This window comes from Dendrobates tinctorius, unplaced genomic scaffold (genome assembly GCF_039654945.1).
Source record: "Dendrobates tinctorius isolate UK_male_01 unplaced genomic scaffold, ASM3965494v1 ptg000086l, whole genome shotgun sequence".
NCBI lineage: Eukaryota > Metazoa > Chordata > Amphibia > Anura > Dendrobatidae > Dendrobates > Dendrobates tinctorius.
The window spans coordinates 19,798,815-19,870,903 of record NW_027361754.1 but is presented as its reverse complement, the minus strand read 5'-3'; the positions used below and the strand labels follow the sequence as shown (position 1 = coordinate 19,870,903).

The 72,089-nt window shown below is 43.5% G+C and overlaps 1 protein-coding gene and 1 long non-coding RNA gene across 2 annotated transcripts; one reads left to right on the top strand and one right to left on the bottom strand.

Annotated features, from left to right (window-relative positions):
- Positions 1 to 450: 450 nt before the first annotated feature.
- LOC141098050 (uncharacterized) lies at positions 451 to 5,496 on the bottom strand. Its single transcript, XR_012234126.1, has 4 exons — positions 5,157 to 5,496; positions 4,560 to 4,701; positions 4,326 to 4,476; positions 451 to 1,224 (listed from the first exon to the last, which is right to left on the bottom strand). It is a non-coding gene; the product is annotated as an uncharacterized lncRNA (long non-coding RNA).
- Positions 5,497 to 30,866: 25,370 nt separating this feature from the next.
- On the top strand, positions 30,867 to 49,683 carry LOC141098049 (zona pellucida-like domain-containing protein 1). The gene is made up of 10 exons (XM_073585638.1): positions 30,867 to 30,960; positions 31,077 to 31,303; positions 32,858 to 33,045; positions 34,390 to 34,462; positions 37,082 to 37,179; positions 38,265 to 38,351; positions 38,448 to 38,619; positions 40,164 to 40,299; positions 41,607 to 41,630; positions 49,505 to 49,683. The coding sequence occupies exons 1-10, from the start codon at positions 30,867 to 30,869 to the stop codon at positions 49,681 to 49,683; spliced, it is 1,278 nt and encodes a 425-aa protein (XP_073441739.1).
- The last annotated feature ends 22,406 nt before the right edge of the window (positions 49,684 to 72,089 follow it).

The window sequence follows — 72,089 nt, the reverse complement described above, 5'->3', positions numbered from 1 at the left end:
TCGGGTGTGCGTGTGAGAGAAACCTTTGCTGACTATTTTATGAGTCCAGAAGGTGCCGCGCACTGGCACAACTCCTGTGCTGGTGTTGAGCAGCCAGAACAGCAGTGAAAGATCAGAGAAGAAGAAGATTGAGCGGCAGCAAAGAAGGACCTGTCAATTTTTTTTGTTTTTATGGTGTTTTTTTTTTATTGATACCAACATAGTTTCTATGTATCATTATGCAATAAAAAATATTTGCATTGCTAATTTTATGGTCATCATTTTTAAATTTGCACTAGGTGCGGTTTATTTTAAGAAGTTGGAAATATTATTCTACGTCCCATAGTCCCGTGAACTTACACCATCATACTTTTCCTCTACCCAATAGTGTTGTTGTGTTGATTTACCCATGACACTGGCCGTATGTAGTCGTAGAGTAGCCCCCTTATAATTTTTAAAAAGAACACAAAGTAAATTTAACAATAAAAATTTATTAGAGAAACAATAAACTTATTGACAAACATTGTCATTTATTTTTCAATTTGAAAGATAACAGATGGCCACAAACATTTTGGACCAACAACCAAAAGGTCAACCCCAAAATGTATGATTTAGTTCAAATTCTGGTACTGTGGGTAGTACCCATAGTTTGTTTGCAGCATCAGGATTGTAACTTGGATTTGTTGCGGGTCCAAGCAGCTCACTACTGTATGGGCGACTGGGTTGATATTTTTGGTTTTGTGGTTGTCCTTGTTTTTTTTGTCGGAATAATCCGAAAACAGACATCAAAATGTCATCATACGGCAAAATTGGTGTGGGATCATGCAAAGCTGTAAGCGACCAGGCTAGTGAAAATGTTCTGGCGATTCGGGGTCAGAGAGCGAGCCTTGTTAGCTATTTGTAAGGCAAAAAAATCAAATTCATCTTCCGTGGTTGACTTTTTTTTATCAAGGCTATCGTCTCATTTGCCGCTTTTATTGTTTTATCCTTGGTTTTTTTTTTTTTTTGCTCTTTTTTTGGTTTGGCTTTCCTGACACTGGTCCGCCAGCCCTTCCTCTAACAACTGTTTCAGCTAGAACTGAATGTTCAGCAGCGGCGGACGACGATGTGCCAGCATCTGCTGACAATGGGGCACCACCAGAACCATCTTCACCAGCTGAAGAACAGGTCACGGCAGCTCCAGTAGAAGGTCCAGATGCTTCTTCCGATTCTTCCTCTGCCGGAAGGACAATGTTGCCTTGAGTGCTGTTTGAGAAAAAAAAATTGCCATGTTTACATGCTTCATAGCAGCAATGATTCTGAGGCAGCAAAAACAACGCTCATCCGCACATATTGATAACCCGTACTCATGATCATGCAGAATCAACACATAATCTCAATATACTATTATACTTATCTTGCAGAGACAGAGTGCAAACGCAAGACAAGTGACATGCTGTGGGGACAAAACACGTGTCACCTGTCCGGCAGGGCCGTTTTTAGGGGGGGATGGGGGGTGCGATCACCCGGGGCGCCACCCAAGCCAGGGGGCACCTGCCCAGGGCCGCTATCAGGGCGTGACAGCCCTTACTGCTGTATGGGGCCCGATGAACAGCAGTACAGAAGGGGGCCCTGCAGATCAGGGGCCCCGCTCCTGTGCTTACAGTCATCGGGCCCCAAGTGCTGCATGTCATGGGGCGCCAGGCGGGCCCCAAGTGTGCGCTGCAGCCGGGCCTGCAGCACACACATCAGCAGAGCCGCCACAGCGGCCGACATCCAAAGCTACAGAAGAGCTGAAGGACCTGTGGTGACGCCATCATTACCACAGTCCTTCACCACTGATCAGCCCGCCCCCTGATCACATGACGATGACATCACCACAGGTCTTTTCAGCTCAGCCTCACACAGCTGCAGCTCCAACTTCAACGCAGGAGCGAGGCCAGGTAAGAAAAAAGTTTTTATTTTATTAATTGAAAGGGGCAATATGTTTCCCTGGCAGAATGGAGACTCGGGGGCAGGATTGGAGACTCACAGGGGCAAATATGGAGAAATGGGGGCAGGATTCAAGACATGATGGGGCAGAATGCAGACACAATGGGGGCAGAATGCAGACACAATGGGGGCAGAATGCAGACATGATGGGGGCCGAATGCAAGACATGATGGGGGCAGAATGCAAGACATGATGGGGGCAGAATGCAGACATGGGGCAGAATGCAAGACATGGGGGCAGAATGCAAGACATGATGGGGGCAGAATGCAGACATGGGGGCAGAATGCAAGACATGGGGGCAGACTGCAAGACATGATGGGGGCAGAATGCAAGACATGATGGGGGCAGAATTCAAGACATGATGGGGCAGAATGCAGACATGGGGCAGAATGCAAGACATGGGGGCAGAATGCAAGACATGATGGGGCAGAATGCAGACATGGGGGCAGAATGCAAGACATGGGGCAGACTGCAAGACATGATGGGGGCAGAATGCAAGACATGATGGGGCAGAATGCAAGACATGATGAGGCAGAATGCAGACATGGGGCAGAATGCAAGATATGGGGGCAGAATGCAAGACATGATGGGGGCAGAATGCAAGACATGATGGGGGCAGAATGCAGACATGGGGCAGAATGCAAGACATGGGGGCAGAATGCAAGACATGATGGGGCAGAATGCAGACATGGGGGCAGAATGCAAGACATGGGGCAGACTGCAAGACATGATGGGGGCAGAATGCAAGACATGATGGGGCAGAATGCAAGACATGATGGGGCAGATTGCTGGACATGATGGGGGCAGAATGCAAGACATGATGGGGGCAGATTGCAAGACATGATGGGGGCAGATTGCAAGACATGATGGGGCAGAATGCAGACATGATGGGGGCAGAATGCAAGACATGGGGCAGAATGCAAGACATGGGGCAGAATGCAGATATGATGGGGGCAGAATGAAGACATGGGGGCAGAATGTGCCAGTAAGACAGGATGGGGCAGAATGTGACAGTGAGACACAGGAGGGAGCAGAAAGTGAGACATGGGGGCAGAATGCAAGACATGGGGGCAGAATGTGACAGTAAGACACAGCAGGGGCAGAATGCGAGACATGGGGGCAGAATGTGACAGTGAGACACAGGAGGGGGCAGAATGCGAGACATGGGGGCAGAATGTGACAGTGAGACACAGGAGGGGGGCAGAATGCGACAGTGAGACACAGGAGGGGGCAGAATGTGACAGTAATGACACAGGAGGGGCAGAATGTGAGACATTGGGGCAGAATGAATGTGAGACATTGGGGCAGAATGGACATGGGGCAGAATGTGACAGTAAGACACAGGAGGGGGCAGAATGTGACAGTGAGACACAGGAGGGGGGCAGAATGTGACAGTGAGACGCAGGAGGGGGCAGAATGTGAGGCACGGGGGCAGAATGTGACAGTAAGACATAGGAAGGGGCAGAATGTGACAGTGAAACGCAGGAGGGGGCAGAATGTGAGGCACAGGGGCAGAATGTGACAGTAATACACAGGAAGGGGCAGAATGTGAAAGTAGGACACAGGAGATGGCAGAATGTGACAGTGATACACAGGAGGGGCAGAATGTGACAGTGAGACACACTAGGGGGCAGAATATGACAGTGAGACACAGGAGGGGGCAGAATGTGACAGTGATACACAGGAGGGGCAGAATGTGAAAGTGAGACACAGGACGGGGCAGAATGAGACACAGGGGGCAGGATGGGAGATACATGGTGCAGGATCATGGGGCAGGATGGATATGATGTAGACGGGGCAGGATGAGTAGATCATATGGGGCAGAATGGATACTCATGAGGGCAGGATGAGAGAAAATATGACTGAAGTCAGGAATGAGACACACAGGGGTCAGGATGGGGGATATTATTACCATAGGGGCTAATTAAGGGATATTATTACTGCAGTGATGTATTTATTTTATTTTTTTGAGGATACTGTGGTGCTTAGCCTGCTGTCTTTGTGTGTAATATCGGGGGGTGATGCCTTCGAAGACTGGATTGATGCAAAGGTAAGACACGTTTATCTAAGTTTATCTAAAGTATTCAGCATGTTAATGTTCAGGGGGGGGCGCTTTTTCGATGTTCGTCCTGTTGGCAAAATTCCTTAGAAAGTGCCCTCCTGTCCGGGGACGTAGGTCTGCCACCTCCACTGTTTGTACGCATAGTGGAGAGGGAATTTCATCACATCTCCTCCACTATGCTGTTCTATCTGGGCAACACAAATTTAACGCTGCAGTTGTATGCAGCATTCAATACACAGCCGATTGTGGTATACCACCTACAAATAGAGGATAGATTTCTTTAAAAGACTTTTTCAAAATAATAATTATTTACCTCCGCAATGTCCTACCAGTTACCAAAAATTGTAGTTCCTCATAAAAAGGGAAGGAGTGTCGGGTGGGAGAGGATCCACTTTTGCTACAGCTTGCCACATATTTGTTGAATCTGTCCTTCACACACCTCCATCGTTGCTTTACATCTTTCTCTAAAAGAGAAAAAAAGAACAAAAAAACAAATTATAATATTTATGTCCAAAATTTTTTAAAGTGTTATGAACGTTAGAATTACCAATTTGCAACTGTGCTGCATTGTTAAAAGAATTCCATTTAGGATACAGCTGGCGTAACACTTTCATCCAGCAGTGATCATGGTAATATCGTTCCTAGTAGGCCTCGTCAGAGGGGTCCCATATGGGTGCAAAATCACTTACCTACAATGTAGAGATTCAGCTCATTAGATACTATGTTAACCAAAAAAAAATAACATAACCACAGGGAAAAGCATAACGCCAAAAAAAAAAAAACAACAACCCTGACCCTAACCCTACCACTAATCCTAACCCTACCCCTAACCCTACTCCTACCACTAACCCTACCCCTACCCTTTACGCTAATCCCTACCCCTAATCTTTACCCTAATCCCTACCCTTATCACAATCCCTACACTAATCCCTACAGTAATCCCTACCCTTATCACAATCCCTACCATAATCCCTACAGTAATCCCTACCCTTATCACAATCCCTACCATAATCCCTACAGTAATACCTACCCTTATCACAATCCCTACACTAATCCCTACCCTTATTATTCTGCCTCATGGCCAAACTGTAAGTGGGTGGGCGCTCAGACTACCAACCCATGGAGTCTGTTGACCGCTACTCACGTTTAGTGATGTCCGCAGATAGTTTAAACTCGACTGAAAAGAGCACGTTTGAAGAGTCCAGTAGAAGGTTTATTCTCAGCTGAATCCTTGCATAATGCACGTTACAGTAGGTAAAAAGAGATTTTCCTTGTACAGAGCTGTAAACGTGTGTCTCCAAGATGGAGAAGACTCAAAAATGGAGAAGAAGGGAGGGGTTACAGAAATGAGATTCACATGCAAGGGGGATACAGCAATGAAACAACAATATGGTTAAATGCAGTACTGTCTGTATTATTCAAAATCATGGGACATGACACTTATCACTATCCCTACACTAATCTCTACACTAATCCCTACCCTTATCACAATCCCTACCATAATCCCTACAGTAATCCATACCCTTATCACAATCCCTACACTAATCCCTACACTAATCCCTACCCTTATCACAATCCCTACCATAATCCCTACAGTAATCCACACCCTTATCACAATCCCTACCCTTATCACAATCCCTACACTAATCCCTACACTAATCCCTACCCTTATCACAATCCCTACCATAATCCCTGCAGTAATCCATACCCTTATCACAATCCCTACCATAATCCCTACAGTAATCCCTACCCTTATCACAATCCCTACACTAATCACAATCCCTACACTAATCCCTACAGTAATCCCTACCCTTATCACAATCTCTACACTAATACCTACAGTAATCCCTACCCTTATCACAATCCCTACCATAATCCCTGCAGTAACGTTGGGTCCCCCTATATTTTAGGGCCAGAAAGGCTACGCAGACAGCTGCGGGATGATATTCATAGCCTAGGAAGGGGCCATGGATATTGGCCCCCCCGACTACAAATACCAGCCCGCAGCCGCTCCAGAAATGGCGCATCTATAAGATGCGCCAATTCCGGCACTTAGCCCCTCTCTTCCCACTCCCGCGCAGTGGCGGGATGTGGGGTCATAAAGGGGTTAATGCCACCTTTGATTGTAAGGTGACATTAACCCAATTAATAATGGAGAGGCATCAATAAGACACCAATCCATTATTAATCCAAAAAATTAAATTTGAAATAAAACACAGACCAAAAAAAAATTTAATGAAATAAAAAGACACAGTTTTTGACAAAAATTATTATTTTACACTCAATCCACTGCGACGCCCTCGTTCTCCTAAGAAAAAAACCAAACCAAATTCATACCACCTGTTCTAACGCAGTCCATAAACGAGTGTCCCACGACGATCTGCCATGGAGAACAGTCACATCATGAGATGTGACCGTCCTCCATGGCTGCAGAAACACACTGACAGGAGATAAGCTCCTGCAGTGTGTTACTGCGCATGCGCAAGAGTTTACCGGAGGTCATTGACTCCGGTACTTTCCTTTACGGCACTGCTGCGTGGGAAAGGTCACATGCAGCTATAGTGCCGAAAAGCGAGGTCCCGGAGCGCCCGAACACCGGTAAGCTCCGCGAAAAAGTGCAGGAGCATCGCTATGTGGTGAGTATGTATTTAATGTTGTATGTGGTATATCCTTTATTGTATGTTACATGTATTGTATGTATTATGTATGTTTTTTTTTTTAAATTTTTTTTTTCTATTTAACTTAACAATTGTGCACGGTCGCTGCAGGGACTACTCTCCCATCCTATAGCTGGATGGGAGCAGCAGTCCCATACGGCGACTGAGCACAATTGTGGGCCTACCGTCGCATGGGGACTGACGCACACAGACTGACACACACAGACTGATGCACACACATACATACATGCATACATACCAAATCAATGAGACGGCCCACATCGATCCCCATGCGACGGTATCCTTCCATGATGTTAAGATGGCGACTTCCTTCTTCTTCCCTACACTACACTCAGCCCACGCACGTCCTCTTCCTCCCGACATCACTTCCTTCTGCTGCGTTCTTTACCCTATTCCGCAGCAAAAACCGCAGACATTTTTATCTCTGCGGTTTTGCTGCGGAATTGCATGACTCAATGGAAGTCAATGGGTGCAGAAACGCAGCAGAACCACACAAAGAATTGACATGCTGCAGATTGTAACCCGCAGCAAATCCGCATGGAAAAATCTGCAGCATGTGCACAGCGTTTTCCAGTTTACCATTTAAAACAATGGTACTGTACAACGCACCTAAATCTGCTGCGGACCCGCAGCTGCAGAAACGCTGTGGATCCGCAGCACAATCCGCACCGTGTGCACACACCCTTACCTCATAAAGTGACAGTGGTCAGAATTGTAAAAATTGGTCAGGAAGACGAAAACAGCCTTGGGGAGTAAAGGGATTAATACTGTTTAAGACTTTGTAGGGATTGTGTGAAATAATGTGTGATCTATCTATCCATCCATCTATCTATCTACTGTATCTATATCTATCTATCTATCTATCTATCTATCTATCTATCTAGCTTCCCATATTATTGCCAGTGTCATACTGCCCCCTAGTGACAATATATAAGTATTTGTTTTTTTCCTCCTTTCAAGAGCCATAACTTTTTTTAACAACACAGCATTTTTTTTTACAGGGAAAGTTGTTGTTTTGAATTCACTTTACTACTTACTATGCTGACAAAATGGAAAAAAATTCCAAGTGGGTTGATCTGGAGAAAAAGAAAAAATCTGCAATTTCTTTTTGGGTGTAATTTTTCAACGCTCATTTTGAGGGAAAAATGACCTCAGTGCAAGATTGTACTGGTCATTGTGATTACTGCAATGCCAAATTCTGAGGCTTTTCTTTTTAATTCTTTTTTAATTTAGTGGTTATAAAAATGTGAAGTTTGATGAGAAAAAACAAACATTTTGGGCTACATATTAAGTTTTTATTGCAGCTTTTGGAGGGTATTGTGGTGAATGAAAAATGGCAATTCTGGCTTTTCATAGAATCGTAAAATCATAGGATGGTAGAGTTGGAAGGGACCTCCTGGGCCATCTGGTCAACCCCCTGCTCAAAGCAGGATTCACTAAATCATCCCAGACAGATGACTGTCCAGCCTCTGTTTGAAGACTTCCATTGAAGGAGAACTCACCACCTCTCGTGGTAGCCTAAGAAATGCCACTCCAAACCATTACTAACCCACTGCCAAACCGGTCATGCTGAAGGATGTTGCAGGCAGCAGATCGCTCTCCACGGCATCTCCAGACTCTGTCACGTCTGTCACGTGCTCAGTGTGAACTTGTTTCATCTGTGAAGAGCACAGGGCGTCAGTGGTGAGTTTTCCAATACTGGTGTTCTGTGGCAAATGCCAAGTGTCCTGCACGGTGTTTAGCTGTGAGCACAACTCTCATCTGTGGACGTCGGGCCCTCAGACCATCCTCATGGAGTCGGTTTCTAACTGTTTGTGCAGACACATGCACATTTGTGGCCTGCTGGAGGACATTTTGCAGGGCTCTGGTAGTGCTGCTCCTGTTCTTCCTTGCACAAAGGTGGTCCTGCTGCTGGGTTGTTGCCCTCCTATGGCCCCCTCCACGTCTCCTGGTGTACTGGCCTTTCTCCTGGTAGCGCCTCCAGCCTCTGGACACTACGCTGACAGACAAGCAAACCTTCTTGCCACAGTTCGCATTGATGTGCCATCCTGGATGAGCTGCACTAACTTAGCCACTTGTGTGGGTTGTTGAGTCCATCTCATGCTACCACGAGTAACACTTTCATCCAGCAGTGATCATGGTAATATCGTTCCTAGTAGGCCTCGTCAGAGGGGTCCCATATGGGTGCAAAATCACTTACCTACAATGTAGAGATTCAGCTCATTAGATACTATGTTAACCAAAAAAAAATAACATAACCACAGGGAAAAGCATAACGCCAAAAAAAAAAAAACAACAACCCTGACCCTAACCCTACCACTAATCCTAACCCTACCCCTAACCCTACTCCTACCACTAACCCTACCCCTACCCTTTACGCTAATCCCTACCCCTAATCTTTACCCTAATCCCTACCCTTATCACAATCCCTACACTAATCCCTACAGTAATCCCTACCCTTATCACAATCCCTACCATAATCCCTACAGTAATCCCTACCCTTATCACAATCCCTACCATAATCCCTACAGTAATACCTACCCTTATCACAATCCCTACACTAATCCCTACCCTTATTATTCTGCCTCATGGCCAAACTGTAAGTGGGTGGGCGCTCAGACTACCAACCCATGGAGTCTGTTGACCGCTACTCACGTTTAGTGATGTCCGCAGATAGTTTAAACTCGACTGAAAAGAGCACGTTTGAAGAGTCCAGTAGAAGGTTTATTCTCAGCTGAATCCTTGCATAATGCACGTTACAGTAGGTAAAAAGAGATTTTCCTTGTACAGAGCTGTAAACGTGTGTCTCCAAGATGGAGAAGACTCAAAAATGGAGAAGAAGGGAGGGGTTACAGAAATGAGATTCACATGCAAGGGGGATACAGCAATGAAACAACAATATGGTTAAATGCAGTACTGTCTGTATTATTCAAAATCATGGGACATGACACTTATCACTATCCCTACACTAATCTCTACACTAATCCCTACCCTTATCACAATCCCTACCATAATCCCTACAGTAATCCATACCCTTATCACAATCCCTACACTAATCCCTACACTAATCCCTACCCTTATCACAATCCCTACCATAATCCCTACAGTAATCCACACCCTTATCACAATCCCTACCCTTATCACAATCCCTACACTAATCCCTACACTAATCCCTACCCTTATCACAATCCCTACCATAATCCCTGCAGTAATCCATACCCTTATCACAATCCCTACCATAATCCCTACAGTAATCCCTACCCTTATCACAATCCCTACACTAATCACAATCCCTACACTAATCCCTACAGTAATCCCTACCCTTATCACAATCTCTACACTAATACCTACAGTAATCCCTACCCTTATCACAATCCCTACCATAATCCCTGCAGTAACGTTGGGTCCCCCTATATTTTAGGGCCAGAAAGGCTACGCAGACAGCTGCGGGATGATATTCATAGCCTAGGAAGGGGCCATGGATATTGGCCCCCCCGACTACAAATACCAGCCCGCAGCCGCTCCAGAAATGGCGCATCTATAAGATGCGCCAATTCCGGCACTTAGCCCCTCTCTTCCCACTCCCGCGCAGTGGCGGGATGTGGGGTCATAAAGGGGTTAATGCCACCTTTGATTGTAAGGTGACATTAACCCAATTAATAATGGAGAGGCATCAATAAGACACCAATCCATTATTAATCCAAAAAATTAAATTTGAAATAAAACACAGACCAAAAAAAAATTTAATGAAATAAAAAGACACAGTTTTTGACAAAAATTATTATTTTACACTCAATCCACTGCGACGCCCTCGTTCTCCTAAGAAAAAAACCAAACCAAATTCATACCACCTGTTCTAACGCAGTCCATAAACGAGTGTCCCACGACGATCTGCCATGGAGAACAGTCACATCATGAGATGTGACCGTCCTCCATGGCTGCAGAAACACACTGACAGGAGATAAGCTCCTGCAGTGTGTTACTGCGCATGCGCAAGAGTTTACCGGAGGTCATTGACTCCGGTACTTTCCTTTACGGCACTGCTGCGTGGGAAAGGTCACATGCAGCTATAGTGCCGAAAAGCGAGGTCCCGGAGCGCCCGAACACCGGTAAGCTCCGCGAAAAAGTGCAGGAGCATCGCTATGTGGTGAGTATGTATTTAATGTTGTATGTGGTATATCCTTTATTGTATGTTACATGTATTGTATGTATTATGTATGTTTTTTTTTTTAAATTTTTTTTTTCTATTTAACTTAACAATTGTGCACGGTCGCTGCAGGGACTACTCTCCCATCCTATAGCTGGATGGGAGCAGCAGTCCCATACGGCGACTGAGCACAATTGTGGGCCTACCGTCGCATGGGGACTGACGCACACAGACTGACACACACAGACTGATGCACACACATACATACATGCATACATACCAAATCAATGAGACGGCCCACATCGATCCCCATGCGACGGTATCCTTCCATGATGTTAAGATGGCGACTTCCTTCTTCTTCCCTACACTACACTCAGCCCACGCACGTCCTCTTCCTCCCGACATCACTTCCTTCTGCTGCGTTCTTTACCCTATTCCGCAGCAAAAACCGCAGACATTTTTATCTCTGCGGTTTTGCTGCGGAATTGCATGACTCAATGGAAGTCAATGGGTGCAGAAACGCAGCAGAACCACACAAAGAATTGACATGCTGCAGATTGTAACCCGCAGCAAATCCGCATGGAAAAATCTGCAGCATGTGCACAGCGTTTTCCAGTTTACCATTTAAAACAATGGTACTGTACAACGCACCTAAATCTGCTGCGGACCCGCAGCTGCAGAAACGCTGTGGATCCGCAGCACAATCCGCACCGTGTGCACACACCCTTACCTCATAAAGTGACAGTGGTCAGAATTGTAAAAATTGGTCAGGAAGACGAAAACAGCCTTGGGGAGTAAAGGGATTAATACTGTTTAAGACTTTGTAGGGATTGTGTGAAATAATGTGTGATCTATCTATCCATCCATCTATCTATCTACTGTATCTATATCTATCTATCTATCTATCTATCTATCTATCTATCTATCTATCTATCTATCTATCTATCTATCTAGCTTCCCATATTATTGCCAGTGTCATACTGCCCCCTAGTGACAATATATAAGTATTTGTTTTTTTCCTCCTTTCAAGAGCCATAACTTTTTTTAACAACACAGCATTTTTTTTTACAGGGAAAGTTGTTGTTTTGAATTCACTTTACTACTTACTATGCTGACAAAATGGAAAAAAATTCCAAGTGGGTTGATCTGGAGAAAAAGAAAAAATCTGCAATTTCTTTTTGGGTGTAATTTTTCAACGCTCATTTTGAGGGAAAAATGACCTCAGTGCAAGATTGTACTGGTCATTGTGATTACTGCAATGCCAAATTCTGAGGCTTTTCTTTTTAATTCTTTTTTAATTTAGTGGTTATAAAAATGTGAAGTTTGATGAGAAAAAACAAACATTTTGGGCTACATATTAAGTTTTTATTGCAGCTTTTGGAGGGTATTGTGGTGAATGAAAAATGGCAATTCTGGCTTTTCATAGAATCGTAAAATCATAGGATGGTAGAGTTGGAAGGGACCTCCTGGGCCATCTGGTCAACCCCCTGCTCAAAGCAGGATTCACTAAATCATCCCAGACAGATGACTGTCCAGCCTCTGTTTGAAGACTTCCATTGAAGGAGAACTCACCACCTCTCGTGGTAGCCTAAGAAATGCCACTCCAAACCATTACTAACCCACTGCCAAACCAGTCATGCTGAAGGATGTTGCAGGCAGCAGATCGCTCTCCACGGCATCTCCAGACTCTGTCACGTCTGTCACGTGCTCAGTGTGAACTTGTTTCATCTGTGAAGAGCACAGGGCGTCAGTGGTGAGTTTTCCAATACTGGTGTTCTGTGGCAAATGCCAAGTGTCCTGCACGGTGTTTAGCTGTGAGCACAACTCTCATCTGTGGACGTCGGGCCCTCAGACCATCCTCATGGAGTCGGTTTCTAACTGTTTGTGCAGACACATGCACATTTGTGGCCTGCTGGAGGACATTTTGCAGGGCTCTGGTAGTGCTGCTCCTGTTCTTCCTTGCACAAAGGTGGTCCTGCTGCTGGGTTGTTGCCCTCCTATGGCCCCCTCCACGTCTCCTGGTGTACTGGCCTTTCTCCTGGTAGCGCCTCCAGCCTCTGGACACTACGCTGACAGACAAGCAAACCTTCTTGCCACAGTTCGCATTGATGTGCCATCCTGGATGAGCTGCACTAACTTAGCCACTTGTGTGGGTTGTTGAGTCCATCTCATGCTACCACGAGTGTGAAAGCACAGCCAACATTCAAAATGACCAAAACATCAGCCAGAAAGCATTAGTACTAAGATGTGGTCTGTGGTCACCACCTGCAGTACCACTCCTTTATTGAGGGTGTCTTGATAATTGCCAATAATTTCCATCTGTTGTCTATTCCATTTGCACAACAGCATGTGAAATTGATTGTCAATCAGTGTTGCTTCCTAAGTGGACAGTTTGATTTCACAGAAGTTTGATTTACTTGGAGTTAGATTCTGTTGTTTATTTTTTATTCCTCCACACCTCCAAAGAGGGTGGTCTTTATTTTGTCTCTTCTCATAATCGAGTCCTCTACCAGAGGCCTGGGAGTTTGAGGCTTCTGCGCAGAATCTTAGTTGTTCCCAGAATTGTGCATTTCTGAACAGAGAGCTCAGATGTTGCTCCTGGGATCTGTTGTAGCCATTCTTCCAGCTAAGGCTACTTTCACACATCAGGTTTTCGGCGTCAGGCGCGATCCGGCGTCGTGCCGGAATGCCGGATCCGGCAAATGTTTTGTAAAACCTGAAGTGCCGGATCCGGTTTTCTGCCGGATCCGTCTTGTTCTTGACAGACAAAACCGGATCCGTCTCATCTGGTTCATCCGTTTTTCTATCCGTTTTTCTATCCGTTTTTCGACGGATTACGCCGGATCCGGTTTTTAAAATTGACCCTTGTGGCCTTCCGAATGGGATTGGCTACTGGAAAACTAGATATAGCATGTTCCTACAGCCCTTCTTTGACAGGTTGTAGAGAAGAAAGTGCAGGTTGGAGAGAAGAGCAAGTTACTGGCGAAGATGGATGTTGTCATTGGAAATATTACCACTAGAAGTTCTGTGACGGTTTCAGGGACAATTTTCCACTATACTTTATGTCACCTCAAGGCAGAGTACACTGGGATGACAGAGTGTGAAAGATTTGTGCCCTAAACTTGTGTACCTTCTGGACCAACAGTATATACCTTTGCCAACCAAAGTTGGCTATCTTGTCATGGTCTTACTATTTTTACCTTTAGGCCACAGGTGTGTACCTGGTTGTGTTTTATGCAAAGTATTTCACCTTTTAACAAAAGTTGTGTACATTGGTAGGAAATCACCAACAATAAACACAACTTTTTAGGTGAAATACTTTGCTTCAAACACAACCAGGAACACAACTGTGGCAAAAAGCTAAAATTTACCCACAGTTATATACCTGGTTTTGAATACCTTTTTACCTTTGAAATACCCTGTATTTAACCTTTTTTTAAAACATAGTTCGCCGCAGAAAGAAATGACAGACAACCATTGTGAAACGATAATTTAACTTTTATTTAAATTTTTTTTTTTTTTGTAAAATGTTTTTAAAGTACAAAAAACTTTTTTAATAAAGGTTTTAAACCCAATGGGCATTTTTATTACAAAAAACACACATTACAAATCTGTGTACTGTGGGGTGGAAATACTGCTGGAGGGGCTGCGGGACACTTCGACACTGGGTGTGTGGAGAGAGGACTGGGATCGTGGTGGGGAAGGAACAGTTAGAGGTGAAGGTGTGGAAAAAGCTACAGAATGGGTGGACATGTGGGAGGCAGAAGAGGTGGTGGGCGGTGGAGTGGAGGGTTGGGCAGGGACTGTAGGAGCAGATGATGTTGATGGAAAGTTGTATGGGGAAGGAGTTTGGTACGGGGAAGGAGTTTGGTACGGGGAAGGAGTTTGGTACGGGGAAGGAGTTTGGTACGGGGCAGGTTGCTGGAAGTGGGGAGATGTCTGGTACTGGGGAGGTTGCTGGTACTGGTGAGGTTGCTGGTATGTAATAGGAGGGGGAGGATGGAAAGTGGCTGGAGGGGGTGCAGATGTAATAGGAGGGGGAGGATGGAAAGTGGCTGGAGGGGGTGCAGATGTAATAGGAGGGGGAGGATGGAAAGTGGCTGGAGGGGGTGCAGGTGGAGGAACTACAGTGGTGGGAGGTGGAGGTTGGGAGGTAACCTGTTGTAGAGCACCGTGGCACGAATGCATTACATGCATCTGCTGGGTAGGAGATAGTGTTGCCATGCGCTCCACAACAGACCTGAAAAAGGTTTGGTTTGGCGAAGATCTTGCTTCTGAATGCATGGTTTGCAGAAGTGTCTTCACCTCCAGAATGCTGGAGTTGATCTGCTGAAAGCCTGCGGAGATTTGCTCTGACAAGACTTTGAGACAGTTCTGGAAAGATGCATTCAGATGCAAGAACTCTTGCGCATAACTCTTTTCCTGACCCCTCTGCCGCTGCCGCCCAGTACCCGCAGGTGTACTAGAGGTGGCAGGGGCAGAAGGGTGGGGTAAAGGGAAAGCGATCTCCTCACCAGCAGCTTCATGTAATGTAGGCGGCCACGATGCTCCTGTGCTGGTGGATGGGACAGATGGGTCGAATGTGTGGGAAGGCTGGGAAGGTGCAGATGTACCGGGGCGGTCGAAGTGTCCCTCGGTGCCGGTCTCCTCAGGGATCGCCTCAGAAGGGTCCAATCGTGCAGGCTCCCGAGTGCTGCTCACCGTGCTGTGTAATAAAGAGAAAAAAAAACAATTAAAATACTGACATGGTATGGCCCTGGCTGAAAAAAAAACGTTACATCTAACATTTTTTTCACATGTGGTGTGTAATATTTACCTTGTGGTGAGCATTGTTTCCCGGAGGAACGACAGGGCTTGTGCGTACTTGTACTTGCTCCTGCGTCCTCCAGATCCACTCGGGGCCCGCATCTCTTTATTGAACTCCTTCTTGAAACGATCCCTCACAGACCGCCACCGATTCACAATTCTGTTCCCTGAAACGAGAAAGGAGTGGTTAGTATACAACATCAGTGTTTCACAAACTCCAGTCCTCATGGTCCCCAGGGGTCATGTTTTCAGGATTTCCATAGAAAATAGAAATCCTGAACACATGATCCGTGGGGACCACGAGGACTGGAGTTCGGGAAACACTGGTTTACATCAAGCAACCGGTACTGTATATACTTACGCTCTTTAATCTGGGCCCGAGCTTCGAGGTCCTCCCAGCGGCCCACAAGGAGAGAACAGATTTCCTCCCAGAGTCGTCGGGTAACGATCAGGTCAGCGTGGCGGCGGTCAGCCATATTCCAGAGCGGCTCCCTTTCTCTGACGAGATCGATGAGGCGGTCCACATCAATCCCTCCATCCTCACCGTCAGAGTCGGGAGCACGCTGTGAAGGCTGTTAAAGAAAAAGACAAAAATAACATAATTAGCCTCCACAAAAGAAATGAAATAAAAAGTGCAAAAAAACAAAGCAAAAATATTTATACTTACACGCTGGTGACCGCCGCGTTGCTGTCGCCGATGACCCTGGGAGGCACTGCGAGGACCTCTTGGCCGAGCACCAGATTGGGAAGACTAGAGAAGAAAACAAAAAATGTTATGTCTTTGGATGTAGGCATTTGTTTGCTGTGTGTGGTCTGCAGAACATTGTTTTCTATGTGTTGTGTGTAGTGTGATGTTGTGTTTCTGCGTTTGATGCAAAAAACTTACCAATTGTGAGCCCACTCCAGGTGTCTGTCCACCCCTTCCTTCTTCTTCTGGGAGCTCCTCTTCATCTTGTGATTCCTGTTTTGAAATAAAAGTCAATGAATAGACATATATTACAGAGATGATGGATTTTGGAAATAAAAACTTACCGTCAAACGCTGACGATGCGAGGGAGGGCTCCCAGAAGATGATGTGCTGTCCTGTTGATGGCCAGACTCCATGGCTGTGGGTATTGCTGCTGCTGTTGCTGCTGCCAGTGATGCCATTTCTGCTGCTGCTGCTGCATCTCTTTGGCGGCTGTTGAATAAAGAGAAACAAAGGGCCAATGAATATCTTGATATTCCATGGCCCTAGTTTGGAGGAATGGGGGATTTGATAATTACCGTCTCTCATCTGCTTCTGGACTCCCCTCCTCAGCATGTTCCATTTGCTGCTCCATTTGGGGTGGTGGTGGTGCTGATGGTGCTGCAGATGTCTGCTGCCTTCTCCTGGTTCTTGGCTTGGGTGGCATGTTGGGTGTGGCTGTGGGTCCCACTGTCTTGCTTTTATATATGTCTTGTGGGCAGAGCTACTGAGCATGCTCAGACCAAAAAAACCGGATCCGGCCACCGGATCTGGCTTTCGCCGGATCCGGCGCATTGCGGCGCTCATAGGCTTTCATTGTGTAAAAAAGCCGGACGCGCCGGATCCGGCGTGTCCGGCTTTTTCGCCGGAGACAAAAAAGTTACAGTAGACGTTTTTTCCAGACGCCGGATCGCGACACATTGCCGGATCCGGCGAAAACCGGATGAAACGCATGGCCATCCGGCGCGATCCAGCGCAAATGCAAGTCAATGGGGGGGAAACCGGATCCGGCATTGCATTTCGCCGGATCCGGTTTCTGTCAAAAGCGCCGGATCGCGCCTGACGGCGAAAACCTGATGTGTGAAAGAGGCCTTAGGGGGTCACTGCTTCAAGTGCTCCTATCACCACTGGAATTACTGTTGCCTTCACCATCCACATCTTCTCCAGTTCTCATTTGAGGCCCTGGTATTTCTCCAGCTTCTCATATTCCTTCATTCTGATGTTCTGCCACTTGGCACTGCCACATCTATTATCATTGCTGTCTTCTCATCTTTGTCTACTATCACAATGTATAAAAAAAGTTAAAAGGGTGCCGAAAGTTATGGCACCCTTGAAATTGTTCCAGAAAATGAAGTAATTCTCCCAGACAATTATTGCAGTTACGAATGTTTTGTTATAAGCATGGTTATTTCCTCTTTGTACTGGAACAGCACAAAACAAAACAGAGAAAAAAAAGGCAAATTTGACATCATTTCACACAAAAGCCCAAAAATTGGGCCGGACAAAATTGGTTGCACACCTTTGGTAATAAATAACTGCAATCAGTCACTTCCTATAACCACCAACAAGCTTCTTACACCTCTCAGCTGGAATTTTGGACCAGGTCTCTCATATGTGAAGGCACCTATTCCCAACAGCAATTTTAAGATCTCTCCACAGGTCATAAATGGGATTTAGGTTCAGACTAATTTCTGCCACTTCAGAACTCTCCAGCGCTCTGTTACTCACCATTTATGGGGGCTTCTTGATTTATATTTGGGATCATTATCCTGCTGGAAGACATATGACCTAGGACACAAACCCAGCTTTCTGAGTCTGGGTACTACATTGCCACCCAAAATCCTTTGGTAATCTTCAGATTTTATGATGCCTTGCACACAGTCAAGGCACCTATTGCTAGAGGCAACAAAATAACCCAAAAACATTTTTGAACCTCCACTATATGTGACTGTAGGTACTATGTTTTTTTCTTTGTAGGCCATTTTTGGTAAACAGTAGAATGATGTGCTTTACCAAAAAGCTCTATCTTGGTCTCATCTGTCCACAAGATGGTTTCCCAGAAAGACTTTGGCTTACTCACGTACATTTTGTCAAACTCCAGTTTGCAATGACACTGATGCACACTAACCCTGCAGGACAGCTTGAGTTTCTTTGGGACTTGGTTGGGGCTGTTTATCACCATCTGTACTATCTTGCATTGCAACCTTTCATCAATTTTTCTCTGCCATCCACGTTCAGGAAGTGTAACAATTATATGGGTACTACAGATTGCGTGGGATTATATGGAACTGAGACCAAAGTTGGTGCAAATAAGTATATTTAAAAAGTGTGACAAAACTAACAGAGCACTTCCTGCAATACTAACGAAAACACAGCACAGTATAGAATGATGCAAATAAAGCAAAACTAACAGAGCACTTCCTGTAATTGTAGCGAAAACACAGCACATTATGGAATGATGCAAGTAAAGTAAAACTAACAGAGCACTTCCTGCAATAGTAACGAATGCACAGCTCAATATAGAAATGTCCCGAGTAACTGAAGAGTGGGGCGCGTCCGCTAATATAACCAGTCCAACAGTAATATAACGCAGGTGTGTACAAGGCACTAAACGTAGAAGTCCAGCAGAAAGTATGTGAATAAGCACTCCACCACATTTAATGAGGCAGTCCAGCGATATTTAAGAATGAGCGCATACAGCAATAAAGTGTAGAAGTCCAGCAATCTTAAAGGTGAGAATGCACTCGGCACTTAAACATAGAAGCCCAGCATTATATAGAAGTGGCATCAACCAGAGAAGGTCACTATGTGTACCTTTTGGGCTGAAAGTCCCGCACAAGTCCAGCGCCGCAGCCCAGACTAACACAGACCTAGAGTGTCATGATCCAGACCGGGTTTTGAGTCCTCTCTTCCCTTGTCCCGGTCTGATCATGTCTGGGGTTAACTTTTCTCATCCTCAGTCTGGTTTCAGGTTTGCTATTTAGCTCTGCTGCATCCTGCAGGCTGTGTCAGCTATAGTTCTGCCTACGGCATGTGTACCTGACTCTGGTATATCCTGATTTGTCCTGCTGTGATCCCTGACTTGCCCCGTGTCTGTTTATATCCTCTGTCTGTCCTGACTCATTGTTTCCCTGTTAGTTTGTTGACCCCCTGGCTTTTGACTTGGCTTGTATTCGGACCTGCTTCTGTCTTGTGTCTTTGGCTTATCCGCTCCTGTCTGGCTCTGACTTCTTTGGCTTGATTGTGACCTTGAGTTTGCTTATTCCTTTGGTACTGTGCTACAGTCTATTTTGTGACCCGGCTATTCTGACTTTCCTGCTGCCACCTGGTTTCAGCTGTCGCTGCTGCAGGCCTTCCTTGGGAGAGTGCATTCCTTCCTCCACTCTATTGCCATCTAGTGGAGTCGGCACATACCTGCATTGCAGCAGCCTGACATTGAGGAGATGATGATGTCAGGATTCCTTACTGGCCACAGCAGTTCTAGGGGCAAATAGCTCCAACTAGCAGTCCAAACACTAGTTAAGCACAGACAGCATCAGGGAGATTTACAGAAGACTGTAGACAGGAGAATGTGGAGAGGCAGTGCACCAAGTAATGAGCAGCAGCAGGGAGTCCATCAGCAGACAGGGAAGAGCTCAGGAGCCAACAGCAACAAAATACTCAGGTAAAGAGGAGCACATGACCCGGACTTAAATAATCAGGACAGATAGGAAGTTCCATGACAGGGTGAGAAACAAAACTCCATCTTGGATCAGGGCAAAACAGGTGTAGGGTCGGTGGGCCGGACTGGGGGGGTGGTCCCTTTCTTACCGTGCAGAGACGTAACAGAGACACGATGGAGGCAAGTGTCGGGTACAACAGGTCCAAGTTTATTCACTCGCCGTCCACCTGACGGCCTCAGAAGTACACCGCACTTCACGGCCCTCCATTTCTAGGGCCCGTTATGCATACCGTACTTTCACACCAGGGACGTACATGTACGCACCGTCCCTTCTTCACTTATTGACGCTTCTGACAGGACCGTCACTGTGGCCGCCTTAGGCCCGTAAACCAACAGTAATTTTACTGGCCAGTCGTCTTCCTTAATACGGTATGCTTCACCTCTGTGCCTCGTCTCTTGTGCAGTACCTTGTGTCAGGACCACCCCCCTGACTTCCTCTCTCCTCTGTCCCCCTAGTTTAGTTTTCCTCACAGTGCACAAACTGTCACAGTCTTCCTGTCACTTGAGCTCCCCCTGGGGACTGGAACTTTCTGGAACCCTCCTGTTAAATTTATAACTTTCCCGGTTCCCTCTGACTCCGCCCCCATGACCAACGGTTTCTTGAGCCCTAAGCTGATGTCAAGTCCTATGCTCACACTCCTCCCTACCCTCTAATGGTCAACCCAAGGTACTGCACGTCCACTACACTTTCCTAGCTGTTTCCCCACTGTAATAACTGACACCTGTCTAAACTGTGCAAACCTTCCTTTTTCTATTCTGACAAGTCCGTCCGTCCGTCAGGTCACCTTCCCTACACTCCCCCTCCCTTTGTCTATTGTCGTCCTCGACAATCGTAGTCCCTGCCTTCCTCGTTCTGAAGCTTACTCTACCTTCTGTTGTCGGACCAGCTGTTGGGCCAAACCCAGTACCCATGGGGGCCGAACCAAACCGGGAGCACCATTCTCCGAGCAGCCTACTGCTGCTCGCCAGCGCGCACGCCACATGACAACGTCTTTCAAATTGGGCTAGGTCCACCTGGATTCTCTTTCCGGCATGTACCTTCCCCTACTCCCCCCTTCTGTCACCTTCCACTATCCGGTACGCCATGATCGAGGCCTTACACCTACCAGATCATTGTCGGCGTCCGACTTCTTCCTTCAGGGGTGTCCGTGGTGTCAGAGACCTGACCTAGGACGACTGTATTTCTCACGTCCTCCATCTCTTTGCCTTTCTTTTGGTTACACGTCATGGTCAGCGTCTTGGTCTCCCAGACCTTCTCAACACATAGACCCCCTTCGTATCTCACTTCCCTTTGGTCGCTCAGACCCTCTCTTACCCGGACCTGTTGCATTTTCTTGTGCAAATTATATAGCAAACAACTTTACAATATCACAAGTACCCCATTTTCACATTTTTTCTCTTTTTACTAATGCTTTAAAACCAACATATTATAACAAACATCACATGTCTTCTTCCCCCTTCCTTGGACATGGACACTCTCCCTCTCCTACCTATCCCCGCTCTGTCAGGCTAACAAGTCAACGTAGACTATCCTGTAAGAGGAACAAAAAAACAAAATGTAAACCACCGATAAACAACATTTTTTTTTTTTCATCTGGCGCAACCTGTCCTTATGACTTGCACAACGGTGAAACAAACTCCTGACAGTTCACTCCACCTTCTGGTGGTCAGTAGTAAGGGCCCCCCAGCTGTGGAGTACCCGGGATACCGAGAGTGTCGGCAACAGTTCTCTTTACGGGGGCTCGTGTTCTTCGGATTCTGCGAGCACGGCTATGGCATAGTAACCGTGGGGACAATACTCCTTATAATTGGATACTAAGTCCCCCTCCTGCAAGGCCCGGCCATGACGGACAGAGGCAACATTGAGATAAACCTTCTGGCCTGTCACAAGGTCTCGGATAAACCCATATCCTTTGGGTGTGTTCGTATACACAAGCCGTCCCTGGGATCGTGTGGCTGCCATGCCAGCCTCTCCTTTTTCATGAAGAAGCCCCCAAATCTCCCGCTCTCTGGCCTTCTTCCCTTTGATGACCTCCGCGACCCAAACGGAGGGTCCAGTATGAGCCCGGGAGTCCGGTGGGCGGGACTTAGCCGGGGATGAGAGCAGGGCAGAGGCGGCTGATGATGTCTGCGGCCCAGCAGCCGCTGGGACTGGGTGTCGAGCAGGGACAGCCATATTTCTCGCAGATTGGGCCACAGGAACCAACTCATCGGCAACAGACGGCTCCAACGCCGGCATAGCTGCGGCCGCAAGATGGGTCGCATCCAGAGTTTCAGCCGGAGCCGGAGCCAGTATAGTAGTAGTAGTGGCTGGCTTCGGGGAAGTTGTCATGTCTGGCAAGTGGAACGCAACAGCGTTTTCCAGTGACAGGTTCCGCACCGGCGACACCGGGCGTGGCATCACCGGGCAGGGTGGCTCGGGGTTAGGACCGGAGGCCCCGCTCAGCTCCACGTAGACAGTAGGGCCTCCCCTGATCATACTCTCAGGGACACAGGATGCCGCGGGCTGTGGCTGAATGGTAGAGACTGCTTGCAGGGCCACCGGTGGGACCAGGGGAATTCTCACCTTCCCTGGCACCGTGGCCTCCATCACGTTATCACGCGGCTCCTCCGGCAGTCTCTGCTCTTCACCCTGCCATCTGGCGGGGCTAGTCTCCAGACTCAGGAGCTCCGCAGGCCGGTCCCATGTTGGTATCTTCAGTGGCTGCTCCTGCTGGCTCCGCAAAGGCTCCACTTCTCCGCTCATCATCCAGCTTCCTGCCCAGGACTCTGAGGGAGACGTTTCCTGGCGTGACTCGACCTCCCGGTGCCATCGCCACTCTAGGCGCCCAATGGCCCGACATCCACAGTGTCGCATATCGTCCGATGAGCAGCACTCAAATGGCACCAGACAGCCGCAGCCAAACTTTTCCTCTCTTCCACTCCCTCTGCTGGGTGGGGCATCTACAGGCCTTTCCACCCACTTATCAGGGTCTAGTATGTGGAAGCGTCGGCCTCCTGGTACATATTGCTGTCCCCAGGGATACGTAGGAGGGGGCCCTAGTCCATTGGGAACAAGGGCAAACACCTGGATCTCTCCTCTGCACTGAAGCAGCACCGCCATCTTGCTCCGGACCAGACACTGCCCCAGATCCTCTGCTGGCAACGCAGATGCGCCACAGCGCTCCCAATTTATAATCCACAGGTAGGTGATTTGTATTCCACAGGTGCTTATAATCCACACAGAGCAGTCTGAGTCTTTTTCCATCCCTTGAGGCAGGCCTGCCGCAGAAGATCTTGTATTAGCGGCGTTGATCCTGCCAACTACGCCAAGTGTAGGGTCGGTGGGCCGGACTGGGGGGTGGTCCCTTTCTTACCGCGCAGAGACGTAACAGAGACTCGATGGAGGCAAGTGTCGGGTACAACAGGTGCAAGTTTATTCACTCGCCGTCCGCCTGACGGCCTCAGAAGTACACCGCACTTCACTTCACGGCCCTCCGTTTCTAGTGCCCGTTATGCACACCGTACTTTCACACCAGGGACGTACATGTACGCACCGTCCCTTCACTTATTGACGCTCCTGACAGGTCCGTCACTGTGGCCGCCTTAGGCCCGTAAACCAACAGTAATTTTACTGGTAAGTCGTCTTCTTTAATACAGTATGATTCACCTCTGTGCCTCATCTCTTGTGCGGCACCTGGAACGCATAATGATGTACATGGAGCGCACGCCGGCTCACTTCCGGTTGCGCACTTCCGCTCAGCCTCCACGTTTATCTCAGGGATATAAACCATGACGCTCCCCATTGATAGCGCACCATTTGATTCGCGGCGGATACCGCGTCTTGCTGCCACAGCTATTTCACGGTAAGACCCCAGAGACACTCTTTTTACATGTTCCATTAAGGTAGATTAACCGACTCAGCTGCCCATTATTATATTCCCCCTTTATAGAGAGACGGCTTCCTGTGCCTCCTCACCCACTGGTATGTTATTCAGAAACGTTTATACACAATCTCACCACGTGTTTGTCCTAGAGACTACAATTACTCCTTTTCCCCTTAGGATCTTTTCTATTCATGCCCAATTGTCCTGAGCACACAGTACAGCCTTTGGTATGTGTTTCTCCTTATCTGCAGATCTTGGTCTCCATTGTTTCTTCTGTTTACGCATTATATTAACTATGTACACATGTGCTTTAATGTACTTGATGTCTCTGCATTTGTCTATGATATATTCTGGTTTATCTACCCAGTTGTTTTGTATATACTTTCTTTTTGTCACTTTTATATTTATTTTACTTTTTATGTTCCAATCCACAGTACATTGATGAAGGTCATAGACCGAAACGTCTGTATGTATGTACTGTACTTTATTAAAAATCACCTTTCTGCATCAGAATTCACAAGTGTGTGCCAAGTTTCTGTATATTACAAGTCACCTTCCCTACACAGGCACAAAGGAAAGTCCAGAATCCTTACAGGGAGAATAGCTATAGTGAAATGGGTTGTAAATTTCTTGATAATGTTGCCCACCATGGACAAAGAAACATCAAGATTTCTAGAGATGGACTTGTAATTAGTGATGAGTGAACGTGCTTACCACTGCTCGATAGTCAATCGAGCATCGGGGGTGCTCAGGTACGCTCATTACTAGATCCAATGTCATGGGTGCTCGAGTGTCATTTTGGCTACTGGCATTACTATGATTGGCTGGCCACATCCAGTCATTAGGTCTCATAGGAGACCCGGTGATGCGATGTTCGACAAATTGACCTCTGGAAGCAGTTCAGGGAGAGTTGTTATAGGAAGGAGAGCTTAGGTTAATTTCCGCCCCCGTAAATATTATAAAGTTGCACACTTTAGTGCCTTTCATGTGGCACTAAAGGGTGTTTTTAAACCTTTTTTGAACTATTAAATAAATATTTAATTAAAATAAAATTGTGTGGGGTCTCCCCTATTTTTGATAACTAGCCAATATAAATCAGACAGCTGGGGGCTGATATTATCAGGCTGGGAAGATCCATGGATATTGGTCCCTTCCCGGCTTAAAAATACCAGCACGCAGCTGCCCCAGAATTGGTACAACAGTTAGATGTGTAAAGGTCGGCCAGGGCCGTAGTCATGGCCGAGGACACTGGGGCACCTGAGCCCTGGCTTCCCTTCACAGAAACACTACATTGCTCTTGTAGCTTACTTGTGTCTCCATTCCTGGTGCCGACGAGGTTCACCCTCCTTTTCGTAGGGTCACACTTGGCCTTAGATGAATGATCAGAGACACAGTCGAGGTATAATTCTAAATATCAAACTTTACTCTCAGAACTTCGCAGTACATCCAGATCCAGTACATCAGTTACTGCAGTATTCACATTACACATCACTTCTTCCTTTCCTTCCTCACTCACTCTGCTACACGGCTCGAGATTGGGTCGTACCAAACTGTATGTTTCCTCGGTATTCTCCCTGTGCAGCCTGGCTTCCTTTGAGAGTTCCCCTGGGCATTTTTCTCTGACCATGAGGGCGTCTGCCCATGCTAGGAACTGCCACATGATGAGTAAACCACCTGTCTGTCCTGCTGTGTACCCCAATGTAGTTTCTTCTCTAGAAAACGTCTGTAGCTATCGCTATGCTACTTGGACTGCAGCTGTAACTTTACTGCTTCTTCTGTAGCTGTACTGATGCTGTTTCTCATGTTCTGGATTACTGGACTCTCACTTCTAAATATCGTTGCAGGGTATTTAAGTTGCCTGGGCCAGAGACCACCCGAGCTCTATGGGTGTCCTCGCCCTCACTCACTCTCCCTAGAAAGCCCCCTTCCTTTACACTAAGTGACCCTTCCAATGTTAACTATCTACATTCCCACTTAACCCTTTGTGGAAGTATGTAAACTTCTGTGCCCCATCTAGTGGCCCATTAACAATATTACATTAAATAACCTGGTATACACATACTAAACACAGCATAACAAAATTACGTAGCAATGAAATATATCGTACATGCATATTTACAGTAATTAGCAGCATAGTGAGCTTAAAGGGGTAAAACCTTCAACCCCTTACAGATGCAATAATTCTGGTGCTTTGCCCAGTTCCTCCTGATTGCACTGGTGTGGTGGCAATTGGGGTAATATTTTTGGGAGTTGATATCAGCTGTGTAATGTCAGCTGGCATCAAACCCAGGGGTTAGTAATGGACAGGCATCTGTTTGGCAATTTTAATATATATATTAGGGGCGCTAGTACATGGAATATCTGCTGCAAGACAAACAACACACCACTATGTTGTAATTTAAAATCCAAATAATATTAAAATATGTCTGTGCAAAATAATCCACATAAATCCAAACACCACCCTAATTGTAGGGCTATCAAATAATACCATGCGACAATGAATTACAGAAAAACAAAAAGCGTCTTAGATAATCAAATAAATGCATAAAATGAAAATCAAAAATATTCAATAAGTATTTGTATTCTAAAACTACCGCAATCCTGGACTTCACCCCAATTGAGACAACACCATATAAAAATAGGTTGTATAAATTGCAAAATGAATAAATAATATAAGATAACAATCAAAAATATGCAATAAACATATGTGTTCTAAGGACACTATAAGAAGAGTGTATATATACCTTAGATGCATTCAGTAGAGCACTCGAAGCCACGCGGTGGGGCCCGGAGTAGCGAGATTCCTTCATCAGGGATACCTGATGAAGGAAGCCGTGCACTTCCGAAACCGGTAGGAAGGAATTGGTCCGTACTAACTCGCTGGATTCAATCACGGGACTTTCGACGTCATGAAGGTCCTGCAACTGCCCTGCAGCCGGCGGCACCGTGCTGTGAAAAACGCCGGCGCACCGAGGGAGCAGTGAGTAATTAAGAGACTGTCACCGGCCGGGACAGTTCTCCTAGCAGCAACTTTTAATAACGTGCTGTCACTCTCTTTTCAAATACTGTATGTGCATAATACAGCACCTTAGAACCATTGCAGCGATGGAGCTTTAATCACATCAGCTCATATGTAATCTCTCTACTCCGGGCCCCACCGCGTGGCTTCGCATGCTCTACTGAATGCATCTAAGGTATATATATATTGTATTATTCAGGAAGAAAAAGATTTTTCCACCACCAGGAGCAAAACCGTAGCAATGCAGTGGCATGACAAGAATCTGCATAACTAATCATATGCTAAATAGCTGCTAGTCACATTTACATATGAGATAGCCAAGATGACTGTTTATAAAATTATGGTAGTCTCACGATCAAATCAGTACTGGATGGTGAGATTTGGAGCCAGAAAGTCAAAAGTGCAAAACATCATTACCATTTTGCTCGTCAGTGTAAATAGCTGTCTCTCTGATTTTTTGTATTTTGTCTATAGTGGAGACATCAGGTCGACGGTGCATGTTTCCGCTGCTGCCAATCACGAAGTTCGGGGGTTTGTGCATAGCTCAGTGATTGAATGCAGCCAAAACACACAGACCGGAGTGGTGATGGAGAGCTGGAACTGAACCTGGGGAGGTCGGGCACCTACTGTGTTTGATATTTTACTTGTTAAAAGTGATTTTTTTTGTGTCTACTTTTCTCAAAATGGAAACTTAAACACTCTTTTATGCAAGAACACTAAGAGTTATTTGTAAAGAAAGGAGAATTAGATCTGATATCTTTATAATCTTCAAATTTTAGTTTTGGATTAACCAAACAACGAAAAAAACAAAGCAAAATTTTCGTGTGAACAATGGAGGATCGAAACAAGAACTACTGTAAATCCGTACGTGAGGACAGCAACACATCTTCTACCGGATTATATTTATTCTTTTTCTAGATAATAAACATTCGTCATAAATGCTTAAATGTTATTTTGACACCAGTATGAAATGTTTCCCACCCACTTTCTGCCGAGATGAATAGATTAACATTTACCACAATTCCAGGTCATCGATGTATTATTTCTCTAAATAGAGTGAATTTATGTTTTAGCGCACAATATGTACTTGGAGGGGAGTAAAGAACATTCTCCTGTATCATAATGTCCCAAATTCTTACTGAGAAAGCGATATCTTTTAGGTAAGTATTTCCCATTGTATCTATGATGGGATAGTCAGTGACAATGAAATACAAACCGCTCTCAGCCCCGTAGCCAGAAATGCACTCCTTTCCCAAAATATCACTTTCCCAGTCTGTTAGTATAAATGGCCCTGACAGCCAATATTCCTAACCATATATTCACCATAGATCCTCTGAAGGTAAGACTGTGTTACTTTGTAGGAGAATATGTGTCAGGACCAAACTCCACAAGGGGCAATTTTATAAAATATTTGCATCCTCAGCAGCAAATTATAAATTGTCAGTGCATTATTTTATGGTATCACTACATTGGATTGTTTTTTATTTAGTTATATTTTTACTTTTTGAAAATTGTTAATTAAAGTGCATTTATGTAAGGTTGCTAAACACTGTGACTCACTTGCATTTCTGCATACTTTTTCTTGAGCTGCGGCTTTGAAAAAAAAAAAATTTACAGAGCAAAACCTTCAAATTCTTTCACTATAATTTAATAACTATAATTCACTATAAATCACTATAATTTAATAAAGTATTTAAAAAAAAAAAGTTTGGTAAGGATTTATCAAAGCAGGCATTTTATATCCCAGTCTCAAACAAATAGCCCTTTGGAGTAAGATGCATCAAAATTTATTAAGAGGCCAAATTAAAAAAAATTCCGTGAATCAGATAATTGATGAACTGAAGTAGAATAGTTTTTCATATACTTTATGGTAAATATTTTGCATGATGATTGAACCTTCAATCTTTTGCTAAATCCTACTCACTTAAAGAAAAAGTGTCAGGAACTATAAAAAATGGCAACATTTTTGCTCAATTTAAATTCTCATCATCACAAATGGGTGAAATTTCAAAAGGTTTGTAAAAACAAATAAATTAGAAATTTGCCTCTTATTTAAGATCCTCTCAGTTCTTACAAATGTTTAATCCTACAATTTATTTCTCCGCTGCTGCAGTCAGAAATGGCCTCCGTACAAGCTGTTTGCTACAGAGGTTGCAAGTGCGGTTCTGGCCAGATTGCTGAGTCTGGCTAACTTTAGTACCCTTGGGTCCTTCCGATGCTGCAGAGGCAAAGCTGCCTTTGCTTTCAAGGATGGGAGAACACACTCATTAAGCTGTTAATCATTCAGGAGCGTACTGCCACCAGCAATCAGGAATCCAGGATGCAAAGGAGCAGTGCCCTCCCGATCAGCAATTATGACAACAATCCTTAAAAGAAGTTTCCCAGTAAAAAAATTATGATCCATTCAATTACTTGTATGAGGAATAATGATAAGCGAATGTGCTCGATTAACATCTTATCCGAGCATGCTTGGGTGTTATTCGAGAATCTTTTAGTGCTCGTATATTATGTGTGAGTTCCCCAAACAGGAAATCCCCACATGTGTTGAGGCTATATAACAGCCAAAAATCATTCAGCCGCAGGGACTCGAACATAATATAAGAGCACTACAAGATACTCAGATAACAATCGAGCATGCTCAGATAAGATGTAATCCGAGCACATTCGCTCATCACTACTGTGGAACTCACAAGTCTCACCTTCCTCCTGACCAGCTCATTTTTGATCAGAGTGTGTTTTTTAGATTAAATATTGAAACGAATGCTGACATTCATACATCACTTTCTTAGGCCAACTGATGTATTAATGTAATGTCACGTGTGACTGGATACACCTCCTCCAGCAGGTCGAATTTCTATAACACCCGTGAACCTGGATACACCTCCTTCAGCACGGCGAATTTAAACAGAGTTAAAGGAAACACTGGGGAAACCGTTACAATGGAGTGCCCTGCAATAAGGAACGGGGACGTGGAGACCTTCTGCACTCCCCTGAGTCAGTTTCCCTACACTCCTGACGATCCCTAGGCAGGTTCCGCACCTGGCGACGAGCTGGATACCTCAAATCCCTAGCTCGCCCTGCACCTATCCCTTTCTAGTGAACTCGACGGTGCAGAAACTAATCCCACCACTGCACTAATACACACACAAGGAAAGTCACAAACAGGGAAAAACACCACTTAGCTTTGCTCTGTGGCTATTGCTCCCAGCAACAGAGTACGACACCAAAGTTTAGCTTCAGCCCTGAAGCGCGACACCTGAATTCAGTTTCCGCCTGAAGCTATTACACCAGAGCTCCCCTGAGCTGCCAGGAACTCCTCTCTTGAGTTCCTTCCTTCACCAGACTGGGTTGGAAATGAGCAATATCACCAACAGTGAGTGAGACCACCTGCTACTCCTTTATAGGTAGGAGCCAGGGAATCACACCTGCTTCATAATCACGTGCACTAACACTAGCGGCTACCGGGGCAACTGAACCAAAGTAACCAGAGTGCAATGACCCTAATGGTCACCGGGGGCAAAACTAGAACTAAAACAACCACAGTGTAATGACCCTAATGGCCACCGGGGGCAAAACTAACTTTAAGCAAACAGCTTAAAGGAAAAAAAAAAGGTTACTTGTGCAAAATCTATCATCCAACCTGGATCATGACAATTAAAAGCCGGGATCAATTTCACTACCCTCTTGAATTGGTGGCTGGATACATGGAAGTAAAGTCTAAGTCAGCTAGTGTTCCACCTTTGACTCTACCTTTCCGTTGACATTTTCTCCACCTCCTTTTCTTTTGTTTAGATATATTTTTGTTCTTCTTTGAAGTCAGAAAGTTATAGAATAGTCTATACCAAGTTCAATATTCTCATAATATTGGGTTTTCATTTTTTGCAGGCACAATGATTAAACTTGTGGTTCTTCTTCTTGGTTTAGCCGGGAAAGAATGTCTTGGAAACCTCTTAAACTGCTCATCCCTTTATGCTCGATATCCAGGTTAGTTTTTTTCTGTCTAGAAATCTCCGTGATTTAACCTTGTCGTGTTTTCTCAATTTTGCTTCAAAATCTGTACAAAGTTTAAGTATTGCATGGTAACTTTGTCTCTCCTTCAGCGGACAGTGACATTATGGTTAATTGTGGTCCATCCACCATTGTGTTGACCATCAACGCCTGCCCAGTTCAATTTGCGGAGTTTGACCCTACCAGTTTGGCTCTTAATGGAAAGAACACCTTGCTTAATTGCAATGGAACACTGGATACAACGGTAGACCCCCCTGTCATAAAATTCATTTTTCCAATTAATGACACAACAGAAAATGCGTGTGGGAATAGCATTGCGGTAAGTAATGTAAAGCATCATAACGTATGTAACGTGTCCCCTTTAATTTACCAGTTTATTAAGCATGTTAAATAAAAAATGAGCAGTCTGAAAATATGTCATTTTTATAATTGATGAACCAGTTGTAAACTGGGAGAATTTCTTTAGTAGGGCGTTACACTTTCAAGCCAATTTCCAATCAAGCTGCTAATGCGGTCCACAGGATGAACTCCACTCTGAACTCTGAAAGCAGGGTTCATATTGTCATGGCATCTGAGTTCTGAGACATCCACCAATCACTCAAATCTTGAGTCATAAGTTTTCAGCTTATTCTCAGTAGCGGTACAGAGCTGTGTACAGATTCACTAAAAAGTACATGGGTTCATGCACTACATTGCTGACACTGGGAGAATTACCCTGACCTCTTCTGACTCTTGGTTTATGCAAGGGGTTTCACGACCTGGAACCTCACTAATCAACCCTTTTGACCCAAATCTCATTTGCAGACCAGTAAATTTTCTCAATTCTGTGATTTCCAACACTCCACAATATTTCCTTCTTGGTGTTACAGTTTCAATGTTGAGGGGTGCATGTTTTCATATGTGACCTACACAAGTATCCTCAAGTATCATAGGAAGAAAAAATACAATCAAATAAAGTCCATAGACAAAAAATTATTTGAAAATATGAAAAACAATTTTATTGAATATACAGGAAACAGGAAAAATGGGGGTTGTGTCAGAATGACCATAAGGGCACATAGGCTGAAAAAATGGAGCATACATTCGGGTGTATAGACCAAGGGATTAGAAATACATCAACATTGATGGGCTAACATGATGGTAATTATATTGCACCTATCCCACATTAAAGTAATAATACCAGGCAGGGTACGAAAGAATGTATATAATCACATCACAAGAAGTCTTTTACCTGTCAGTATAGTAGATAGAGGTCCACCCAAGGCATGCCCCCTCCCAACGCACGTTTCAGCAGATGGCCTTCCTCAAGTGCTGTGACTTTTGCCTAAGGACCTCCACCAACCTTCATCGATCACTGGTCACCTTATATTAATCATTGTCCAATGTGACCAATACGTTCTACATTTTCTTTATTTCCACAACTCAACTACAGAATGTCAGTTTTCTCCATAGCTTTCATCATATTTCAAGAACTTTGCTTTTATAAAAGAGCAATTTTGCTCAGATCTACACATACTTAACGGTAATTCAGTAGTTGGAGATGCTCGAAAAAAAAAAGGAATCTTATTTTTAGCTTTGTGTAGTTTAAAAGTGGCAACTACATTTTGACCTAAAAATATGAAATCTGCTCAGGCAGTTGTCACATTCTCTCCTTTACTCTATTCCTAAGAACATTATTCGATAGTGGAGGTCAAGAAACCCAGAATTTACACAGAAAAAAGTGCTGTCCTTATATGTTTGACGGGAATAGAATTCCGAATAAAATGGCATTTAATAAGACATGTTTTAAAAAATGTGAACACTTATTGCACCACTTTTCTCCTATCAATTCTAACTTTTCGTTACTATTAATACAATTTTCCTTTTTTTTTAGATTGAGGATCATGAAGGAACTGGGATATTCCAGTCTTACTCTAATATCCAAACGGTGGTCATCTCTGGCTTTGTGAACACACCGGTAATAGAAGACACCACACTTATCTCCTACAGCACAAACCTGAATTATAGTTTCTCCTGCTATTACCCACTTCAGTACTTCTTGAACAACACTGAGCTTTTGACGTGAGTACAGTACATATATATTTTGTTTAGCTGAGCAAATTGAAAAATGAAAAGAATGAAGTAAAATAAAAGATTATGTAGTCTCACGTGTGGTCTTACAGAGTATAAAGAACCTTAGTCGACTGTTACATAGTTTTAGTGAAAAGACTCAGTATAATTTGTATTTTGCTCTGTTAAATCTCTTCTCGTTCACCACTTATGAGTCCAGTGGGAGGAGCAAAGATTGTAAATAGTTGTTGATAAAGACTACCCACTGGACTCCTATCCCTGATTTCCTAATGGCTGCCCAAATTTATTTATATAGTGCCATTAATTCCACAGTGCTTTACAGAAATCATCATTTCTGTCCTCTTTAGGGCTCCACAAACAAAATTCCCTATCACTATATCTTTGTAATTAATGTGGGAAGAAACCAGATAAATTTACAAACTAATATTTGATATTGAATCTTTGAACTCTACAATTGTAGCATTGTGACCCATCAGTAATCAGGCATGTTTAACTGGGAAAGGAGACAAAACCTGAAGTGAGACACCGTGTACCAATATTGTGGTGGCAATATATTATTTAGTGGCCTTCATCTCGATCTTGAGGCATGGCAACTTGATGGATGAAAACTCTTTAGGAAGATCCATCTTGTGCAAGCCTAGATAGGTCCACCAGGGTCTTGATAGTAACAAGACATCGGGTAGCTGATCTTCCTCTTCCCCTTGCTCCTTGTATTCTTGCGACCATGATGTCCTTCTCCAGTGATTGCTCTCTTCGTACGTTGTGTCCAAAGTATGCAAGTCATAGTGGTGACCCTTGCTCCGAGTGAAACCATGTACCAATATTTTGGTGCAATTACTGATGCAAAGTAAGCCACATAACAGGTTGAGTAAACTTAGAATAACCAGTGTAGAGTTGTGCCAGTTTCATCATACTCTTTCATGCTGGTTGATTATTTTGACTCCTCTTTACTAGTCTAAGTTTACACCAACTGTTAGTTGGCTTAATTTGTGCCAAAATTTGGTGCCAAAATGTTGGCCCTTTTTTAGGGAGGTTCGCAGTGTTTGACTTTTGAACATGCCCATTTCCTTGAAATCACACCACTTGTATGGAGATGTCCTCCCACCACCTGTCAGACATGGTGCAGAAAGTGCCTAAAGCAAATCATAAATTTAGAGTAAGTCGTGGAAAACAATTTTTTTTGTTGGCACATAATATGCCAGAATTTTGGAGCAGATAAATTGACCCCAGTGATGGACATCAACTCTCCCATTTTATCTGTAAAGCAAATGATGACAAAGAGATGCAAATCCAAATCAAGCATGGAAGTGAATAATACTAATATTTTATCGGCAGGTCTTCAGCTAATGTTGCTATCATCACGAATAACGGCAGCTTCATCAGCACCCTGAGTATGCAGTTATTCATCGTAAGTATTTAGCCACAGAAACCTAATTGTGACATTTCTTCCTGCCCTATTAGTAATTTATTTTTATTATTTATTTTTGTCCTTCTCTACAGCAATCTGATCTCTCCAGACAGTAGATAATTGGCAATTAATTAAATAGTCTACACTGTTAAATAAGGCATCGTCACACACAGTGATCTCGCTAGCGTGATCGCTGATTTTGTGACGCCACAGCGATCTCGCCAGCGAGATCGCTGTGTGACGGGGATCAGCGACCGGCCCCCCTGCCGGTTATCGCTGATCGTGCTCGATCGGCCTGGGCCATTTTTCGATCACTGGTTTCCCACTGGCCAGCACGCATTGCTGCGTGTGGCAGCAAGAGACCAGCAATCAGTGACGCTGGACGCTGGTTTCTAATGTAAACATCGGGTATCCAGGAGCCGCGCGTATACGGGAGTTGCGCGGCTCTTAGATACCTGATGTTTACCTTGGAAACCAGTGTGTACGCCGGTTTCCAAGGTAAACAGCTGGTATCCAGGAGCCGCGGCTCTTAGATACCCGATGTTTACATTAGAAACCAGCGTCCAGCGTCGCTGGTCCTGATCGCTGGGGCTGTCTTGTGACAGCTCACCAGCGATCAGCCTAACGATGTCCCAGCGATACCATCAAGTCGGATCGTTGGTGGGATCGCTGGGACATCGTTATGTGTAACGGGGGCTTAAAATTGTAATTGCATTGATACCTGAGAATATTGTTCCTGTAATATTTTTAATTGGACAACCCCTCTAAATGTCCTTTTAAGTCGGAGTCTTTTTTAATGACCCGTGTAATTTTTTCTTTTTCAGATCGGTTGTTACATTTATTTACCAGTATTTTTTTAATCACCTTTGGCTTCTGCCTTTTCTTTTATAGAATCTAGATCTCTAAGTATTCTATATTTCATTACTTATTTGCTCTTTTGATAGTGGTCCATTGCCTCCCAAAACAAGGACTCTTGCCCGTTTTTGGCTTTTCATTTGCATGGCCCTGCTTGTGATCCAAGTTCCAAGCCAATAGTGGAGGTGAAAAAAGCTTAAATTGCAGAGACATGGGGCTCGATTTTTTATTACATTGCGGCTTTATTTTATGTCTATTTATGGTTTTTTGTCACCCGGTTATCACTTTTTTCTTCTTTTAATTTGCACCTTTTTTAAAGGTCTATTTTATACACTGTCTTTTTTAAAAAATGTTCTTCTTTGTGGGTAAGGTTTGGGGTTTGGAAAAGATATTTTCGCTTCATTTATCAATTGTGACTTTTTGTTGTTACCAGATGTTTAAAAAGTTGCACTTTTTTGTGGAAATGTACTCTAGCCCCCCGATGTGATTTTATGAACCTCTAGAATTTCTGTATCAATTTTGATTTTTTTTTTTAGAGAACAGTGCAACTTTTCACACTTAGGCTATGTGCACACGCTGTGGATTCACCTGCGGGTTTTTCCACGAGGATCCGCAGGTAAAACAGCAGGTAAAGTGACCTGCGGTTTTCCTGCGGATTAGCCTGCGGTTTTGCCCTGCGGTTTCACACCTCTACTATGTTAAAGGTGTGAAACCGCTGCGGAATCCGCACAAACAATTGACAATTGTTTGTAAACTGCAGCAAAACCGCGCGGAAAAAAACGCAGCGTGACCACAGCGGATTTAAAATGCCATAGGCTAACATGGTACTGAACCATGTCTGCGGAACTGCTGCGTTTCCGCAGAGGCAAAAACGCTGCGGAATCCGCAACGTGTGCACATAGCCTAAAAAGTCAGAGGAAAGCAGATTGAAGACAAAAATAAAGAGTATTTTTGATTTTGTGCAAAATTTGTACCATTTTGAAGATTTCAGAGCAAAAGCATCAATACCAGGAGAAAAAAAAAGGAAAGTGACTTAAAAAAGTGCAATGTACAGTACAATAATTTGTTTTTGGACATTTATTAAGAATGTTATAGGGAACAGGTTAATTAGGGGCTAATTATAGTGGAAGCAAAAGGGGGAGATGCCCCACCGGCCTCATCATCGTGGGGCTTCAAAAAGTCTTGTGGCTCATTAAGACGTATCATGTGTTTGTGCTATCAGTTATGTCTCTTACCTCCTCAAGTGACGAAAAAAGTGGAAAGGTTTAATGGGAGTCGAAAACCCAACAAAGGTCCAACAAATCTATACCTTTTGCTACATCACCATGATCTTATACTAGGGGTGGATTTCTCATTGTTTTTGTGCCTTCTTTGTCTACTTTTGTGAGCTCCTTTATTGCAGTATATATGTGTTTGCCGGTCTTTTTTTCGTAGTTTCGCATTTGCGAATTTTTGAAAAAGTCCAAAATTTACTCCAGTCCACCTAAGTACAATATTTTTTACAATATTTTTTTTCCTGCAAGTTCAGTTCCATTTTATGAAAAGTTACGAAGAAGGTTAAAGTTAAAAAAAAAAAAAGAGACCGATTAAGACTTTATGCAAAATTCGTGAAAAGATTTTGGTGCAATAAAAGACAATGAATATCACAAGACAAAAAGAAAAGTGATTAAGAACTTTTTGGAAATGATGAGTCGGGGCCATCGTCATTTTGGTTCGATCATGTAGTGTAAAAGCAATGTAATATATCAATGTATTCTCTTATAGGATGAAAATTTCACCGTTCCTCTGCAATTTAATGGCAGTGCCCTTCCACTGAAAAAGAATGTGTATGTGCAAGTGACAGCCACGAACCTCACTGCCAAGTAAGCAAGGTCACATGATCATGGACCAAACTGAGTATGCAGACACCAAACGTATAGTTTTTTTTTTAATTAATTGGTAAATTTTTTTTACAAAAATGTGTTAATTTTTTTCCCGAGACCCGTAATGTTTTCATTTTACTTGATCGGGTGTTATCCGAGTATCTTGGGCATGCTCCCATTAAATGTTCGATGTTATCCGAGCACGTTCGCTCATAACTAATGACAACTCACCGGCGCCCCGCGATCATGTCATGGTCGGGCCGATGGGAGAGTGGACCGATGTGATTGACAGTGGCATTTAACAGGTTAACAGACATGAGTGGAGCTGCACTCTATCCGTGCTTTTAGACGCGCATGATGGCTGATTAAATCAGCCATCCTAAGCAGTGAGCGATGTGGGTTTGGTGTGTGAGTTTGCATCAAAGGCAGGGGCAGGGACACGACACATGTCATAAGTTTACGTCATATGCTGTGAAGGGGTTAGTGATGCAATAATCAATAATACAAGCAACAAGAAGACATTTTGTAATATATTGGAGAAATATGCTTCTTGCTTCACTTTTGAGCCATGTGTTCTTCTTCTCTGCCTCAAGAACTCATCACTCACTCTGAAAATCCATCTTGCTCAAGATAAGATAGACTAGAAACTCACTGAGTGATCAGATTACTGCAGCCCATGAAAGTAAATGGAGCGAGGAAGAGGAGAAAATTAGAATAGGCAGAGACAAACAGGCAGGGCTTGCTGTACCTTTGTAGCAAGTGATTAGCTTATCCCAGTGTTGGATTCACAGCTACACGACCTAGTACAGCTGTGCAATGTTCTCCCATGCTGCTGCTGCTTCTGAACATGTGCTACAAAGAGACAGGAGAGCTGGAATCCCTCATGTCTGTGGGCGCTGTGTATGGGGGATATGAGAACAGCTTATCTCCATCCACAAGATCACAGAAAGCTGAAAATTAAAGATAGAACCTGCAGAGGGGAAACTGGTGAAAAATGGACCCTACAATGGCCGAGTACTGGATCATTTCTCATTTACACAGACATAATGGCCTATTCTGAAAAGATTTTCTTCCTTATTTTTTAGCTTCTATGTACATCTGGATGACTGTTTTGCCACTCCATCACCACTGTTGACAACTGACGATGCAAACAAGTTCTCTCTGTTATCAGGGTATGTATTCATGCATTAAACAAGCCCCACCAATGTGAGAATAAGCACATGATATAGATGTTCTGTATATTCCCTAAATACTCATTTTCTCTTCAGGTGTACCACTGCGAACAAGACTAAAATACTGTCCAATGGAATTGGAAAATCAGCTCAATTCTCATTTGAGACATTCCGTTTCTTGCAACACAGCGGTCAGCCTACGTCTACCATCTACCTGCACTGCTCCACAAGACTGTGTCAGCCTGACACCTGTGCAGCCATTAATCAGGTAGGTAGGCGGTATTATATGTAAGGTTTAGAAAGTACAAATCCACCATAAGGAAAAGTAAGCTGCTGCCAGACACCTTGTTTAAAAAGAAAAAAATCAGGCATTTTGAAACCCAACATGCCCAATCCTAGACATAGACAAGCAACATTTATCATCTATCTATGGGGTACATAATAAGTGTAAGATCGCTGTGAGTCCGGCTGATTAGACCCCACTGATCCTTTGACCGGGGATCCCAAAGTATGGAGCTGAAGTATGCATGTGCGACATAGCAGTGGTTGAACATGTGCACTACTGCTCCATTCACACAGAGAATATTGGGACCCCTATTATCATTATTGTGGGGGTCTTATTGGCCCTGATATCCACCATTGGTGATATGGGCTCATCTGATGAGCTGGATTTGCTAAGTCATAGAACAGGGTGAGCAGCATGGACAAGAACAGCTGGATCTGCAGGATGGATTTCATCACCCTATATAAAATATCAGCAGCAGCATTATCTCCAAGACCAGTGGAAAGTCTTGTAATTAATAGCACAATACTGTAAGGCTATGTGCACACGTTACGGAATTCCCGCGGAAATTTCCGCCGGAATTCCGGAATTCTACTCCGTGGAAAAATCGCATTTTAAGTTCCCGTGAATTTCCCACGGAAAAACTAGCGATTTGCGAGCGTAACTAGCTTGCAGAATGCTAGCGTTTTCCAAGCGATCTGTAGCATCGCTTGGAGAACTGATTGACAGGTTGGGCACACTCGTCAAACATAGTGTTTGACGAATGTGACCAACTTTTTACTATTGAGGCCGCCTATACGGCATCAGTAGTAAAAAGATCTAATGTTAAAAATAATAATAAAAAAAAATCGTGTTTTTCTCACCTTCCGACGTCCCACGCAGCGTCCCCGATCATCGCGATGGTCCCGTTCCCAGTAATGCATTGCGACAATGACCTTTGGTGACGTCGTTATCTTGCGAGACCGCTACGGTGTCGTGAAACCGCGACGTTATCAAAGGTCATTTTCGCAATGCATTACTGGGAACGGGATCTGCAGGGAGCATCGCTGAGGCCTGGTGATGCTGTGAGGGACGTCGGAAGGTGAGAATATCTCCACTTTTTAATTTTAATTCTATTTTTTACAGGGATATGGTACCCACAGCCCGGAGGACAGTCTCCTCTCCTCCCGACCGTGGGTACCATTCGCAAATGTTCTGCCTACTTTTTGCATGGTGGGCACTGCCACATGCGGAAAGTACAATGCATTCTTATGTGTGCGGAATTGCCGTGATTCCGCAAAATTAATGAGCATAGTGCGTATTTTTCCGCGATGCGATTCCGCCGCGGAAAAATCTGCAGCATTAGCACAGTATGTGCGGAATCACATAGGATTGCATGGGATGCTGTTTTTTTGCGTTTTCGCGGCAAAATCGCACGTTTAAAATCGCAGCGAAAATGCAAAAAAAATGCTAAGTGCGAACACAGCCTAATAGTGAGTTAAATATAGAGCCTGACATATCTCTAAATGGTATTCTGTATGGGAAATCAGGTGTGTACTGCTGTGCCCGCTACATCGGCTGCACCCGGTCAACAAAGGAGAAGGAGAGCGGCGGATGTATCAGCATCAGAAGGGACGACAGAAAGTGTCACAGTGTCTTCTGGCCCCATAACTACCAAAGATGAAGGTAGGAGAATTGGAGAAGTTTCTTTTATTCCCTTCTTTCTTTCTTTCTCTCTGTTTTTCTCGGTCTATATTTCTTTCTTTCTTTTGCTCTTTCTTTCCCTTTTTCAAACATTTGACTGACCCAAAAATCCCCCAAAATCCCCATTAATCTGCAGTGCTGAGAAGTTGGCGTACTGATCATACTTCTATGACACGAGGAATTGTTGCTTCCTGTCGTGTCAGGATTTATATAGTGGAACGCACCATTTTCTATTTCTAGACTGAGAAACCATCAGGAGTAGGAATTCCTCTAAAATCACTTATATCACTTTCATTCTCTCTCTTTTTGTAGGAATTCCTGTAGAATCACTTATTAGAAATAAACATCTGTAAGTTCGGGATATAACAGAACTGTAGAACATTATAATGCTGAGAGTCAGACTCAAACTCAGAATTAAATATGTTATTCAATAAATACATTTCCACAAGGAAAAGCTGAGGAACAGCACAACCCAAAGCACAGATTAGGCTACTTTCACACATAAGATTTTTGCTGTCAGGCAGGATCCGGCTATTTTTAGAAAAAACGGATCCGGCGTAAATTTTGGAGAACTGTAGAAACGGATCCGTTTTTCTGCCGGATCCGTCTAGCAGGTTATATCTGTTTCCTGGGGGCTGGCCAATTGGATCTGAGCATGCGCAGACTTAAAAAAACTGATCTGGTGGCTGGATCCGTCTTTTTCTGGATCCGGCGCATTCCGGCACCCATAGACTTTCATTGTGGCAAAAAGCCGGAAGTGTCAGATCCGGCGCTTCCGGCTTTTTCGCCGGAGACAAAAAACGTTACAGTAGCCATTTTTTCCAGACGCCGGAATGAGACAAATAGCCGGATCCGGCAAAAAACGGACGAACCGCAATGCCATCCGGCACGATCCGGCGCTAATACAAGTCAATGGGGAAAAACCAGATCCGGCATTGCATTTCGCCGGATCCGGTTTTACAAAAAAAGCCGGATCTCGCCTGACGGCGCAAAACGGATGTGTGAAAAGAGGCCTTAGTGGCAGCACAAGTATTTCTTTTCCGTGGGCGAACAAGTATTTGCTAAAACATACATGTAAGGAACGAGGACAGGTCCTATGTTACTACTGGTGCAGGAGGTATCTCAGTGTGAAATGCAGGCACTTCGCTTACTTCTTTTGGTTCTTCCACCTTGTATAGTTCTGTTTTTGTGTCCGCTTCTTGCATCACAGGAAATGATAAAATAGGTCACTGTTTCATGATATTTGCAAAATTGTTATATAATCCCTCCTAATTCCCTTATTTTTGTAGAACCCACTGGGAGTCAGTCCAGCGGTGAGTATCCTCACATATTACCTACTTATGTCATCTACAATCCTGGCACTTCCAGTTGCATCTAGGCACCAAAGCTGGGGGCCACCCTGCAATATTAGAGCGTAGCATTGCTATAGGTGGCCACAATGACATATCATGGGCAATGTGCAAATTGTCCCTTCAGAGAGGAAGAGTGCAGCCTATTGTAAGTAGCAATACTAAAAGTCAATATCGACCCTTTAACAAGCCACATGACTTACAATAAAAGCCAAAACAAAATCTCAATTTCCAGGCACATGTTTCGGGGTTTTTCTCCTCTTCAGTGCAAAGCAAGAGATCTGATTTTGCTGTATAAAAGGCCTCTGACCGGGGTCTAAGGGGTCACGGTTCTTCTTGCGGAGATTGTCATGACTAACATGCCCAGGTAAGGACTCTTATAGGTAATTCAGGCATTCACTACTCCATGGCCCGAAGCTTTAGAAAAAAAATTCTGATTCACCAGAACCTGAAAATTTTGTGATTCAATTCACTCAAATCAAGAACAATGGCAGCCGACTGGCACTGATCGGGGCTCAAGTAACATCATTATGGTGCAGAAGAGCCATGAAGATGGAAGAGAAGACTGGACTTAGATGGAGGAGGTGAACAAGTTGAGTACTGGCCAGGGAGTGTTGGACCTAGGCAGATAAGCAGGGAGAGATGAGTATAATTTTTTTTTTATTTTTTAAGACCTCTGTTTATTATGCTTTAGAGTCTGGAGAGACCTCAGAACATAATAAAAGGTTTTTCAAGTAATTCGATATGCGTCAAAAAATGATTTTTTTCCTGTGGCCTCCACCAAGCTTGCTCTACTCCTTACTGTGAATTCTGAGTGACTGGCAACATGTGTTCTGCCGAGTGATTTGGAGGCTGTACTATTCAGAACACAATGGGTATCACTTGACATGTATCTGTGAGCGGTGGCCAGGGCCATAGTCATGGCCCACATAGGTGTGTGCTTTAGCATTACATACATAGAGTCTCACTGTCTCACTTGCCTGGTTCTCAGAGGCCTCCTTTAGATGCAGAAACACTTCTTCTTTTGATCTGTCACATAAAGAGACAGATTCCAATTCCAACTTTAAATGAAGAACTTTACTTGTATTCAATTGTAGCGCGTTCACAACAGTTACAGCAACAACACAGTTATGCACAGTCCACATCCTTCACGTTCCCTGTGCTCTTCCCTACATCCTTCAGTTGGAACCTGGGTCATACTGTCTTGACCAGTACCACAGCGTCCTCCTTGTTCAGCTTCTCTACGTTCAGGAGTTCCCTTGTCCGTTTTGCCCCAGACATGAGGGCATCTGCCCATGTAGTAAGCTGCCATATATTGGAGTGACTGGAGTTTCTGTTCTGCTGTGACTTCTGCTACAGCTTCTGTTCCCTCTGTTGCTGTCACTGCTACCCTTCTGGCCCAAAGGCCCTGGATGGCTGGGCTTCTCAATTAAACGTTGCGGGGTCACTATGCTGTTCCAGGCTATATAGCCTGACTGGACTCTATGGGCTCCCTGGCCCTTCTGCCTACAATAAGGAAATGTTCCTAGCTTACCCACAGTGGATCCTCCTATCCAAACAATGTAATACACTAGTTTCCTATTCCTACTATACTATGTACACTAATGTATCCCAATCTAGTGTCTTCATTGAGGTACTGCCCTTTCCCTATTAATAATGTACATATAGCATATTAGATATAGAATCATAGAATCATAGAATCATAGAATCGTAGAGTTGGAAGGGACCTCCTGGGCCATCTGGTCCAACCCCCTGCTCAAAGCAGGATTCGCTAAATCATCCCAGTCAGATGTCTGTCCAGCCTCTGTTTGAAGACTTCCATTGAAGGAGAACTCACCACTTCTCGTGGCAGCCTGTTCCACTCATTGATCACTCTAACTGTCAAAAAGTTTTTTCTAATATCTAATCTGTGTCTCTTCCCATTCAGTTTCATCCCATTGCTTCTAGTCTTTCCTTGTGCAAATGAGAATAAAGTTGATCCTTCTACAATGTGACAGCCCTTTAGATATTTGTAGACAGCTATTAAGTCTCCTCTCAGTCTTCTCTTTTGCAAACTAAACATTCCCAAATCCTGCAACCTTTCCTCATAAGACAGGGTTTGCAGACCGGTCACCATTCTGGTCGCTCTTTTCTGAACTTGCTCCAGTTTGTTGATGTCTTTTTTAAAATGTGGTGCCCAAAACTGGACACAATATTCCAGATGAGGTCTGACCAAAGAGGAGTAGAGGGAAATAATGACTTCACGTGATCTAGACTGTATGCTTCTGTTAATACATCCTAGAATTGCATTTGCCTTTTTTGCTGCTGCATCACACTGTTGACTCATATTCAGTCTGTGATCTATTAGTATACCCAAGTCTTTTTCACATGTGCTGTCACTTAGCCCTATTCCTCCCATTCTATATATGCTTTTTTCATTTTTATTGCCCAGATGTAGTACTTTGCATTTCTCCCTGTTAAAAACCATTCTGTTAGTTGCTGCCCACTTCTCCAGTTTATTTAAATCTTTTTGAATCCTCTCTCTCTCTTCTCTAGTATTAGCTATCCCTCCTAGCTTTGTGTCATCAGCAAATTTAATCAGTTTACCCTCAATTCCTTCATCTAAATCGTTGATAAAGATGTTGAACAATACAGGGCCCAGGACAGAGCCCTGTGGTACCCCACTTGAGACATTCTTCCAACTGGATGTACAGCCATTTACGACCACTCTTTGGGTCCGATCACTAAGCCAGTTATGAATCCACCTAACAGTTGCCTTGTCCATTCCATACTTAGTCATTTTTTCAATAAGGATTGTATGAGAGACTTTGTCAAATGCTTTGCTGAAGTCAAGATATACTATATCTACAGCATTTCCTTGATCCACCCAATCAGTGATACCGTCATAGAAGGAAATTAAGTTAGTCTGACATGACTTATTAGTTAGAAACCCATGCTGACTCTGTTTAATCACTTCATTCTTATCCAGGTATTGACATACATGTTGTTTAATAATTTGTTCAAAGATCTTTCCTGGTATAGAAGTCAGACTCACCGGCCTATAGTTGCCTGGGTCCACCTTCTTCCCCTTTTTGAAGATAGGAACAACATTTGCTCTTCTCCAGTCTTCTGGCACTTCTCCTGTTCTCCAAGAATTTTCAAAGATTATGGAGAGGGGTTCAAAAATTTCTTCTGCTATCTCCTTCAGTACTCTGGGGTGTAATTCATCTGGACCTGGAGACTTGAATTCATTTAGGTTAGCTAAGTGTTTCCTCACTATCTTTCTGTTTATAGATATCCTGGATTCTTCTATTCCCTTAATAGGACAGTGAATAACAGTTGATGTTGCATTTCCTTTCTGAGAGAAAACAGATGCAAAATAGGAATTTAAAAGTTCAGCCTTCTCAACATCCTGTCTTACCATTTCATCATTTTCATCCTGTAAAAATCCTATAGCATCTTTGACTTTTCTTTTACTTTTGACATATCCCCAAAATCCTTTATTATTGCTTTTGACATCTCTTGCAAGCCTCAGTTCATTTTCATCTTTAGATAATCTGATTTGTGCCCTGCAGGTTCTGCAGACAGCATTATATTCTTCTTTAGATATGCCTCCCTCTTTCCATTTTATAAACATTTTTTTCTTCCTTTTTAGCATGTGCTTAAGTTCTGTGTTCATCCATCCTGGTTTCCTTAAATGCTTCCTATTCTTCCCTCTTTTCGGAATTGTTAACAACTGTGCTTTGAGAATTTCATTTTTCAAGATTTCCCATCCTTCCTGGACATTTTTGTCTTTAAGGATATCCAGCCATTGGATCCCTCCAATTCTCTTTCTGAATCCCTTAAAATCTGCCTTTCTGAAATCTAACCTTGACGTCTGAGTCTTCACAGGTCTTCCACCTCTAGTAATCCAAAATTCTAAAATAGCATGGTCGCTACCTCCTAGGGTCCCAGCCACTTTTACCTCCTCAACCATTTCCTCCCTGTTTATAAGGATTAGATCCAAGGTAGCAGTTCCCCTTGTTTTCTCCCTTACCTTTTGGAAGATAAAGTTGTCAGCAAGAGAGGATAAGAATTTCCTTGACCTGTTAGTTTTGCCTGAGAGAGATTCCCAACAAATGTCTGGATAGTTGAAATCTCCCATGACAACTATGTCATATTTTTTGGAGAACTTGGCCATCTGATGCATAAAGAGTTCATCTATATATTCGGCTTGCACAGGCGGCCTGTAGTAAATGCCTACAATGGTGTCCTTTCCATTGTTCTGTCCTTGTATTCTTACCCAAACAGTTTCCACAGAACTCCCAGTCTCTGAAGCTTCAATCTCTGTGCAGATATACGCGTTTCGAACATACAATGCGACACCCCCTCCTCGTTTATCAAGTCTGTTTCTTGCAAATAAGTTGTATCCTTCTAGTCTTGTATTCCAATCATGTGTATTGTCCCACCAAGTTTCAGTGATTCCAATTACATCATATTTCTGTTCCTGTGTTAGTAGTTCCAATTCTCCTTGTTTGTTGCCCATGCTTTGTGCATTAGTATAGAAACATTTTAGTTTGTGATTGGTTTCTCTTTCTCCAATATTTTTATTAATTAGATTCTTTCGTCTTTGTTCTTCCTTTCCACTTCTAATAGCAGAGTTCTCAATAGCATTTGTCAGGTGTATGGCTTTTTCTGGTCTTTTGCTTCCCTTCCCATGTTGTTCTAGTTTAAAGCTCTCCTTACAAGTGTAGCAAGGCGACTTCCAAATACATGCTTTCCAGTCTTCGTAAGGTGCACCCCATCTCTAGCAAGTAGTCCATCATATAAGTAGTTCACTCCGTGATCCAGAAATCCAAATCCTTGCTGACGGCACCATCGACGTAGCCAGTTGTTCACCTGCAGAATCTTATTCCACCTCCTTGTTCCATGGCCATCCACTGGGAGGATGGAAGAGAAGACCACCTGCGCTCCCAGTTCTTTCACTTTCTTGCCTAAGTCTTCAAAGTCTCTGCAGATGATTTCCAGGTCGTTTCTTGCGGTGTCATTTGTCCCCACATGTAGTAGCAGGAATGGGTAGTCATCTGTAGGTCTGAAGAGTCCTGATATCCTGTCAGACACATCTTTAATTTTTGCACCTGGAAGACAGCACATTTCTCTTGTAGTTATATCCGGTCTGCAGATAGCGGCCTCTGTTCCTCTCAGCAGGGAATCCCCCATGACCACCACTCTCCGTTTCTTCTTCACAACATTTTTCTTTCTCCATCCAGGAGGACTCTGAAGGCGTACAAGGTTGCTGTTTGTTGGCAAAGTCTTATCCTGATGTATTTCTTCATCGTTTTCCTGCGTGAGAGCCTGGTACTGGTTTCTGAGCAGTATGGGTGCTGACTGCCTCCTGATCCTCCTGCTTCTCTGGGTCACATGTCTCCATTCCTCTGTTTCTTCAGGTGTACTTCGAATTTCTTCTCTTTCTGTAACATGAAGAGATAATTCTGCTCTGTCCAAGAACTCTTCACCTTCCTTAATGATCTTCAACGTAGCTAACCTCTCTTCGAGATTTTGCAACTTTTCCTCCAACAGGGACACAAGCTTGCATTTGTGGCATGTGAAGTTTGGCTTTTCCACTGGTAAATCTGTGAACATGTAGCAAGAAATGCAGCTCACCAAATGGCTCCTGGCCTCTTCCATCTTGAGATTTCTTAAAAACGATGAAAGATGAGCCAAATTTCGATCTCCTCAAGACTCTTCCCCTGGTTTTCAGATTTCCTCTTTTCAGCTGCAACCGCCAAAACCCAGTGATCGTTGAGCTCGCGGAGACTCTTCACTTATCCCAGAAGGCACTGGGAATATGCAAATGATCTCCTCAAGACTCTTCCCCTGGTTTTCAGATTTCCTCTTTTCAGCTGCAACCGCCAAAACCCAGTGATCGTTGAGCTCGCGGAGACTCTTCACTTATCCCAGAAGGCACTGGGAATATGCAAATGATCTCCTCAAGACTCTTCCCCTGGTTTTGGGGATATGGCAATAAATACATGGTTTAACAACATTACAAGGCAGCAATATACATACAGTTATACATTCCGAACCGGGACGTGTTTAGGGCACAAGACAGTTTTTATGACCCCCTTCCATATGGACACGATTTAGGATCACAATGTTGCACAGACATGCTGCAAGATGCAGAGCACACATCGTTGTGCAAGATGCTGCGTCCACGACCCCACAATCATCAGAAGACCTGGATTTCTAGGTGACCCAATTCACTGCTTGCAATTGTGGCAGCGGGACATTGCATCTCCAGCTACTTTTAGTCTTCATTTATCTATCAACTTCAATTAAAGGGAATCTGTCACCTATTTTTTGCCCTGTGAGCTGCTCCCATCGCCATTGGGGGCTTATCTACAGCAGTCTGTAATGCTGTAGATAAGCCCTCGATGAAACCTGAAAGATAAGAAAAACGAGTTAGATTATACTCACCCGGGGGTTCGGTCCAGACCTCTCTGACCTTTCCTGGCTCCTGCACACTGCAGTACTTTACTCTGCCCTCAACAGGGCAGATAAAGTACGCCTGCGTAGGAGCCACGGCAGAAGTAAGAAGGAGGACATCATCGCTATAGAAGATGGGAAGCGCCGGACCGGACCGCAACACCCACCACACCCGCCCCCGGTGAGTATAATATAACTCGTTTTTCTTATCTTTCAGGTTACATCGGGGGCTTATCTACAGCATTACAGAATGCTGTAGATAAACCCCTGATGGTGGTGCCGGCAGCTCATAGGGCTAAAAATAGGTGACAGATTCCCTTTAATATTAAGCAGATAATAAAGAAACAACCAGAGCTCTTACCTCTATCGCTTCAGCATATTTTGCTCCAACACTCTCTGTCGGGACTGATAATTCTTCTATATGCATTATAGTATGTCATTAAGAACGATGTGCATCACAATGCCCACAGGGAATGTTCATTTTTTGATGGGGAAGCATGATTTCTGATCTGTGGTGATATTTGTGATGAAGTTTGCTCTTGACTGTTGCCTATATTATTGCTGCTTATAGTAATTATTGTCTCTTTTATGGCCTCTTTTTCTTTAAAAGGTGATGTTTGTTGTGTGCTGTTAGCACCTTAACTCACCTATGTGACATTTTCTGTTGACGGAGAGTAGTCTTAAGGTCTATTATTGACAGTATAACATCACCTGGAATATCTGATGACTATCTATGGTTACAGGATTGCAGTAATACTGTGTTAAAGGGAACTGTTTTGTGATAATTTGATATAGAGTGCCAATGGTGTTAATATTGCGCCTTGTTCACTGATTACCACAAAAATATCATTTTGTCAAAGAGGCTTTATACTCGCTATAGCAGGTAAATTACCTGAGGGTATATTTTATCTTAATTGTGTCTGCACGCTTATTATGTGGTAGGGTTCCTTAGTTGGCATTTGGGTGTTTTTTTGTTTTGTATGTGTCTGATGTATTTTTAACACATTCAATTAAAGGATAAATTTTATCCATATGCTAGTTTCTACTTTTAATTGTTGGATAAGTAATTCCTGCTTTCTAGATCAGGGGTCCCAAACGCCAGTCCTCAAGGTCCACCAACAGGTCATGTTTTCAGGATTTCCTTAGTATTGCTCAGGTGATAATTGCATCACCTGTGCAATTCAAAGGAAATCCTGAAAACATGACCTGTTGGTGGGCCTTGAGGACTGGAGTTTGGGACCCCTGATCTAGATGATGCACCGTTCTAATCTCCTGACCACTGCGACAAATCACAGACCCCTTACACTGTACAATGTAATTCATATTTGGGTCGGACGACCCTCTTTAACCCATTCACATCAATAAATGTTAATCTTTGATTTTTCTCTTCCCAGGCATTTCTCAAGTCAATCAGCTTCAGGGGACGCTAACGGGACTCATCGTTGGAATCATCATTGCTGCTTTGCTGGGGGTCGCCCTCGCCATTGTCAGCGTGATTTTGTACAAAATGTCCCGACTCCGGAGTCAGAATAATAAAAACGGGGTGGACAACTTCTGCTACACTGGGAAATAAGCGCTTCCTGCAATGACCGCAGCAAAAATAAATCTGCAGATTTCTCTACTGACTTTAATTGATATCTTCACTTGAGTTTCTTGTCTTGTGTAATATAATCTATTGTGACCCTGCCATCATGGACTCTAGTATGTTAGGAATGAAATATTGAACGTGGATTATTTTGATGATTGACTGTAAAATAAAAAAGTAATGTTAATTTCATGGAAGAACTGAATGTTCAATCATTTTTTACATTGATTACGTCAGTGCTCATATAAATTTCTTTGCAATATATTAGATTTGAGGATTGTACTTCTGCTCAGTAATGATCTTTCAATGTGAAGCGATAAAAGGAGAAATATGCAGCACTCACCAATATAGCTGAAAAACTGTGCGTCTTTATTTCACATGAATTCCATCAATGGATGTGTGGACATGCAGGACGTTAGAGGAATGCTAGGGGAGGGAGGTGCCAGACAACGGCCGTTTCACGATTATTCGCTTCTACGGGTCCAGGTGAGGGGATTAGCTTAAGGTCATTTCCTTTATAGGACCACAGACCTTACTAATTAACATACATAACGAGTTGTGAGACAAACATTTACAAAAAAATATAGTTATACAATTTACAGAGTGCAAGATACTAGTAAAGAATAAATCTTTCCATTTCGATTTACAAGATAATCTGCATTTTTACAATATGATAGGAAGATTATAATCTAAATAACTTTACATACAATTTTTTTATACATAACATTTTGTAGAAAAAACCTTACACACAGATGGTAAATTAGTTCAGCAATTTGCATACAAAAGGGCACATAATATAGGTGATTTATTAGTACATCATAGACTTCGTCCCCCTCAAAAAAATTGGCTACGAGATTTATCAATAAAAGGAAATTATAAATGTGGTCACTGCAAATACTGTCATCTTCATCTGACAGGGAATTCTATACATTTTGGCTCTTGAACATAAGGTACAAAACTACATTTCTTGTCAAACTAAATTTGTGGTTTATATTATTTTCTGTCCATGTGGTTATTTTTATATTGGAAAAACTATACGACCACTTATGATACGTTTGGGTGAACACTATTGATCTATTACATCAGGGAAATGTCAGAGACACAGCACTGCACTTGCTCATAGAGCCAGTGCGCGTGTCCTGAGTACAGAAGCAGTGCTAAAAGATACCTGTAGAGATGGGCAGCAGAGGTGACAATGCGTGCTTCAGGCTAATAGTGTCAGGGTCCAGTCAGCGCTGGAAGGTAAAGAGGCATGGGACCTGCGGACACTGAAACTGAATAATCTGGCACGGGACCTATGGTCATGTGACAGCAAGGGGACGGGGCTTAGCATCCTTTATTCAGATAGGACAGGACACCATACAACAACTCAGAGTCAGGCAAAACAGAGGTCACAGCAGTACGGGCAAACGAGGTACAGAGGGACAAACAGACGGGTAGTCAGACAAAGCCAAAGGTCATACACAAGAGGGCGACGTGGTATCAAGGGGACAAGCAGAGAGAAGTCGGGTCACAAGCAGACAGTCATACACGAGAGGTAGCGCAGTACAAGAGGGTCAGGCAGAACTCGTAACAGGGACAGAACCAGATCACAACCGAACAAGCAAGCAAGACATCAGGCACACGTATACAAGAGGTCACTTAACTCAGCCGAGGGCAGGAGTATAACTGACACCGGACCCAGGTCCAGTGAGCACTAAATAGCCTCCTGCTGCCAGAGAGAGGCAGCACAATTAACCCATAGTCTAACCAGGACGGGTCAAAGCGAAATCCCGTCCTGGATCATGACAGGAAGGACTCACTGCGATTAATCAAGCATATTCAAGATGTGCATAAAGCTAACCCAGAAAGTTTGAGTTTTGCAGGGATTGAATCTATCAGTATTTTTATAAAAAATGTTATGTATAAAAAAATTGTATGTAAAGTTATTTAGATTATAAACTTCCTATGATATTGTAAAAATACAGATTAGGCCTCTTTCACACTTCAGTTTTTTGCATCAGTCAAAATCCGCCAAAAGGACGGATGCTGGATCTGTTTTAGAACTGATGACAACGGATGCCACCCATCCTTTTTTTGACGGATCTGCAAAATGAAGAATTTTAAAGGAATCGCAGGAGAGAGAGAGAGAGAGAGAGAATTTTTTTTTTTTTTTTGTCCAGCACCCAGAAAGAATTTCGGGTTAAATGAGTGTCTGGAGGATCTGCCAGAGAAAAAAACGTTGCAAGCTCCGTTTTCAAATCTTTGAGGATGGTGACGGACAGCAACTTTTGGCGGATCCTCAAAAAAAACGGATGCAACGGACGACAATCCGTCACAATCCGCCATTAATGGAAGTCAATGGGGAAAAAAACGGATCCTCAAAACAGAATTGAGGATCAGTTTTTTTTCAAAACCTGGCAGATTGTGACTGATTGCAAAAAACTGAAGTGTGAAAGAGGCCTTATCTTGTAAATCGATATGGAAAGATTTATTCTTTACTAGTGTCTTGCACTCTGTAAATTGTATAACTATATTTTTTTGTAAATGTTTGCTTCACAACTCGTTATGTATGTTAATTAGTAAGGTCTGTGATCCTATATAGGGAATGACCTTTAGCTAATCCCCTCACCTGGACCCGTAGAAGCGAGTAATCGCGAAACGGCCGTTGTCCGGCACCTCCCTCCCCTATCATTCCTCTAACGTCCTGCATGTCTACACATCTATTGATGGAATTTATGTGAAATAAAGACGCATAGTTTTTCAGCTATATTGGTGAGTGCTGCATATTTCTTCTTTTTTCGCTTCACATTGAAATATTCATGTTTTTTCATGCAAGCACCTCCGTTTTTTGACTGAAATATATACCGCAATACTTCAGATAAATAGCTCCGTCTGTTAATGTGGTGATTTGTGTGCCCTAGTATGCCGTTCATCTGTTTGCTCTTTGCTGGGATCAGTAATGATCTTTGCCTGGCACGGATGTGTGGTCTCCTGGAGCACAGCACTGTAGAGTCTACCACCCATCACCCATATCAGCAACAGATCAGGGATCATTTGGCCCAACCACTATCTATACAGAACACGTCCACTTTTAATTACATGCTTTTATTTGTTATATTTATACACGTAGGATAGGTCACCAATGGGGTCCAACAAAAAATTTGTGAATGTATCTCGTACAAGATCTAATAAAAATGTTGGGAGGCAAAGACAGATTGTGCAGAAGCTTTCTAGTGTTTTATCTCACTCCAGAGCTGGATTCATAGCTACATTTCTCAGTTCTGCTGTAATGTCCTCCATTCTGTTGCTTCTGAACATGAGCTACATAGAGACAGGAGAGCAGGAATCCCTCATGACTTTGTGTGCGCTGTGTATTGCAAAAATGTTGGGAGACAAAGACAGATTGTGCTGCAACTTTCTAGTGTTTTAGAGCTGGATTCACAGATATACTGCTCAGTTCTGCTGTATAATGTACTCCGTTCTGCTTCTGAGCATGAGCTACATAGAGACAGGAGAGCAGGAATCACTCATTTTTCTTTGTGAGCTGTGTATCAGACACATCATAACAGCTAGTCTACACCCACTAGCTCAGAGACAACTAAAAATTAGAAAATGAGCCAGCAGAGGTGAAAACTAGATAAAAATTCAGCATACGAATCATACAATGGTCAGGAATAGTGTTATTCCTCATATTCACAAACAATATGTTATTCAGAAAAGTCATCAGAAACTACAGACACAGTCCTCTAATAAAGCAAAGACCTTGCAGTAGTAAGTTCCAACACATTTTAAGATGTGTATATACTTTGTTGTACATAAAGGGAATCTGACACCTATTTTTTCGAGTATCAGCTGCCGGCACCGCCATCCCTGATGTAACCTGAAATATAAGAAAAATGAGTTATATTATACTCACCCAGGAGGGGTCCGGGTCCGGTTTTGGTCTGATGGGCGTCGTGGTCTGGTCCGGCGCCTCCCATCTTCTAAGGCTATGTGCACACGTAGTTTTTTGGGTGTGCGGATTTTGTAGAGAAAGCCGTAGGTAAATCCGCAGGACAAAAGTCCTGCGGTTTTTCTGCGGTTTTGCCCTGCGGTTTTACACCTCATAATGGATGAGCTGTAAAACTGCAGCGTTTCTGCACCAAACAATTGACATGCTGCGGATTGTAAACTGCAGCAAAACCGCGCGGAAAAATCCACGGCATGTGCACAGCTTTTTTTTATTTCCATAGGAAATAAAGGTACTGTACAATGCAGCAGAATCTGCTGCGGACCCACAGGTGCAGAAACGCTGCGGAACCACAGCATAATCCGCACCGTGTGCACATACCCTAACGGTGACATCCTCTTCTTTGCTTCCCATCGTGTCTCCTGCGCAGGTGCACTGCTCTGCCCTGTTGAGCTCAAGCTCAAACCTCACTGAGCTCGAGCTGTTTGCCAAGGAAGAGTGGGCAAGAATTTCAGTCTCTCGATGTACAAAACTGATAGAGACATGCCTCAAGCAACTTGCAGCTGTAATCGCAGCAAAAGGAGGTGCAACAAAGTATTAAGTTAAAGGGGCCGAATAATATTGCACAATATTTCCACAAAAATTTAAAATAACTAATAAATTTCGTTCAACTTCACAATTGTGTCCCACTTGTTGTTGATTCTTCACCAAAAATTTACATTTGGTATCTTTATGTTTGAAGCATGATACGTGGGAAAAGGTTGAAAAGTTCCAGGGGGCCGAATACTTTCGCAAGGCACTGTATTACAGTTTGGCTATGTAACATGTCAGACTCATGGAGTAAGTGCTCAAAGTATGGTATATGAGAAAGTTGCAAGAAGAGATCTCCTTGGGGAATTCATGCACAAAGTATAAGAGAAAGTTTGAAATTTTTTCATTACTTGGTTCACATCATTTTTTCACTGGACACAGGCACCTCGGTAAAGACAGCTGCAATATTACAGTATGTAAGAGGGGGCTCTGCCATGTGCCAGACTCAAGGAGTAAGAAATTAGATCCCATGATGACTAGTAATGAATTTACTAGACCTGCGGGCAGTCACCGGGATAAATATAGAGAAGGTAGAGTCAAAGGGGAAAACCAAAGAGCCATTTACTGGAATAACAGAGACATTATAAGAAGATGCAAGTAAATTGTGCAGCACGTATTCTTTCTAATTGCCTACAAGCTAAAATGTCCAAAATACAGTGTGTGGAGCTGTGTACTGCCGGACGCTGACAGAGCATCTCAAACCCGATTGGTGTCGGAGCGGCATCTATCTAATATTGATGACTTCTTCCAAGGATAGATCATCCACATTAAAGTAGTGGAGATACCTCAAGTACAATAGTTACAGATTTATCTATTTGTGATTTAGCTTTTTGGATAGTAAAAAAAAGATAAAAGTCAAAATAAGTGCCACTGCTCTATTCAATGTCTTTTGGACTGTTGGAGATAGTAGAGTTATACCTGAAAGTCCCATAAACAAGTAATGGGTCTGTGGGACACCTCTTCACCTTCATGGGTCATTTCAGTGCTCCATTATCAGTATCAGTCAATGTCCTAGCACTCGTACACCCCCAGAGATCAGTAATTTATCCCTGTGGATGGCTTGTCGGCCAACACTTGATTTACTGATTGGACCTGCCAAGAATATCACCATCCATAACAAAAGACTGAAAACAGCGTTGGTGACCAAAAGACTTACTATGAATTATAAAAATTAACCTCTCCTTACGATGTATCAAAAATGACGTCTCTAAAAAGGATCAGAAACCCCCCAACCCCCACACATAACAAATATCCATGTACAGTCATTTGTGAATATTTGTCCCTTAACCACCATACAAGAACAATTTACCTAATGGTAGTACAGATGTACATCCAAAAGTGTGATCATACCACTGGTGCACATACAGGAAATGGTTCAATTCCACCCAAATCATGGCATACTGGACCGTTTCTACTGGGAGTACAGCATTCATGTGGGCTTTCTGGGTCTTAGGTCTTTAATGCAGTGGGCCAGGACTCTATCTAATCTCTGTTGCACCCAATATCGCTCTCCGCTGACCCTCAATGGGGTTGTATATATATGTTACACTAGCTGAAGAGCCCGGCGCTGTCCGGGCATAGTACCTAACTGTGGTTAGTTATAGCAAATTATAATTACCCTCTATCCCATAGTCCCGTGCCCATATACCCATCATAGATATCCACGATCCCAAAGGCCCATGCCCATATACCCATCATACATATCCTCCATCCCATAGTCGAATGCCCATATACCCATCACACATTCTCCATCCCATAGTCCCATGCCCATATACCCATCACACATCCTCCATCCCATAGTCCCATGCCCATATACCCATCATACATATTCGCCATCCCATAGTCGAGTGCCCATATACCCATCACACATCATTCATCTCATTGTCCCATGCCCATATACCCATCATACATATCCGCCATCCCATAGTCCCGTGCCCATATACCCGTCATACATATCCTCCATCCCATAGTCCAGTGCCCATATACCCATCACACATCCTCCATCCCATAGTCAACCATTATGACATCATAATGAGCGGCGGGGCTTGGAACCTATGATGACATCAGCGTCGCCATGGCAACCATTGTGACATCATAATGAGGGGCGGGGCTTGATACACACACACTTTTCTCCCATTATGTAGATAGAGGCAAAATTGTTTGGTGAATTGGAAAGCTCGGGGTTAAAATTTCGCCTCACAACATAGCTTAGGACACTCTCGGGGTCCAGACGTCTGACTGTGCCAAATTTTGTGGCTGTAGCTGCGACGGTGCGGATGCCAATCCCGGACATACTGTACACACACACACATACACACATACATACATACATACATACACACATTGAGCTTTATATATTAGATAGGTGATACTGCGACTATACACACCAGTCACAGTATCACCTATATAATGTATATGTGGCACCCCAGAGGGTCCAGTCGCCACAGAGGTACTGCACTCAGCCAGAGGTGTGGTACCCCACTCTCGGGTAAGGAGGGGGCACTACCCAGGATCCACACACTATCACTCAACAGTAAACCTCTTTAGGCCAGGGAGGAACTAGGCAGAGGGTGTGGGTGAAGGAAATAGATAAGGGTAGGACAGCTGGAGTGAAAGCTGACAGTTGGTAGTGGAAAGTTGTCATGGTAACAGAATTCAGTTGGAGGAGGAGTCAGGAAGAGAAGACAGTTTGTAGAGGGGACTGCAGGAGTGAGGAGCTAGTCCGCGAACTGGAGAGTAAAGTGGAGTGAAGAAGGGGTCCTAAGGGTCAAGGAAGTGTAGAATCTACCCATGGCGCCCGAATCCACGCCGACGGTAGATGGGTGGAAGGACCAGGTTGCAGTTGGGGACCGGCCCCAGACTAGTGGAGAGACTGTAGGACTCAGCTAGCAAACCAGAGACTGAAGTATCTGTATGTGCGACAGCCAAATCCACACACATTCGCTGAAAAGGTTGCCACATTGGATCAAGGGGACCAGGAGGACGTCGCCTGACAGGATCCGAGGCTGCTGGCTTGGGACACTGTGTATGAGGCGCAGGGCAGGAGAGGCGGGAGCCAGCGCAGAGAGACGACCAGAGAAGGAACATAAGAAGGGGGATCTGGCAAAGTGTACCTCAAATTACCCGAGAGCTGGCTGGACCACCGACCTGGAGGACACAGCACCCCAGCTGGGGATTGTAACTTGAAAGACCGTGAGTAAAAGTGTGAAGACTGCACCCCGCTGTGTCCTCAGATTTATTTACTGTGTCATCTGCCCTGCACTACAATCATTACCATCATCTACTATCTTATATCTGCCCTAGGGCCTAGCTCTACCCGTACCATCTTTGCTGCATCACCAACCGCCCCATGACATGCCGTGACATCCCCTGAAGTACTGACCGGCCTGGACTGAGTACCCCAAGGCCCTAGCGGGCGTCGCATATACAGCAGAGTCACAGTATAACCTACATAATGTATATACAGCAGAATCACCAATATGATGTATGCAACATAATATAGTATATACAGTGGGTATGGAAAGTATTCAGACCCATTTAAATTTTTCACTCTTTGTTTCATTGCAGCCATTTGGCAAATTCAAAAAAGTTCATTTTTTTCTCATTATTGTACACTCTGCACCCCATCTTGACTGAAAAAAAACAGAAATGTAGAAATTTTTGCAAATTTATTAAACAAAAACTGAAATATCACATGGTCAAAAGTAATCAGACCCTTTGCTCAGTATTGAGTAGAAGCACCCTTTTGAGCTAGTACAGCCATGAGTCTTCTTGGGAATGATGCAACAAGTTTTTCACACCTGGATTTGCAGATCCTCTGTCATTTTTCATTGCAGATCCTCTCCAGTTCCGTCAGGTTGGATGGTGAACGTTGGCAGACAGCCATTTTCAGGTTTCTCCAGAGATGCTCAATTTGGTTTAGGTCAGGGCTCTGGCTGGGCCAGTCAAGAATGGTCACAGAGTTGTTCTGAAGCCACTCCTTTGTTATTTTAGCTGTGTGCTTAGGGTCATTGTCTTGTTGCAAGGTGAACCTTTGGCCTAGTCTGAGGTCCAAAGCACTCTGGAAGAGGTTTTCATCAAGGATATCTCTGTACTTGGCCGCATTCATGCTTCCTTCACTTGCAACCAGTTGTCCTGTCCCCGCAGGTGAAAACACCCCAACAGCATGATACTCCTACCACCATGTTTCACTTTTGGGATTGTATTGGGCAAGTGATGAGCAGTGCCTGGCTTTCTCCACACATAACGCTTAGAATTACCACCAAATATTTCTATCTTCGTTTCATCAGACCAGAAAATCTTATTTCTCATAGTCTGGGAGTCCGTCATGTGTTTTTTTTTAGCAAACTCTATGCAGGCTTTCATATGTCTGGCACTGAGGAGAGGCTTCCATCAGGCCACTCTGCTGTAAAGGCCCGACTGGTGGAAGGTTGCAGTGATATTTGACTTTGTGGAACTTTCTCCCATCTCCCTACTGCATCCCTGGAGCTCAACCACAGTGATCTTGGGGTTCTTCTTCATCTCTCTCACCAAGGCTCTTCTCCCACGATTGCTCAGTTTGGCTGGACAGACAGGTCTAGGAACACTTCTGGTGGTCCCAAACTTCTTCCGTTTAAGGATTATGGAGGCCACTGTGCTCTTAGGAACCTTAAGTACTGATGAAATTCTTTTGTAACCTTGTCCAGATCTGTGCCTTGCCCCAATTCTGTCTCTGAGCTCCTTGGCCAGTTCCTTTGACCTCATGATTCTCATTTAGTCTGACATGCACCGTGAGGTCTTATATAGACAGGTGTGTGCCTTTACAAATCAAGTCCTATCAGTTTAATTAAACACAGCTGGAGTAGAACCATCTGAAGGAGGATCACAAGGAAATGGACAGCATGTGACTTAAATATGAGTGTCTGAGAAAAGGGTCTGAATACTTATGACCATGTGATATTTCATTTTTTCATTTTTAAGTCAAGATGGAGTGCAGAGTGTACATTAATGAGAAAAAAATGAACTTTTTTGAATTTAGCAAATGGCTGCAATGAAACAAAGAGTGAAAAATTTAAAGGGGCCTAAATACTTTCCGCACCCACTGTAGTATAATGCTGTATTAGTATTGTGTATAATGTAGAGTTGTGCGTATATATATATATATATATATATATATATATACAGATGTTTATATAGTATGTTGCTGTGTATATAGCATATAGTGTGGAATCCACACTATATACACTAGCACGTCTCTACACTATATACACAGCTCCACTGTATATTTCTTAACACAGTATATATTGTGGAGCTGTGTATGCTGTGTATACTATGCATATATAATCGCTCCGATAAATTGTGCAAAAAGTGGCGGACTTTTTATTAGCCCATATAGCAACATTTCAGATCCTTTACATAACCTTTCTCTGCTGTGGAACTGAAATGTTGAAACATGGGCTAATAAAGAGTACACCCCTCCCCCGCTTGAGATAATTACCTCTTCCCGCTCCTCCGCTGCGGCGTCTTCCGCGTCTTCTGACTGTGACATTTCAGGTCAGAGGGTGCCATGACGTCATGTCTGTGCACCCTCTGTCTGAACGGTCAAAGTGCAGAAAGTCAGAAGACGCCGACACTGAGGAGTCCGGAGCAGAGCAGCAGCTAGCGAGGAGAGGTGAGGATTTCAGCTTTTTTTTAATGCTTTGAGCAATATACGGGGCCCATCATATACTGGAGCATCATATGGGGCCCATCATACACTGGAGCATTATATGGGGAACATTATGTATGGAGCATCATATGGGGCCCATTATACTGAAGCATAATATGGGGCCCATTATATACTGGAGCATTATATGGGGCCCATTATGTATGGAGCATCATATGTGGTCCATTATATATGGAGCATCATATGGGACTCATTATATATGGAGCATCATATGGGGCCCATTATATATGGCGCATCATATGGGGCCCATTATACTGTATATGGAGCATCATATAAGGCCCATTATATGTGGAGCTTCATATGGGGCCCATTATATATGGAGCATCATATGTGGCCCATTATATATGGATCATTATATGGGGCCCATTCTGTTTGAAGCAATATATAGGGCCCATTCTGTTTGGAGCAATATATAGGGCCCATCATATACTATATAGAGCATTATATGGGGCCCATTCTGTTTGGAGTCTGGAGCAATATATGGGGCCCATCATATACTGAAGCATTATATGGGGCCAATCATATTCCATATGGAGCATTACATGGAACCTATTCTGTATGGAACATTACATGGGACCCATCATATACTGTATGGAGCATTATATGGGCTCGTTATACTGTATGGATCATCATATGGGGTCCATTATACTGAAGCATAATATGGGGCCCATTATATACTGGAGAATCATATGGGGCCCATTATATATGGAGCATCATATTTTGCCTAATGTATATGGAGCATCATATGTGGCCAATTATATATGGAGCATCATATAGCGCCCATTATATACGGAGCTTCATATGGGGCCCATTATATATGGAGCATCATATGGGGCCCATTATATTTGGAGCATTATATGGGGCCCATTCGGTTTGGAGCTTGGAACAATACAGCTCTGGCAAAAATTAAGAGACCACTGCAAAATTTTCAGTTTTTCTAATCTTTCTCTTTATGGGTATTTTTCTGAGTAAAATGTAAATTGGTCTTTTATTCTATAAACTACTGACAACATTTCTTCGAATTTCCAAGCACTACATTTTGTATTTATTTTCAGAAAATGAGAAATGGTCAAAATAACAAAAAAAATGCAGTGCTTGCAGACCTCAAATAATGCTTAGAAAATGAATTCATAATCATTTAGAAGCAACAATACTATTGTTTTAACTAAGGAAGAGTTCAGAAATCAATATTTTGTAGAATAACCATGATTTTTAATCACAGCTTTCATGTGTCTTGGCATGCTTTCTGCCAGTCTTTCACACTGCTTTTGGGTAATCTTATGACACTCCTGGTAGAAAAATTTAAGCAGTTCTTCTTTGTTTGATGGCTTGTGACTATCCATCTTCCTCTTGATTACATTCCAGAGGTTTTCAATGGGGTTCAGGTCTGGAGATTGTGCTGGTCATGACAGGGATTTGATGTGGTGGTCCTTCATTCACACATTGATTGACCTAGCTGTGTGGCATGGCACATTGTCATGCTGGAAAAATCAGTCCTCAGAGTTGGGGAACATTGCCTGACCAGAAGGAATCAATTGTTTTTCCAGGATAACCTTGTATGCTGCTTGCTTCATTCATACGTCCTTCGCAAAGATTAACCTGCCCAATTCCAGCCTTGCTGAAGAATCCCCAGATCATCACCGATCCTCCATCAAATTTCACAGTGGCTGCAAGACACTGCGGCTTGTATGCCTCTCCAGGTCTCCGTCTAACCATTAGATGACCAGGTGTTGGGCAAAGCTGAAAACTCCAGGGCAGCACGGTGGCTCAGTGGTTAGCCATTGGGTTCGAATCCCACCAAGGACAACATCTGCAAGGAGTTTGTATGTTCTCCCCGTGTTTGCGTGGGTTTCCTCCGGGTACTCCGGTTTCCTCCCACACCCAAAAGACATACTGATAGGGAATTTAGATTGTGAGCCCCATCGGGGACAGTGATGATAATGTGTGCAAAACTGTAAAGCGCTGCGGAATATGCTAGCGCTATATAATAAATAAAATAAATAAATAAAATTAGACACATCAAAGAAGATTACCTTACTCCAGTCCTCTATGGTCCAATCCTTTTGGTCTTTGGCAAACTTCAGCCTGGCTCTCCTTTGCTTCTCATTGATGAAAGGCTTTTTTCTACCTTTACATGACTTGAGCCCTGCATCTAGGAGCCTAATACGAACTGTTCTTGCCGTGAACTTCACCCCATCTGACATTTGCCTTTCCTTTTTTAGGTCACTTGATGTCATCCTGCGGTTGCTGAGTGACATTTGAATAAGATGACGGTCATCCCGATCAGTGGAGAGTTGTTTTCGCCCTCTGCCGGTCTGTAGCTTTGTTGTCTCCAATGTCTGCTGCTTGACCTTGTTGTAATGGACTGCCATCATAGAAATGTTAAGGATGGAGGCAACATGACTCTCACTGTATTCCTCTGCTAGTAAAGCCAGAATTGAACCCCTCTTTTCCTCACTCATGACTTTCTTTTCAACTCCTTTGGCATGGTTAAAAGTTATTTTTTCATTCCTGTTACATTTGGGATATTACTAGCACTTGTTTTGCCATCCAGCTTGTCCTATTGCAAGAGGATTGTGAACATCACAGCAGGATTTTTTTTATACTTTCCTTTGTTAAATAAGATTTGGTTCAGGTGATCACCTAATCAGAAGTACATTAAGTAGAATGAGGTGTACTCTGGTTGGAATTCAACTGACACTGGAATAGAATGGCTGTCAGACATGTAGAGAAGCTGATTTTTATAAAACTGTGCAGTGGTCTCTTAGTTTTTGCCAGAGCTGTATATGGGGCCTGTCATATACTGGAGCATTATATGGGGACCATCATATTCCATATGGAGCATTATATAGGACCTATTCTGTATGGGGCATTATATGAGGCCTATTCTGTATGGAGCAGTATATTAGACCCATCATATACTGTATGGAGCATTATATGGGGCTCGTTATACTGTATAGAGCATTATATGGTGCCCATTAAGTATGGCGCAAGGTATAGGGCTCATTATACTGTATGGAGGATTATATGGTGCTCATTATACTGTTTGGAGCATTATATGAGACTAATTATTCTGTTTGGAGCATTATATGGGGTTCATTATTCTGTATGGAGAAATATATGGGGCTCATTATACTTTATGGAGCACTATGTGGTGCCCATAATACTGTATGGAAAATTATATGGGGATTATTATTCTGTATGGAGCAATATATTGGGGCTCATTATTCTGTATGTAGACATATATGGGGCTCACTATACTGTATAGAGCATTATATGGGGCCCATTATACTGTATAGAACAATATATGGGTCTCATTATACTGTAAGGAGCATTATGTGGTACATATAATAGCGGAGGAGCATTATATGGGCTCATTATTCTCTATGGAGCATTATATGGGGCTCATTATTCTGTATGGAGCAACATATGAGGCTCATTATTCTGTATGGAGCAATATATTGGGCTCATTATTCTGCATGGAGCAATAAACTGTCTAGTTTCTAACCTATTGTAAAATTGATATGACTCATGTAATGTAGGAAGTGAAATTTTGGCATTGTACTATACCTATATTTCTCTGTTGCATCTGTTGCTTGCACCTAAATAATATCTCTAGAATTCGCCCCTTTCGCACCATGGAAATGAAAGGGGTTAACGAGAATGTCCTGTATTGATGTGCATATATTAATGTATTGTTATACAAATGTATAGTGTTATATGTTAGGGAAAGCATAGTACCCCAGTTGGTCCACTACATGGGGGAAGTAAAATGCTCAGCATGTAAGTAGTTAAAAGTAGGCGGGGCTAACAGTGGTTAAGGCGGGGAGCAGCCGACAATTTTGTCAGTTGGGTTAGGTAGCCCTGACAGGGCAGTTAGCCCCGTAACGTTTAAGGAAGAACACAGCCATCCATAGCACAGTTCTGGACAACAGGCCAGGAAAACAGCAAGATAGAACTACAGTGGGCTACAGCAGTGTAAGGGTTGGCCAGGACCGTACTCATGGCCGAGGACACCTGGGCTTCTCAAACCTGGCCTTCCCTCACAGAAACATATTCCCTCATAGTCAGCATACCTGTGCCTTCTGGTTCAGCTCCTTCTGGTTCTCCTCTACGCAGTAGGAGTCCCTTTTCAGGCGACATAGCAATAATTGAGGCACAGTCCACTTTCACTTCAACAAGAACATCTTTACTGTGTATTCTACACAGCTCATCCACAATCTTCACAGTTTTTACAATAGGCTTCACTCAATATTGTTCCTTGCCTTTCCCTGCACTTCGTTCATGGTTACACAGCACGGACCGGTTCAGACCATCCCTGATGGTTCCTCAGTTTCCTCTCTGATCAGCCCCGCTACGGATATGCATCCCTTTGCCTGTTTTGCCCCAGACACGAGATCATTAATTCCCGGAGTAGAAAGTCACTGGGAGAGGGTACTGCCTTTCTGTACTGTACTCTGCACTTGTTCCACATCTTTCCCGTCTGTACTCACTGTACCTGCAGAGTTCCCTGGCTGTTTCGCCACAGTCCTAAGGGTGTCTGCCCAAGCAAGGAGTTGCCACATTCTGGGTCCACTTCAGTCCCTTAGCTGTACTGACCCGTTGCTGTACTCTTTCTGTTGCTGTGGAAAGCTGGGCTTCACTTTGCTTAAAATGTTGTGAGATTGCTGCAGTGTCCCGGGCCTATAGCCCATGTGGACCCTTCAGTTGCCCCTGGCCCTTCTCCCTAACTTAGGAATGTCTACCTAGCTTATCCAGCAGCAGCCCCTCCTACAATTAACCATGTGTGTGACTACGTAGATTATCTAGACCCGTGGACAATAAGATGTTCCCCATCTAGTGGCCAGACCTGCCACCTACACTGTCCCTGACCTAAAGCACAACAGTGTAGCATTAGCAGAACAATAACAGTATACATGACAGTATAAAACAAGTCATAAGAAATATACATTTAACACTTAATGGTATTACAATTAGACTGCAGCAGTACCAACAAATAGGCCTGGGTAAAACACCAAATAATGTAGCAATACCCACGTAAAGAGATACCATATATATTTTCCTATCCCCTTACAGAAATGTGGTACAGAAGCTGAAGGAAATGCCAGGAGAGTACAGGGACACAGGAGACTCCATGAAGTGGCAGCTTATTGCATGGACTGATGCCCTCAGTCCCCAACCGCAGTGAATGTGAGCAGGGAGGATGCTGCATTACCATTAAAGGCGGTAGGTCCTCGCAATGTACTGGAGGCCATAGAAAGTACCTCAGGAGAAGCTAAGACAGTACAGAAGGGCAGGTCGCTCGCTATGTGGCAACTGACTTTGGGTACAGATGATCTGATGTCTGGGGCGAAACAGACAAAGGAGTGTCTAACTGTTGCAGAGGCAAACAGGGAGGACGGTGATAGACCGACTGGGATGGTCTGACCTGGGAACGTGCTGAGTAGCCATGAGAGAAGTGCAGGGAAAAATTAAGATATATGTATTGTGTAACCTGTGATAAAGGCTGTGGAGTACAAGGATGTGCTGTGTAAATAATCTAGTAAAGTCAGCCAGTTAAAAGTTGCAATGGACTGTGCTTCAGTTTGTGTGAAATCGTCGGATGAGAGTCCCCTGCAGTAGAGAGGAGACTCTGAAGAAGTTGGACTTGGAGCTACAGGTATGCTGACAGAGTCCTGTCATGTCTATGTGAGGGTAGACCAGGGTGTGTCTGAGTCGTTTACCTCAGCCATGACTACCGCTCTGGCCGACCCTTACACTAACAACAAAAACCCTCACTGTTGCCCTGAACCACTCCTGCCTTGACTAATGTAATTCTCTATTAATTGGCTGCCCCCTCATTCGACTTTCCCCTCTCCAGTCCATCCTTAATGCAGCAGCCAGGGTCGTTTATCTTGGTAATCGGTACTCGGACGCCTCTGCACTGTGCCTGTTATTGCACTGGCTGCAAATACATTACAGGATCCCATTTATACTGCTTGTTCTCACCCACATCTCCTCCCTCATTCCTGTTTAGCGGCATACCTGCTCGTGACGCTCTGCAAATGACTTTCGAATAACCTCTGCACTAATTCGTACCTCCCACTCCCAACTCCAAGACTATCTCCCACGTTGCGGCAAATCTCTGGAATGCTCTACCCCAAGAAATTAGGACTATCAACAAATTATGCAGTTTTAGGCGCTCCCTAAAAACACATCTGTTCAGAGCGGCCTATCAGGTTACCTAATCAGTCATTTTATGTTCAGAGACTGTGAGTTCTGTGGAAACTGGGTAAAAATACAAGGACAGAACAATGGAAGGGACACCATTGTAGGCATTTACTACAGGCCACCTGTGCAAGCTGAAGATATGGATGAACTCTTTTTGCATCAAATGGCCAAGTTCTCCAAAAAGTATGACATAGTTGTCATGGGAGATTTCAACTATCCAGACATTTGTTGGGAATCTGTCTCAGGCAAAACTAGCAGGTCAAGGAAATTCTTATCCTCTCTTGCTGACAACTTTATCTTCCAAAAGTTAGGGGAGAAAACAGGGGGATCTTCTACCTTGAATCTAATCCTTATGAACAGGGAGGAAATGGTTGAGGAGGTAAGAGTAGCTGGGACCCTAGGAGGTAGCGACCATGATATTTTAGAATTTTAGATAACTAGAGGTGGAAGAACGCTGCGGCACCTTTGTCGCTGCTAATCGACTGGACGAGAGATAGTAACAACAAATTATGGACAGGGATTGCAAACGAGTCACTAACAGTACCAATCTCCACTATTCTCCACTCGTCCTTGGATTTTACAAAGAAAGTTCTTTCCCCAAACGCATTAACAAGAAATTTGATTAAGACTTGGGTTAGATTCTCCCCCTCACTAATGCCGCTTCCATCACCTTTAATAAAAGTAGGGGATTTGCCTGGCCTCTATTTGGACCGCCCTCTTATTAAGGACACAGACTTTTTACATTAGATAAACGAGAGTCTAGATGCTTTCATGGAAGATGGTGTGGTGCTCCCTCTGCGGGAACTGCAAATTAAATTCGCACATTACCATTTCAACTTCCTTCACTACAACAGACTCAAAAGTTCGATCAGATCGTATTTGCAACCTGGACTTCCGCACAGGGAGTTGACTGCTTTTGAAAAGCTGCTGACTCAAAGGATCAAACCAAAGGGCGTGCTGGGCAAGCTCTACCAGATGCTCCATGCCCACTCGACCTCCGTTAAACGAGCATTTATACTGAAATGGGAGAGGGACCTCGAGGTTAAATTGCAAGATTGGGAAGTTGAAAAGATATATAAAAATTCACATGGTACATCTGGCTGTGTAAGGGTTCAAGAAAATCCCAATAAGGTCCTTACGAGGTGGTATGCCACCCCTGACACAAGAAAACTTTGGCAGCCCAACGCTTCCTCTGATTGCTGGAGATGTTTCGGCGAGAGAGGATCATTCTTACACATATGGTGGCATTGTGATAAAATTCAACCATTCTGGAAGAGAGTGCTTAAAATTTCAACAAGACTTTGTCAGCTTCCAAACCCCCCCATCCTTGAAACTGATATTTCTAAACTGGTCAAGTGACATGGTACAAATCAAACATAAAAAGCTCCTCATGTATTTGATAGCAGCAGCTAAAATGCTTATTCCCTTACATTGGCTATCACAGAATTGTCCTACCCTGTCAGAGTGGGTAAAGTAAACCAATTATATCACATAGAAGAAATAATAGCTAGCACGACCTTCAAGCTAGACAAATTCGGTTTGACCTGGGCGTCATGGACACTCTTTAGAGAAAAAGACGCATATCTAGAACTGTTAAACTCTCAGTAAAATTTATTAGTTTGCCCTAAGATCTTCTATACCCGAAGCAACATCGGCTTACTAGCCAAGCAAATAGGGCAGAATCACTGTCGAATGGACATTCCCCCTGACTGAAATACCGACCCCATCCTTTGACATCCCCCCCTCTCTATACTCTTCCTCTATTTTTCACCCCTACCCGTTCTCTCCAGCTAATGGTTTATACTTTGTTGCGACTGTTATATGCATTTCTACCAGCGAATTATGTCGGAGATCTCTTCTTTGATTCATGGTTTTAAGTATTAAAACTTGATACTGTCCGACATGCTATGTAGTAAAGTATTACAAGAAATATTATATAAGCTAGTGATACATGTGTAGTGAAGTATGATCAGATTTTCATGAAACTATTAATGCTTGATCTACTCAGCTGCTTGTAATGTAATGCTATACCTTTTTTGTTAAAACAATAAAAAGATGCTTAAAACTAGAGGTGGAAGACCTGTGAAAACTCAGACGTCAAGGTTAGATTTCAGAAAGGCAGACTTTAAGGGACTCAGAAAGAGAATTGGAGGGATCCAATGGCTGTATATCCTTAAGGACAAAAATGTCCAGGAAGGATGGGAAATCTTGAAAAATGGGATTTTCAAAGCACAATCATTAACAATTCCAAAAAGAAGGAAAAATAAGAAGCATTTAAGGAAACCAGGATGGATGAACACAGAACTTAAATGCATGCTAAAAAGGATGAAAGAAATGTTTATCAAATGGAAGGAGGGAGGCATATCTAAAGAAGAATATAATGCTGTCTGCAGAACCTGCAGGGCACAAATCATATTATCTAAAGCTGACAATGAATTAAGGCTTGCAAGAGACGTTAAAAGCAATAAAAAAGGATTTTGGGGATATGTCAAAAGTAAAGGAAAAGTCAAAGATGCTATAAGATTTTTACAGGATAAAAATGATGAAATGGTAAAATAGGATGTTGAAAAGGCCGAACTTTTAAATTCCTATTTTGCATCTGTTTTCTCTCAGAAAGGATATGTAGCATCACCTGATCTTCATTGTCCTATTAAGGGAATAGAAGAATCCAGGATATCTATAAACAGAAAGATAGTGAGGAAAGACTTAGCTAATCTAAATGAATTCAAGTCTCCAGGTCTAGATGAATCACACCCCAGAGTACTGAAGGAGATAGCAGAAAATTTTTTTGAACCACTCTCCACAGTCTTGGAGAACAGGAAAAGTCCAAGAAGACTGGAAAAGAGCAAATGTTGTTCGTATCTTCAAAAAGGGCAAGAAGGTGGACCCAGGGAACTATTGGCTGGTGAGTCTGACTTCTATACCAGGAAAGATCTTTGAACAAATTATTAAACAACATATATGTAATACAAGTCAGCATGTGTTTGTAACTAATAAGTCATGTCAGACTAACTTAATTTCCTTCTATGACAGAATCACTGACTAGGTGGATCAGGGAAATGCTGTAGATATAGTATATCTTGACTTCAGCAAAGCATTTGACAAAGTATCTCCCACAATCCTTATTAAAAAAATGACTACGTATGGAATGGACAAGGCAACTGTTAGGTGGATTCATAACTGGCTTAGTGATCGGGCCCAAAGAGTGGTCGTAAATGGCAGCACATACAGTTGGAATAATTTCTCAAGTGAAGTACCACAGGGCTCTGTCCTGGGTCCTGTATTGTTCAACATCTTTATCAATGATTTAGATGAAGGAATTGACAGTAAACAGACTAAATTTGCTGATGACACAAAGCTAGGAGGGATAGCTAATACTAGAGGAGAGAGAGGATTCAAAAAGATATAAATAAACTGGAGCAGTGGGCAGCAACTAACAGAATGTTTTTTAACAGGGAAAAATGCAAAGTACTACATCTGGGTGATAAAAATGAAAAAATCATATACAGAATGGGAGGAATAGGAATAAGCAACAACACATGTGGAAAAGACTTGGGTATACTTATAGATCACAAGCTGAACATGAGTCAACAGTGTGATGCAGCAGCAAAAAAGGCAAATACAATTCTAGGATGTATTAACAGAAGCATACAGTATGTAAGAAGATGAGCCAGGACAGAGTCAGTAGTTACCTGTACACTTTGGGGCCGGAACAATCGGGACTGTCACCACTGTTGCCGGGGGACAATTCTGAGTGGGGAGGGCCTATGCACTGGACAGCAGGGGGGGTGGGGGAGATAAAAGGGGCAGACCACGGGAACAGAGAAGATTTGGCGGAAAGGTGACAGGAGAACAAGGAATAGGTTGACTCCCTCCCCACTGCTCCGACTGCGAACGCCTCATCCTCCAGTTCCCTGTGGATTGACTTACCAACTGACTGTGTCCTTACTGAGCTGTCCCCGGACGTTCTTGTACCGGTCGGGTCCTTCTCGCTCCCAGTGAAAGATAATTTTACTCGCTCTGTTCATAGAGAGTACATCATAGGTTCGCACGCTGCCGCAGCCTGCAAGCGTGCATGCTGTTCGTGTTCTGCGCCATTCCAGAGGAATCAACAAAAGAGACTGTTTCTACATTCCAATGCACTCAAGCCAAGCATGTCTTGATACATCAGCACGGTCGGGAGACAGTGCATTTTGTTCCTCCGTAACAGAGCCAGAGACATTGTCCACGATCTACGACACCAGCGGGAGATATTCCAGCTTCTCCCCACCAAGAACTGCAAGCAATAAGTTACCTCTTTCGTACGCCTTTTTCCCAAATATTGTGTTTTTGTTCAAATTCTGTTGTTGTGCTCAGTATTCCTGTGTTATTTCGTTACTGATCTCATCTCCCTGTGCGGAGTATTCCTTGTACGTCAATAACCTGTTTTAGTAAATCCTGTTAACCCCTTCTCTGCCTCCGGCTCTTCACTGCATCCAATAAACTTCACTCCAGTACCCTTTACACATACAGACTAGATCACGTGAAGTCATTATTGTCCTCTACTCCTCTTTGGTCAGACCTCATCTGGAATACTGTGTCCAGTTTTCGGCACCACATTTTAATAAGACATCATCAACAAACTGGAGCAAGTTCAGAGAAGAGCGACCAGAATGGTGACTGGTCTGCAAACCGTGTCCTATGAGGAACGATTGCAGGATTTGGGAATGTTTAGCTTGCAAAGGAGAAGATTAAGAGGAGACTTAATAGCTGTCTACAAATATCTGAAGGGCTGTCACATTGTAGAAGGATCATCTTTATTCTCATTTATACAAGGAAAGACTAGAAGCAATGGACTGAAATTGAATGGGAGGAGACACAGATTAGATATTAGAAAAAAAACTTTTGACAGGGTGATCAATGAGTGGAACAGGCTGCCACGAGAAGCTGTGAGTTCTCCTTCAATAGAAGTCTTCAAACAGAGGCTGGACAGACATCTGTCTGGGATGATTTAGTGAATCCTACTTTGAGCAGGAGGTTGGACCAGATGGCCCAGGAGGTCCCTTCCAGCTCTACCATTCTATTCTAGTGTGTGTGTGTGTGTGGCCCATTCACTATCTGAGAATAACCCTCCATCAAACTACACCGCACCCAACAACGGAGACAACGTCATGAAGCATTCATCTATCCTCATTCTCTCAAGATGGCTGGACTATCATGGTAGATAAGCATCTGTACTTTGTGTCTCCCGCCATCTCATTGTAGTTTGTAAGGTCTCACGGGCAGGGGGGTCATTATTTTGCTTTAATTATTGTATTGTTATTTATGACTTGTTTATGAACTGCTGAATTGTAAGGCGCTGTAGAATATGTTGGTGCTATATAAATTAAGATTAGTATTATTAGATTATTATTAGAGGGTTCATCTAGGGTCTGGGGAATAAAATGGCCTGGATGCTTCAAGTTTTGACGTGTTCATCATTCTGTGTTAATAATAACATCAGCTGTTTGATATTTTCATCTGCTCAAACACGAAACGAAAGTAAAAGTCGACCCACCCTGGATCATATGAGACCCTTCCTATAAATGCAGATTCCCCAACCCTGGCCCTCAGAAACCTCTGAGCAGCAGCCAGTGACAGCGGAGTGGTCCTCTCTGAACTGTAAGTGTTTTTGATACAGGATATGTGCACATTATAATCTATTTTACTACATATGGGTTCGGGCATCCAGCATGTGATAGACATGGAGATCCTGACTTCAGGGATATAAAACTTAACCCCTCGAGTAACAATGACGGCGTGGATCAATAATTAGTTGTTATTGATGATGTGACTAAAGACAGAAGCAGACGGACTAATTCTGTGCATACAGGGAGATACTTTCTGTCCAAATATTTCTGGACCTAACTATATATGGCAATTTTTACCATTGTTTTAAAAAGCAGCTAATTTTTCCCAACCTGAAGTGCAACTCTAACT

What these genes read in the sequence shown, in the direction of transcription:
- LOC141098049 (XM_073585638.1), top strand. Translation starts at nt 30,867, where the DNA reads ATGATTAAACTTGTGGTTCTTCTTCTTGGTTTAGCCGGGAAAGAATGT. An exon ending in CGTGTGGGAATAGCATTGCG is followed by an intron (nt 31,304 to 32,857) that starts GTAAGTAATGTA and finishes CTTTTTTTTTAG; the next exon opens with ATTGAGGATCATGAAGGAAC. An exon ending in CCTGTGCAGCCATTAATCAG is followed by an intron (nt 38,620 to 40,163) that starts GTAGGTAGGCGG and finishes ATGGGAAATCAG; the next exon opens with GTGTGTACTGCTGTGCCCGC.